At 40.5% G+C, this 72,089-nt stretch overlaps 1 protein-coding gene across 3 annotated transcripts; it reads right to left on the bottom strand.

Annotated features, from left to right (window-relative positions):
* Nucleotides 1-22,480: 22,480 nt before the first annotated feature.
* On the bottom strand, nucleotides 22,481-71,184 carry slc35b3 (solute carrier family 35 member B3). 3 transcript variants are annotated; one of them, XM_048529501.2, is made up of 10 exons: nucleotides 70,966-71,184; nucleotides 69,669-69,930; nucleotides 69,376-69,497; nucleotides 61,897-62,051; nucleotides 57,807-57,914; nucleotides 54,901-54,998; nucleotides 36,061-36,153; nucleotides 28,557-28,668; nucleotides 26,951-27,020; nucleotides 22,481-23,607 (listed from the first exon to the last, which is right to left on the bottom strand). In XM_048529501.2, the coding sequence occupies exons 1-10, from the start codon at nucleotides 70,986-70,988 to the stop codon at nucleotides 23,460-23,462; spliced, it is 1,191 nt and encodes a 396-aa protein (XP_048385458.1). In that variant the 5' UTR covers nucleotides 70,989-71,184; the 3' UTR covers nucleotides 22,481-23,459. The 3 variants fall into 3 exon arrangements, with proteins under 3 accessions (XP_048385458.1, XP_048385457.1, XP_048385459.1); XM_048529500.2 differs by having other exon boundaries at nucleotides 69,669-69,933; nucleotides 70,966-70,988; XM_048529502.2 differs by lacking the exon at nucleotides 70,966-71,184 and adding an exon at nucleotides 70,133-70,159.
* Nucleotides 71,185-72,089: the final 905 nt, after the last annotated feature.

Raw genomic sequence — 72,089 nt, 5'->3', positions numbered from 1 at the left:
GTCGCAGTTATCCCCTTCCACACTATGTACAGATGAGTTTTTTCCCAGCTACTTCAGTAATAATAGCTCACTTTTTCTTTTTGTGTCTGTGGCCCTTTCACAGCAGCCTCAGAACAGTTACAAGCTCCTCTCTTTTTGTGTTTTAGCCCAAGATCCTTCAGTGATTTGTCTGAGAATTTTCTCAGCACTTTGGTGGTATTTGGGGAAGAAATGCCATCTATCTGTCACATTACCAATGCAGATATGGGCGACCCTGACCTTTAGCTAATGAATCAATGTGGGTGAAGATAGAACACCCTGTCTGAACTGCAATGAATTAAAGCAAGTTTTAAAGTTTTCTAATGCAGGGAGGCTTTAGAAATGTGAGATAGCAACCGTGCAAAAGGGTACATTGACAGTCAACAATTCATGCTTGTTTCTCCCAATATTTATTTCCATTTGAGCCAAAACTGAAAGTAATAGTGTATTATTGGGACAGGGCATTACCCTGCTATATAGAATAGTGAATCTGGAAAGTTTGATAATGTGGCAGAAGAATTTATCACTTCCCCACTTATAGCCATTTTTGGGCACATTGGTGACTCAGCAAATACTGAGCTATTAAGTTAAATATAGCAGCATGCTCCCAGTAGCATGTCATGCATCAGGTGAACCCAGGCTCTGATGGAGTATGAGACCATTATACACTCGGGTAAAAACCATCAACCAGTAAAAACACCATGGACATATCTCTTAAAGGCATACTGACTGTGAGACATAACATATGTTTAACAAATTTACTGGAGTTCTGTGAAGGATGAATATGCATTGTGGATAAGCTGGAGCCTGTAGACATATTGTCCTTTGATTTCCAGAAAACATTTGACAAGGTGCCATGAAAGATTATTGTGCAAAGTAGGAGCCCATGGTTTGGGGTATTGACATGGATTGATATTGACATGGATTGGTACTGAGAAGGTGACCAAACAGGTAGATAAGAATAAACCGGTTAATGTGGTGTATATGGGTTTCAGCAAGGCGTTCGATAAGGTTCCCCACAATAGGCTATTGTACAAAATGCGGAGGACTGGAATTGTGGGAGATATAGCAGTTTGGATTGGAAATTGGCTTGCTGAAAGGAGACAGAGGGTGGTAGTTGATGGGAAATGTTCATCCTGGAGACCAGTTACTAGTGGTGTACGGCAAGGGTCGGTGTTGGGTCCACTGCTGTTTGTCATTTTTATAAATGACCTGGATGAGGGCGTAAAAGGATGGGTTAGTAAATTTGCAGACGACACTAAGGTCGGTGGAGTTGTGGAGAGTGACGAAGGATGCTGTAGGTTGCAGAGAGACATAGATAAGCTGCAGAGCTGGGCTGAGAGGTGGCAAATGGAGTTTAATGCAGACAAGTGTGAGGTGATGCACTTTGGTAGGAGTAACCGGAATGCAAAGTACAGGGTTAATGGTAAGATTCTTAGCAGTGTAGGTGAGCAGAGAGATCTCGGTGTCCATGTACACAGATCCTTGAAAGTTGCCACCCAGGTTGACAGGGCTGTTAAGAAGGCATACAGTGTTTTAGCTTTTATTAATAGAGTGATCGAGTTCTGGAACCAAGAGGTTATGGTGAAGCTGTACAAAACTCTGGTGTGGCCACACTTGGAGTATTGTGTACAGTTCTGGTCACCGCATTATAAGAAAGATGTGGAAGCTTTGGAAAGGGTGCAGAGGAGATTTACTAGGATGTTGCCTGGTATGGAGGGAAGGTCTTACGAGGAAAGGCTGAGGGACTTGAGGCTGTTTTTATTAGAGAGAAGAAGGTCGAGAGGTGACTTAATTGAAACATATAAAATAATCAGAGGGTTAGATAGGGTGGATAGGGAGAGCCTTTTTCCTAGGATGGTGATGGTGAGCACAAGGGGGCATAGCTTTAAATTGAGGGGTGAAAGATATAGGACAGATGTCAGAGGTAGTTTCTTTACTCAGAGAGTAGTAAGGGAATGGAACGCTTTGCCTGCAATGGTAGTACATTTGCCAACTTTAGGTACATTTAAGTCGTCATTGGATAAGCATATGGACGTACATGGAATAGTGTAGGTTAGCTGGGCTTGAGATCGGTATGACAGGTCAGCACAACATTGAGGGCTGAAGGGCCTGTACTGTGCTGTAATGTTCTGTGTTCTATGCTAGGCCCGAAACGTCAGCTTTTGTGCTCCTGAGATGCTGCTTGGCCTGCTGTGTTCGTCCAGCCTCACATTTTATTATCTTGGTATACATAATTGGTCTTTTTCTGACTGGTAAGCTGTGATGAATGGAGTCCTACAAGAGTCTGTACTTTGGTTTTAGCAATGATTTAGACGAGAGGAGCGAAGGCATGGTAACTAAATTTGCAGATGCCACAAAAATAGGTAGGAAAGTATGCTGTGAAAATGACATTAGGAGGATGTTTACAGGTAGGTTTTGTAAGTGGGCAATAATCTGGCATGTGGAGTATCATGTGAGAAAACACAAAGTTGTTCAGTTTAGTCAGAAGAATAAAAAAAAGCAAAGTATTATTTAAATTGAGAGAACCCACAATTCTGAGGTGCAGAGAGGCTTAGAAATACAAAAAGTTAGAATATAGCAAGTAGTTAAGGAGGCAAATGAACTGCTATCGTTTATTACAGGATGAATTTAACACAAAACAAGGATTTTATGCTTCAGTTAGGCAGGGCATTCGTGACAGCACATCTTGAATATTGTGTGCAGCTTTGTTCTCCTTATTTAAGGAAATATGTTGGAAGCAGTTTGAAGAAATTTTCTAGGTTGTTACCGAGAATGAGTGCATTGTTTAATGAATGGTCTTGATGTGGTGGACATGGTTCCAGAGTTATCAGTTTGTAACCTGGTAGACTGCCTGTCATCTTAAGAGGTCAGCAGTCTAGTGGCTACCAATTATGAAATTGCCTTCCAGAAGATTGCATTTTTGGTCTCAATGTTTACACGTGTGGTCTTATGCCCTCAATTTGTTTCTGACTTCAGGGTCCCAAGGCTCACTATGAAGTCTATTCTGATAACTCAGGATTATTAGTTCAAGCCTTTGGATTAACTAGTCCAGTAATATAATCACTTTGCTATTTCACCATCTGTACAGTGCCAATACCAAAACATGCTTTTGTAAATGGTTGTAATAAATCACTGGATTATTTGACGTAAAAATCTGTACTCGATTATTTTGCTTAATAATTGGAACTTGAATAAGTTTAAATGAGGTAAGACAAGATTGTTAAGGGTATGCTGTCAATGTGGTACACATGGGGTTGCAAAATGCATTTCATGAACTGATTGCTACATTAGTTACTACAGTGCTGCCCAATAGATGTATGAGCAATTTTAGAATTGATGTAGTAAAAGAACTGTAGCAACGTGTATAGGAAATCGCCTTAGTGATTGAAAACTGCTTTCAGATGGGGAGTGTAGGCAGCAGTCACTGTTAGAACCCTTGCTCTTCCAAATTACATCCAAATGACCTAGACATTGGTGTACAGGACATAATTTCGAAATCATGCAAAACTTAGAAACATTGTGAACTGTGAGGAAGGTGGTGTAGAACTTCAAAAGAATGCATGTGGATTTGTGGAATGGGTGAACAGGCTGCCAGTGTAATTTGATGTAGTGAAGTAACTTCTTTGGTAGGAAAATGACAGGGCTATGGTGGCTTCACATTGAAGATTTTTGGTGAACTTTAGTTGAAGAGCTATCGATTTTATTGTGTTGTGTCTCACATCCAACATATCTATGCGTTTAAGAGACATGCTTATGATATTGTAGCTTTATCCTAACATGTGACCTGAGGGTATAAGGTCTCATACGCACCTTGTCTCAGATCACCTGAAACATATCACTCCCCTAGATGTCTGGAGGTTCCTAGTCGTAATGTTACTGGAATAGTAATCCAAAGTCTCATACTAGATAGGCTGGGACTTTTTTCACTGGAGCACAGGAGATTGAGGGCTGACCTTATAGAATAAAAATCATGAGGGACATAAATAAGGTGAATAGCAAAGGACTTTTCCCTAATGTGGGGGAGTTCAAAACAAGGAGGCATATTTTTAATTTGAGAGGAGAAAGATTTAAACAGGCCATGGGGGAGGTGCGAGGGGAACGGAGGGCAACTTGTTTATACAGAGAGTGGTTAGTGTGTGGAATGAACTGCCGGAGGATGTGGTGGATGCAGGTACAGTTACAACGTTTAGAGACATTTGGATATGTGCAAGAATAAGAAAGGTTTGGAGGGATATCGGCCAAATGCATGCAGTTTGGACTAGTTTAGTTTGGAAACATGCTCGGCTTGGATTAGTTGGACCGAGGGGTCTGATTCCATGTTGAGTGACTCTTTGACTCTATTATTCTACAAACATGGATTCAAATATAACCGTACTAGATAGTTGAATGTGCATTTGATAAAAGTTTGGGAGTAAAAGCATGACTATGTAATCATTGTTGCAAATCACCACCTAGTTCTCTAGTGTCTATTAAGGAAGGAAATCTGCCATCTTTCCCTGGTCTGACGCACAAGAGACTCCAAACTCACTGCAATGTGATTTCATGTTAACTGCTGTCTGGGTAATGATGCAATAAACGCTGGCCCAGTCAGTGATTTCTGCATCCCTTGACTAAAAAAGATAATGCTCCCTCCTCTATTGTAATGTAATGGCTCAACATGAGCCCAGGCATGTTTACTGATGACCCTTGTCTGGATCTACAATTTAGGGGGTAGTAATTTCTGCTTTGGAGATTATTTGGATTTATCAATTGTTTGTCAATTTATAGAAGAAAAGAACTTCCTGGCTCTACTGTCCTATTTCTGGCCAACCTTTTGTTGTGGATTTTCTTTTGTATCAAAGCAAAATAACAAACTACCAAATCTTAATACCTAATATTGATCAGTATTATACCTGGAGCCCTGATCCGTTCTGAACCCCAAATATCATCCTGACAAATGTTAGAATTACCATCTATTCCATGTTTCCTGAGTGAGCTGCATCAGCAAAGATCCCAAAGACATTGGCTTGTGTTTGATTATCTTTCTGTACTGGTGTGTTAGACCAAAAGCTACTTTGAATATTCCACACTCTGTCCTTTTTTGCACTCAAGAGCTCATTCTTATTGTTAAAAAGCTTTTTTCTTCCCTAAAGCAAAACTCTGCATGAGAGAAAATCATTTTTCCCTTTACCTAGTGTGAATGAGTGTTCATATGTGTATTGTGTTATTTTCAGGGTTAAGTATTTATATCTTCACATTACAGTCTAAGTATGTTAACCAATTTTGCATCAACATTGAATAAGTTTTATTTAAATCAATAAAAAAAATTATAAATGCAGTTAGTGGATCTTTTTATGTTAAGTCTAATCTAGAGAAACTGGGTAGAACTGTGTAGAAAAATTAAATTCATATTTGGAATCATGGAGTAGTGACATTAGAGAAAGCTTTCTCCCATCTTAGTTGTAACAGTGAAAAAGTAATAGGGTGCTGGAACAGAGAGAGCTGGGTGTAGATGGGGATAAATCATTGAAGGTGGCAGGGCAGGCTAGGAGTACAGTTAAGAAGGCAGTCAGCATGTCAGGCTTTATAATAGAGATATAGAGTACAAAAGCAAGGACGTTATGTGCTAAATCTGTATAAAACTTTGGTTCAGCCTCAAGAGGAGTATTGCATCTAGTCTGGCCATTACACTTGAAGAAGGATGGGAAGGCATTTTCTAGATTGCACAAAGGGTGAATGGTTCCAGTGATGGGGAACTTCAGTTAAGTGGATAGATTAGATTTGATTGGATTATTTTCCTTGGACAAGAGGAGGTTGAAAGGAAATTCGGTAGAAGTGATCAAAATCATTAGGGCTGAGCAAAGTAGACAGGGAGAAACTGTTCCCACTCATGGAAGGATTAAGATTCAAAGGGCAGAGATTTAAGGCAGTTGGCTAAGGAAGGCATGACAACATGAAGATTTTTAAAAATGCAGTGAGTGTTTAGGATTTGGAATCCACTGCCTGAGACTGTAATGGTCATGATGTTCAACTGAGGTATTTCAAAGTGAATGGGACTATTATTAAAACCAGAAAAATACTGTAGGCAGGACTATGTGGATTGAGAAGATGGGGAAATGACATTAGGCGAATTTCTCCTTCAGAGATCTTATGCAGACATAATTGGCCAAATTACCTTCTTCTATATTGGGAGCAGTTTATGATTCTACAAATTTACCAGCCAGAAATATTCAGCCATTAAATGACAGAACAGGTTTGGGAAGCTAACTGCCTTCTATTCTAATGAATAGTACTTCACAGTTGCATCTAACAAACACAGAAGACACTTATTTAAGCAGAGACATTTGTTGATATTTTATTATTTTGCCTTAATGCCATCTACTCCACATCTTCATAAAGGGGGATCATTTGTTCTTTGATTAATAAAACAAAGCACGTAATACTTGCTCCTGGAGTGTGCAGAAATGAAGGAACTGATGTGCAAATGTATAAAAGAGAGGATGTCTGTCAAGGAGAGACCACAGAATCAATTAAGAGAGGACATTCAGAAATATTTTTATTGAAATTCTCTCCTCGATCTGTGTAAAGCAATTCAGTTAGTCCCATTCCCTTGCTCTGCCCTGTAGCCCTGCAACTGTATTTCCCTCAAGTGCCTGTACAATTTGTTTTAGAAAACATAGGTTCCAGGTCATTAGCAGTTTAAAAAAAAGGTTCTTCCGAATATCCCTCCTGTATCCCTTCACTCAGAATCTGAAATCTGCATCCCTTGTTTTTGTATCGTCAGGTAACAGGCATCTGCCTTATCGAAATGTATCATAAACTCCCCTTAATCTTCTCTGTTCCGCTGAGAACAAATCCATTCTCTCCAACATAACCTTATAACTAGATTCCTTCATCTCTGGTCTTGGATATAATGGCTTGGGATTTTATCTTGTTAGGTTATATAGCATCAACACTAAGCTCATGTAATTTGTAAGTGATTTGAATAGATTTTAAAAATCAGTTCATTATTTATCTTCCAAAACATAAATCGTATTTAATCACAATTTATTTTTCCTTTGTTTCATTTATGGTCTTTATATGGGCTAATTTCTACCCATTCTTAGCTTTTGAGTTAGTATTGCCAAACTAAAAAGCCTGAGTTGAAACTGTTTGGAGTACTGACATGTGTATTTGTGACTACCATTCCAACTATTGCAAGATCCTGGTCTTGGTTCTGTTGTCAAAGGCTAAATGTTTCACATTGAGGGAAAATGAAACAAAAGATTATTTCATCCTTGGTCTTTTTTATACACTGATGGTGAATGTAGATAACACCAATATACTTTTTCTAATTCTTAAATGGGATGTGGACAGCATTTGTTGTGAATCCCTAGTTGCCCTTGAACTGATTCAATCTCTAGCCCATTTCTGAGGGTAGTTAAGAGTCAACCACACTCCTGCTAGTCACATTAAGGCCAGACCAGGTAAGGACGACAGGTTTCCTTCCATTAAGAACATTAATGAACAAGATTAGCTTTTATGACAATAAACAGTGATTACATAGAATTTTACAGTATAACAATAGGCTATTGAACCCATTCGGTCTGTACCAATTCCCAAAAGACCTACCCAGTCATTCACATTCTCCCTAGCCCTCTTAAATTCATTACTTTCAAATATACATCCAACTGCCTTTTGAAATCTTGTATGAAACCCGCCTCCACAGATCTCCCAGACAGTTTGCTCAGAATCCTAATAAATCTCTGAGTAACATAGTTTCTCCTCATCTCACTCCTAGTTCCCTTGCTGTCTAGCTTGAAATTATGAGCCCTAGTTATTGACATAACAACTAGTAGAAAAATAGAATATTCTTCTTTACCCTATTAAAATTATTCAGAATACTGAACACCTCAATAAAGTCACTTCCATATCTTCCCTGTTCTGAGGAGAATAAGCTCAATTTCTCTAATCATTCCTTGAATCTAAAATCCCTTATTCATGGCATTGTTCTAGTAAATTTCCTTTGCATTGTGTCCAGAGCTTTAACATCTTTCCTTAAATGAGGTGTCCAGAACTTTCCAAATGTGGTCTGATTTGTAGACATGTAGTATCACTTCATTACTTTTAAACTCTACACCTCTACTTATAAACCCAAGCATCCAATAAGCTTCCTCAACACTTGCTGTTTCAACTTGCCTGGCCACCTTTAGAGAATTATGCACTTGAACCCCAAAGTGTCTCTGCTCCCATACTCCCCTCAAACATATATGATTGAACCTATGTTGTCTCTTCATGTTCCTTCTAACAAAATGCATTACCTCATTTCTCTGCGTTGAAATTCATCTGTCAGGTGTCTGCTCAATTAGCCAACTTGTCAATGTCCTCCTGAGGTCAGTCAGCTTCATCCTCACAACTCACCATTCTTCCTAATTTGGTATCATCTGCAAATTTACAGACTTTGCCCTCAACACCCATCTTCAAATCGTTTGCACAAATCAGAAAAAGCCAGGGTCCCAACACCGATCCCAGTGGATCACCACTTTCAACTTGTCTCCAACATGAGAAATGCCCACCTATACCCACCCTCTGCTTCCTATCTTTTAGACACGCTGCTAAGGATCCATCAATCCCAAACATTTCTATTTTCCTAACCAAACAGCCATGTGGCACCATGTCAAATGCTTTCTGAAAGTCCAAATATGCAGCATCCACTGTCTATATTAAACAACTCAATTAAATTTGTCATGCATGACCTGCCCTTGACAAATTCGTATTGACTGTCTAGTATTGACTTATTTCTCTCTAAGTGTATACTTCTTTTATCTCACATTTTGGCCTCCATCAGTTTTCCCACCAATGACGTAAAGCTGACAGGTTAGTACTTTGCTGGGTTATCGTTTGCCCCCAACTTAAACAACAGTGTTAAATTTTCAATTCTTCAGACTGCCAGGATTAATCCTATGTTCAGAGAGGCCTGGAAAATTTCTGTCAATGTCTCCTTGATTTACTGTTTTCTCTCTCTTCGTAAACTCGGATGCATCGCATCTAGGCCTTGTGACTTCTCTTACCTTTTACCTAAAAATGCTGTCTTATCTTTATCCTATGGTTATCTTTATCTATCACTACACTGCCCCCAGTTGCACAAGACCCACATTTTCAACTGGGCCATCGTCATCATCTTCTAATTTGGTAAAGGCAGAAGGAAAGTATTCATTTGGTATTTCTACCATGCCCTTTGTTTCCGTGAGCAGCTTGTCCTGTTTGTTCCTAATTGGGTCCACTCTATCTATCACTAATCTTTTACTGTTAGTATGTTTGAAAAAACATTTTATCATTTGTTTCAGCACAGCCCACCATCCTTTCGTTATGTTTCCTCTTAGCCTTCCTTTTTCTACCCTTAGCCTGTTTCCTGCATTTAAGATAGTCTTCCTGATTTCTATTGCTATTATTCTTTTGGTATACATCATATGACTTCTCTCTTTTCCTTATCTTCTCACCATTATCCTTAGTCATCGAGGGTACTCTCATTTTGATTACCACGTATTTATTTCTCATGGATATGTACTTAGCTTGCACCCTATTTATCTCTCATTGGTAAGTCTACTATTTTTCATCCATTTATATTATACTCCATGCATTCACATACTTAGAATTTAACCCTGTCTTTATCTCTTTCTAGGCCATTGGGAGGTAAACATCTCGTTGTTCATTATCATTACTCAAGCCTTCCCTCGCTTGCTTTTCGCCGTGCCCCATTTTCTCTCCTTTGCCCTCAGTGGTACTTCTAAAACTAGGCCCATTAGTCAACTCATGTTCCACTTTTACCTTACATATTTAAATCCAGCCTCACTACACCATTTACTCAATCAGGAAGGAGATTACTCCCATTTCTGTTCAGGTGAAACCCATCTCTTTGACTTATAGGTAGGAAGCCTTATAGAGCTTGCATTCTGTAAAGCACCCACTTACACTGGAAGAGTTCAGAAGAACTATATCCGCAGATGTTGGCGCACTCTTTCCCCACCTCAGCACCATTCTGAAGAGAGGACGGAAAATCACTGGCAGGGCTGGAGGAGTGTCAGATGGGGAACAGGGGGCTTTACCCAGCCCAGCCATGAGGTGGCTTCCAGTGGCCCAGCTCAGCGGTCTCGGCCTGGCATGGCGGTCTTGTTTGGTGGGGGCGTGTGGTCCAATATTCCAGCGGCCTGGTATGACGGTCTCATCCCGGTGTGTCCCAACATGGTGTTCTCTTACCAGAATTGTGGTCTCATTCTGGCTGCAATTTCAGGATATTCCATCATTCCTTGATCCTGTGATGAACGTTGTCAAAATTTTACAATTTTTGTTATTCTGAATGACATCTGTCATTTATATAGGCGCTGTGGTGTGACAACTTATAAAACTTTTCACTGTACCTTTCATGTAAAAGTACGTGACAATAAATTTCAATTCTATTCTGTTCTTCTTTCTCCTTTCCAAAAGTGGTCACAGTATCTCAAATATCTAAACCTGTCCCCTCTAAACACCATCCCTCAAGCCTCCCATTTATGCCCTCGATCTGCCTTTGCCTAAACAGTGAATCTTGTGGCACGGATAGAATTTCTGAGATTACCACACTGGAGCTATCACAATGCCTATATTCTGGAGCACTCTCAGGTGCCAACATCTATCAGCTTTCACACAGGCCTGCCTGGTCACCACCGATGACACCTGGCAGGAATCTGCAGGAACATGGGACAAGAGAGGTACATGCTGATTTCGCAGAGACCATTGTGCAGCAGACCAAAAAGCTCTTAGAGATGAGTTATAGGCACCCAGAGCACTCAGGCAGTGCAATACACTACATCCCAGTCAGAGCATCTCACATTTCAGGCATTTACTGCTCCTTCCACAACTCCATTAAACAAAGGGGATGTCTTGGAACAGGAGTGGTGGAGGAGTGGCATGTGACATTCCTGGCTGGAAAAGCTCTGTGCTCCATTCCACATGTCTTACTGATTGGAAGAAGAATAAACTTATTCTTTTGTGAGGCTATGTTGTAACTTTGAGACAGGACTTCTAGTTGAGAGACCTCTAGACTCTGTGTGAAATGTACACATCTGACACTGCAACATGTAACATGAGCAAGGGCTCACAGAGTGTTTCAATATTTTGGGCTGTCCTCCATTAAAGAGAAGCACTGAACCTGACAAAACCTCCTGCGTCTATGATATCTAACCTGGTGCCATTCGTCCCATTCTGGCCTCTCTCTCTCTCTCCCTAGTCTCTGAAGAGTGTCACAATCCTACACTGTACTGTTACAATGACTGTGCATTCCCAGTGAGTGTGCTTCCAGTACCACGAGGTGCAAAAGCATTAACACTTCTCCACCATCACCTCCCCACCCTTCGAGCAATAGTGAGAGTCACCTGCCCTATATACTGAGAGCGGCTGGCCTGGGTTTGGAGGTTCTAGCTATCGACAGAAATTGGCTCCTTCACCCCTGTAGATGCTGGTTACCCTAACCGAATTGCTTCCCTCTGCAAGGCCTGCTATGTGGCTTCGCAAGCCCAATATCCTAATATGAAAATGATTGGCTAAACCATGAATCCTTGAATGCCGACTCAGAAATTTTGACAGTGTTATTCAAATGTTCGATTCATTGTTCACTGGATTACGAGAGGGGGTATTGTAAACACACTGCTGAATCGTTAAGACAATCAAACGTGCTCCAAGATAAGGGTGGTACCTCCAAGGAGTAGGGAAAGAAGCTACACTGCTTTCACTTCATCCATGTAGGCACCTAGCAAGGAAATGAGAATACAGCAAATGTCATAACAGTGAGAGTGAATGTATATTTTGATGTGTTATATTCACATACCTTAATGAAACACCCATGCTGCAGAGGAGCTGCCATCAACTGAATTACTTCTTTCTTTGTTTCATCATTACATTGATTTGTGGGTGTTATATTCCTAGCTAGGGTGGAGGAAGCACGTTGACTGGTACGCCGTGGTAACCATGCAGACTTTGGAGGCACCACCTGTAAGGCCTTGGGACCTAGAGGACCATTCTTTGGCAAACCGTCCTGCTCTGATCTACGTTCACCCCTCTTGGCCTGATCTGCTGCAGGTAATGGGGTCACTGGTTGAGGGGAGTTGGAGCAGCTAGGCATTTGAAAAAAGTTTTTGAGGTTGTCAAACTCAGGATTTGCCCTGAGACAAAGCTCCCGGCATTCTTTTCAAGTCATTCCAGCTTACTATAGGTGCCTGCTGGCATCCCAAAGTCTCCTTGCAGAGGGGCATTTGGAATGATGTTGAGATGCTTCATCCCCCTCTTACCCTTACCATTGATCCTGAGCACCCACGGCTGGGGAAAGGGAATACAGGTCCAAGAGAATATCCTGCAGCCACTGAGCATTCTGCTGGATCTCAATGTCCATGGCAGCTGTTACCTTTTCCATGGAGGCTGTCAAGCAGTCACGTGCCAGAGTCACCACAGATAATGGTGCTCTCGTCTCCTGAGGGCTTATATTATCCCTGGATGAATTGCCCTGCACTCTCTACAGATTAAGCAAATCACTTATGGCTGTGTCGTCTGCATGCAGTGGAGTAGGTACCTAGTCTCTCGTAGTCTCCTGAGCACCAGAGACCTCAGGTATTTTTCTGCCACTGGCTGTGGGCAGATATCAGTGCTGTGCTCACAAGATTTTGTTCCAGTGTCGATTCTAGCTAAGGTACCCACTGACGTGACAGTCTTTGTGATGGTGCAAGGTATGGGTGAATGCCTTGCCCGTGCGTTCCTCCAGGTTTCACAGGCTGCATCCTCAGGGATTCCAGCATTGGAAAGTCACTGGGCTTCTCTCATTTTAATGTATGTTGACCACTCATGCATACAGCAGAGAGGAGGGAGAATCAGTTGCTGAAGAAGTGCAACCCCATTGCAGAGGGATATGGGAGAATGGCTGTACTTCTGAAAAATGCAGGTAGAGATGTCCATCAGTCAACTCAGCTGATTTGATCTGTCCTTCAGTGCGGGACCCATCCTGGAACTAACCAGCCATCTGGACTGCATTTTCTTCAACACAGTGAGGATGCAGCGATCAGGCCCTTTTTTTTATTGTGTACCAGTTCATCCTGCGATGAGGGAAACAGAAAGATTGAGTATGATGGGGATGGCGGTCATGAGCACCAGTGAGCATGAATATTCCTGACAGGTGGTGATCCCTTTCTAGTAAGCGAGTAGGAAGCAGAGTGCCTGGACAGATTGCCTTCATCAAGTCGATTTGAGCCCTTCAGTGCACCTCATGCGTATGACGGTGAGTTGGGCATCCACATGTGATATGTCTATATCATGGTAGAGTTAAACTAAATGTTAACCCTGTAAGTATGAGATTGTGGAGACAATATGGCGACAGAAATAATTTTTCCACTTCTTGCACTGTGTCTACATGGTTTGTGCCTGTTAGCGGCACTGACCTCCTGTGCAAAGTGGAACCAGGATGTTTGTGTCTGACAGGAAGGCTTTCATACATATGAGAAAAGAAGAGGATTTCTTTTCTCTACCTGGCAGCCTCGGACAGAATATTCACTACGGCATTCATGAAGCAGCCAGCCAATGTACGGCACTTTGCAGACGTCTCTGTGGTGAGAGTGATGGCACATCCTTTTGTGGAGTTCCTGGCTGCAGCAAGTGAAGGGTGCCTGGATGTGGCCTGGACTTTCAAACCTGACCTGGGAGATGCTGGTCGGCTGTAAACTTCTGCCTATCGCCCACATGATTGTCAACTTGTTGTTATCTCGCTTGCATAAGAAATGAGATGAAGAAAGGATGATTGTATGAGATACTCAATACGGATCATAGCAGATGTGACATCATTTAAGGTGCCTGCCATCGTACTTTAATCCCAAAATTGAAAAGTCCCAGCCACTGTTGGTAAAGTAGTTAATGTTTCTGTTTCTGAATAAATGCCTCTGGCACTGACATTCTGTTCCTGATTTATGTATAATAATGATTGACTGTAAGGTCAAATGTAGAATACTTACAGGGCTTTCCTAAACAAGTCCAAAACTGCAGCCCCACTGACCTCAGACTTCCAAGTACAATCTCTGCCGCATCATGTAGCAAGACTGTTATTCACATCTTCAGAGACTGGGACCACGCAGAAATTAAATTACTCTGTTGACAAGTATTCTAACACTGACCAAGCTCAGCAAACAAGGTGAGTTGGTCAGGAGGGATTACACTGTATTTGTAACTCACATGATGCATCAGAAAGAAAACAATGGTCTTCATTCATTTCTAGCTTCATTGAAGTTTTGCAGAGCTGAAAAGCCACATAATTAGGACAGTACACTGCTTTAATCCTCAGCAATACAAGTATTCAATTTAATGATACAGTTAAGCTTTATAAAATGGCATCAATCTAAAACATGCTTTCAGATCATTTTGTAATATTTCCAATTACTTAAGGGAAAACACAGGAGTTGTGGAGATTCTTTTTAGCCTCAGGTCTATGGGCTTTGTCACAGGTTTCAACTCTTCAGGCTTTAACACTGAAGGGTTAAATGAAAGATCCCTTTGCTTAACTTTGCTTTCATTTCTCCTACACCATAATTTTCGTTATAGGAATCTGTGTCAGATTGAAAAATAACTGCATCAATGATGCTTATTTACATCAGAAGCAATACATAATACTTTCTGATGCCATATTGTCCCTTAAATCCACCCTTCCAGGCTTCTGTATTTCTATTCAAATTAATAGGCAATTGCCACTGGTGCGTTAAATTACTTCTTGTTTTGTGGCAAAGACACAACTGGTAAAGTTATTACTATATTTATGTTCTGGAACACATTTGGAAAAAAAAATTGCTATTTTAATTTTTCATATGTAAAATCCATTCAGAAGTAAATCTAACATATTTGTGTTCGTAAAATAGTGCATATATTATTTGCAGCATTTAGTTAATGTATGGTTTCATACCAAACAGAAATACAAACTAGGCCCTGAGGACGTCTCAGAACTGCGTTGAAAAGAAAGTATTTAACATGCGGAATTTGTCCACAGCTGATAATTTATTGGAACTCATCTGTAACAAGTCCTGGCACTGATTTATAAGTTGATTTGAAAAATAAATAAAAGTGATGGAAACCTACATTTGGTTTTAATGATAGACTGTTGCAGCGTGAAAAGTAAGGATATGAAACATTGCAAGGAAATTAGTTATTATGCCCTGAAGACAACTGGAGCTACTAGCCCATTAATTATTAGATATTTATTATTAAAAATTTCTCTTCATGAGTGACTGCAGAATGCTCATGCAACTCAAGCTGTTGAGTTCTGACATGAATGAAGTGGATGGAGCTCATTTGTTTCATCGTGTGCTGACAGAGCGAATCTCCAGCGAAGGTTCATCACATACTCTGTGTCAGTAAAATTACATAAAAAAGGGTAATAGTAACATTAACCAGTTAGGTTTCCTAACACTCATTATTAGTAAAAGGAGGAGGGGAATGTTTCATTCCATTAGTAAAAACTTTGTAACATCCTTGCAATGCAACATTGTTCAGTGTACTCTTTAACTTCCAATTGCAACAAAATTAAGCAAAAGAAGACATCGGGTTTGATCATGGTTAACATTTAGATGTATATTGAGAGGGTGGAGGGAGAGAAAGGCGTGGAGGAGGAAGGAGAAATAAAGAGGCCATCTGCATTCTATCGCTAAACTCTTTGGGCCATCTGATTAGCTCTCTGAATGTAAAGGTTTCAGGGTTGTCCTCTTTAACAAATGAACTTTGCAGTCTTCATTCCAAAATCCAAGGACAAAAAAAAACTTTTTGACTGAAATAACCAGGTAATGCCTGCTGTCCCTGCTGTGGCAATTTTGAGAAGGGTGATGCATTATATACTACCCAATTTGTAGCTGCAATGAATTCCAGATACCTGCCATTACTAACCAGAAAACTCATGGAAAAGAAAACATAAGTTACTGATCCAACTGATGCAGTTAACATTAATAAAGGCAAAGGTCTATGCAACCCCAGTTGTAAGCAAGTTTAAAGCGTAGCTTCTGAACTGTAAAAACCTTGTTCTTATGTGATGTGAAAATTATTTTTCCATAAAGAGAATGATCCCTTTCTTGCAATGTGCTGTTCTCAAAATTAAGAATCTGAAAGCAACAGGCACCTATGGATACAACCTATTCTACCTTTTCATATTCAAAATTGCAAACTTTGTAGATAAGACCACCAGTAGCATCTAGTGGTACTCCAGCATACTACACTATCTGTTTTTCTCAACTGGTCAGACAAGAGAAAACCCGACCTCTTTAAAGACATCTTAATCTGTTCCCAATTGTACAAAAAACTTTGACAGTCTCTATTTTTGTAATAATTTGATGTACAAAAACCAGGAGGATCTGATGGCATGACAGTGAATCATTGTAAGAGGAAAAACGTTATATTTAATTATTTGCTAAGAATCTGGAATGCACTGTCTGAGAGCCTGATTGAGGCAGATTTAGTCCTGGATTCAAAACACGCATTGAATAAGCACCTGAATAGCAAAAAAAAGTGGAGCTATGGTGTAAAAGGCAGGCAGGTGGGATTCACTGATTTGCTCTCATAAAGAGTCAGCACAGACACATGGAGCAGAATGGCCTCCTTCTGTGTTATATGAGTTTATGTATCTGACCAATTCAATCAGAACAGTAACATTCTTCAACCAGTTTACTCGTGGGACAGGAACTAATCATGGCAATGAGAGAGTAAATGTATTCATTTAATTTTCCAGTTGGCACCAAAGTTCATGATGATGTTAGCAAGTTCAAAATTAGGGCAGACTTGTTTTAGTTAATCAGAAATCTCTCCACTGGATGAATCATACAATTAATTGAAAAGCAAAATTATATTGGACTGGCTTTGCAGCTCTGGAAACTGGATTGACTAATTGCCAACACAAGATGCACAGTTTTATCCAAATTCAGTAGTTAGTGGGCATTTCACTATCTTGGTATTCAATATTCATGCAACCTTCAGGATGGCTGGTTGATAAGATGAGAAATGGGAAGAATGAGCTGGATTTTATGGGAGGATGGGAAGGTGGAGGAGACCCATAAGCACAGACGCCATGCCTGATACTTACCCCTTGGCCTTGCTGCATGGCTACCCAGCAACGTTATATTGATTACTTAAGTGCCTTATCCCATTACCTCTGGGGAGTGAGTTAGGGCCACTACCATTGTTATATGAACTTCTTGGTGTTTATTTGTATACTTGAAGTACAAGCGAGATATAAGAACAAAAGTCTCTGCTTTACCAATCAGATGATGAATGTCAAAATCTGACTGTCTAAATTTTCTACTACTGTAGTACAGTGCTTAGTAGAATTTAGTGCGTGAAATTAGTGCCACTTGCACTGAGGGGACTGCTGAATAAATTTGTAAGATCTGAATAAGATGTATCAGCTATTTAATAAGTTTTTGTTTTACCATTGAATTTTTTTCATGAATTTAATTTATATTGATTTTGGGTTTGTTAAAGTAAAGCTATAAATGAAAGCTTGCCCGTTGGATTTTTTTATATCTGGAAATTTCGTTCCTTCACATTTTTGATGTATATGGTAATCATAACACCAGACACTCAATTGACAGAATTCCTTTGTAACATCCCGTTCCTATCTACACTTTATTGTGCCTTTTGATACTGATTTGTAGCAAATCAATAACCCATAATTTTAAAGTACAGGCACTCCCTGATTTACAAACACCTGACTTACGAATGCAGTTACATAAGGAAATGATCCCATTCAGAAGTCTATTAATATTAAGTTAAAAGATCCAACATGCAAATGTTTCCTTCTTTTTATGGATGGCTATTTTATATTGTCCCGTGCTGTGTTCCAATTTGAAACCCACAGACTACCTCTAAATGTAATTTGGTCTTCACCATATGTAATTCCTGAAATTCTATAGATGCTTTGTTACTGGTATTCTATGGGTCTATCCATCAATAGATTTACACTCACTGACATGTATTGACTAGATAAGACAACCTTTATTTCTTTTGAATACCTAAAAATTTTCCAAGTGTTTTAAAGCTTTGTCCACATCTTCCTGTAGAAAGTGTAAATCAGTGGCTTCAGTCCTAGACATTTTTAATCAACCTGTTTCAGAGAAGCTTTTACACACTTCTGGAGCAGGTGGGGCTTCAGTCCAGGTCTCCAGCTCAAAGGCAGGGACACCACCATTGCAGCACAAGGGCTGTAGCTTCAGTCTTAATTTAAAAAAAAATTAACCTATTTTTCTAATCAACCTGTTCAGAGATATTTTTGACACCTCAGGACAGGTGGGGCTTGAACCCAGCCTCCTCATCCAGCAGCAGGGACACACCATTGCACCATGAGAAGACCCCCATGGCTTCAGCCCTAAGCCTGAGAACATAATTTGCAACACATCCTTCGTTTTTTAACAATATGAATCAGACTGGCTGATGATGGTGTTAAAGGCCTCCGTGTGCTTGGACAGCTAACAGCATGAAACAGGTGGCAGGGGACCAATATGTGGCAGTGAAGGAATACTACTGAGCTCTCAAGTAGCTCTTATCTATGAAAGGGCAGCTTAAGTATTCCTTGTGAGTAGTCTGCTCCTGCTAGCCCACCAGACAGTGAGAAATGTAAATAGAAATACACTTTTGTGCCTTCTCGAGCCTGGACTCTTTTTTTTTCTTTCCATTGTATTAATTTCATGGCAAAACCACAAGAGCTGCCCTCTCTCATTATGCTTGTTGAGGTTGCCTGCTGTCTTCCTCAGTGTCAATCAGCATATTTGAAAAAAGACATTCATTGCCTTCCAATAGAGTCACTGCTACTCTCCAGAGCAAATTAAAATTCAAGGTAGTGGAGTTGGTTTTAACTTCCTGTCGGCACTATTTCCACCAGGCAGGTTGAGTTAAAATTGTGCCTAAAACTGGGGCTGTTTGCACTAAAAACTGTTGTGCAAGGCACTTTGTACCTGAATAGGTTAACTGATATCACACGATAAGCCACACCCATCAGGACATACTGTTCCTGGGAGAAGCTGAGGAGTACTGTTTGTTATTGTGTGAGAATGGTTCAGTAGTCATAATAGTCACAACTTACTTTAATATTGAGTCTGAGGTCTCATGAGAGACCTACAGTGTCAAAGAGTTATACAGCATGGAAACAGAGCCTTTGTTCCTACTTGTGCCTGCCAACCAGATTGAGATCTAAACTGATCTGGTCTCATTTGCCAGCATCCCTCTAAACACGTCCTAGTCCTATATCCATCCAGAAGCCTTGGACATTGGTTCGGTCACTGTTGGAGTATTGTGTGTAATTCTACTCTCTCTCCCATAGGAAGGATATTCTGAAACCAGAATATTCTGAAACCAGAAAGGGTTCAGAAGATTTATGGGGATGCTGCCAGGCTTGTAGTGTTTGAGCTATAGGGGAGAGGCTGAATAAGGCTATTTTCTCTGGAGCATCAGAGGCTGAGGGGGTGACCTTGTAGAGGTTTACAAAAGGTATTTTCCGCAGGATGGATAAGTCCAAAACTAGAGGGCATAGGTTTAAGGCAAGAGGGGAAGATATAAAAAGGACCTAAGGAGCAACTTTGTCGTGCAGAGGATGGTGTGTGTATGGAACAAGCTGCTACAGGAACTGGTGGAGGTACAATTACAACATTTAAAAGGCATCTGGGTGGCTACAAAAATAGGAAGCATCTAAAGGGATTATGGGCCAAATGGCACTAGTTTTATATAGGATAGGTCCTCGGCCTGGACGAGTTGGACTGAAGGGTCCATTTCCGTGCTGTATGGCTCTATGTCTTGTATCAAGTTATTTTATTAATCCCAATTTCAGAAACAATTCTGTCCAGTGTTGGCGGTTTTAAATAGTACAATATAAAGGCACTTAATAGCTGACGGTTTTAAAGAAAGAATAGACAAAAAAAAATCACAAGTTCAAGGTTTCCCTATTCTCAAACAATTTATGTCAGCAAAACTCCTGATTCGCTTGCAATATTCTCAAAACCTGTTTAAAAACAAGAAAAAACAAAATCCAGTGTGTCTCTGGAAGAAGCCCAATGGGTTAATAATGTCAAACACACACACACCAAGTCATATCATGTCATAGTTTTAAGTGTTTCTCACTTATACCTCTCTTTTACAATATTTTTCTGAAAATTAGAACAAATGCATGGAAATTGAAAATGGATGTCTAACAAATTTCATTTATTCATATGGTGAGAAGAAATCAAACTTTTTTCACTACAAAAGGAAATTTTTTTAAATTAAAAAGTCCTATGGTCACCGAGTGACTCCTCTTTGGTATGAACTTCCAAGGTCAGTGGGTGAACAGGCAGGGTGGAGGTAGTAGGCCTTGCTACTTCTGGAGTGTTCTGGGAAGAGGTTCTGAGGGGTCTGTGTGTGATTCCTCTTCTAGCTGGGTGCCCTGTGACTCTGACCTGTTTCCTTAAAGACTGGGCACTTGGAGTGCACGCTGTTCCCTGCCATCAGGGGTGGCACAGTGGTTAACATTGCTACCTCACGCTGCCAGGGACCTGGGTTCAGTTCCACTCGAGTGACTGTGTGGAGTTTGCACGTTCTCCCCATGTCTGCATGGGTTTCCTCCAGGTGCTCCGGTTTCCTCCCATAGCCCAAAGATGTGCAGGCTAGGTGGACGAGCTAAATTCCCCATAAGAGTTCAGGGATGTATAGATTAGGTGGGTTATGGTGGGATGGGTTTGGGTGGGTGCTCCAAGGGTTGGCATGGACCTGTTGGGCCAGAAGGCCTGTTTCCACACTGTAAGGATCCTATGATGCTATTGGACTCCCTTATTTTAGTACTCTTCAGTTAAATGCAAGGAATGCTTGCATTGTAACAGTCATAACAACTTTCTGTGAATACAATCCAATTTTCACAAGGGCTTCTTTAACTTTGCTAGGGGAAGTTCAGGGTCATGAATGCTTTCTTAACTGTCTCAAGTGGTCACTTACGCTACTGGCTTCTGAGGGCCATCACTTGCTGGTTTTGTTTCAATACATAGCGATCGGAGAACATTTTTCCTATTATGCATTCCAAGATAGCAGCCACAGCTGCTGTCCAGTTGTAATGCTAGGTCCAGCTGCAACCTTTTCTTCATGTTACATGTAGCATTAGGAACATTGATTGTGAGCAAGAAAGCAATTTTACCCTGGAAGGCTTTCACCAATTCTGGTAGCATTTTTTTCATATTCAACTGCAAAGCACACAAGCACCGTAAGCTAACTTATTCCATACTGTTAATTCAATTGTGCCTTTCACAAGCTCTTTCAATAGCCTGTCAAGGTAATGCTCATAATACTCTCATATTTCTACAATTTCCAGTATCGCCCCCACTGCTGATAATTTTTTCCATTGAACAATTTGTTGAATTTTAAAATACACCAGTAATTCTTTAAGAGGTCACTTGACCTGCATTTATGCACAAAGTAAGACTACTGCTTCTTAGCTTCTCAGACATAAAGTTAATTAAACTTCTGCAGAATCCCACATCTTCTCACACCACAATTCATTTTGTAAGTGTGTTTGTTATGGAGTTTAAGCACCAATTCAGACATTTTATATAATTAACAAAAATGTATCATAAGTATACTAACTGTGACAATTGATTGTCTCTTGTATCAGTGAACTAACAGGCTACGAGAACTGAGTTTATTGGACTCGTTAAGAATTTTGGGGGCAGATTCCTGTTCTCTAATTGAACTGTTAGGGAACTCTTCCATGTCTCTTTCTCCTGGGTCCTCTTCCATTATGAGAAGACAGCTTTCTGAACTGCCCAATGAAGACTGCTGCCTACAAGGACTGCCCCTGAGCAATTGAGAACAGGGCATAATTGATGCTGTCTCAATCCATTGCTTGAATTCTTTTAGCTACGTTGGATAACCGCATGTCCTCATGTCCAACTCCATTTGCAGTTAGTTTTCATTCTTTCCAAAAACAAAACCTTTTTCTCCCCCCAAAAACATTGCACGTAAAATAGAGTAGTGTGGCACTCAAGAAATCTAATCGTTTGTGCTTGTGAAAGTTGTGTTACAATAGTAACTAGCCTAAGTGAAGCTAAATGCTACACAGGAAATGCTGAATTTGAAATATTAAAAAGCTTAGTTTTAAAAAGAACCACAATTTCCAACATTATTATGTTTAACCACTGTCAGCATTACTCTCGCCTGTGACTTACATAAAAAATTCAACAGTCTAAACTGAAGAGGCATGCACAAGTAATTTCCTGTTTATCCACACAATAGCAATTCAATAATCCCCTCAAATACAATTTTCATTGCACTTTGGCTGAATCTTTAGCAATGTTTACTGTATTCTCAACACATGAGAAAAAATTGCTGCTATTCTGCAATAAAATATGTGCTCCATCTAAACAATGATAATTATATAACTGGAGAGCAGTACCATTTTGTTAACCAACATGAATTCAAGGTTAAAAAAAATTGTAACTGCGCAATATTGAAAAGTTTAGCAATATGCTTTACTCAGCTCTTTTTTTCATATTAAAAGACATGTAACTCTAACAGGTTAAAATACATTTTATCATTCTCTTAAAAACTATAAAAAGGGTGAAAAAGGCATTGTGCGAAAACAAAATAATGAAGAGATCACAACACAAAATTGATTTTGTGATGTGCTCGCTAGAACTTCTCTGGTCCATAACTTTTCTAATTTCTTAATAAAAAAGATGAACAGTACATTCCACCGGAGGTGCTGTGCACAAGATAATGTTTTGACAAAACACAGTAAACATGTTTTAACATGGCCCTTTGTTGCACTCAAATAAATTAAGAACAATAAAGAAATATTTGCCTATTCAAGGTCACTATCCAATGAAAACTTCATAACCACAATGTTTAATGCACATTTTCCATCTGCTGTGCATTAATTTTAGAACTCAGTACAATCAAGATGCATTAAATGTACTTGAGAGGTATATTTAATTGTACAATCATGATAAATAACCACTTTAAATACTACTGTACCACACAATTTGTCAAACTGTACAAATTTGCACAAGATGTTTAAAAAACATTTGGCCCCATTAGTAATTACCACTGAATGGAAAAAAGGCAGAATATATCGGATTCATATACAAAGCAATAAAAACCAAGGCAAAACGTTTCAGTGGCAAAGCAGTGACAAGTTCATAAATCAAAGAATTTTATATACATTATTAGCAAACAAACAATCTTTGTGATATTACAGAGAACACTGACTAAGTCTTGTATTGTTCCCTTTTACCACATCTGTCCTGTTGAGATTTTTTTTCCCCCCCAACCTTCACTGGTCAGGTTTGCTTTTCAGCAAAAGTAAAATCAGTCATATGTGCATCATATGTCCATTGCTCAGGTCCACTGCTGCAGAAGGTCCTGATGCAGTCAATTAATGGCTGCTTGGTGTGATCAAATCCAAATAGTGCACATTACTATACACTTTACACAGTCTGAGACATTGATCTAATTTGCTTTTTCTTGATTACATTCCAAAGGTCAAGCAGTGATGGCAGCTTGATTTTGTCCCTGTTTTTGCTGTATATATTCAGAAAGATACCAAGGATGACCACAAGACCTGACCATAAGTAGCTTAAAAAAAGGAAAAAAGTGCAATTAGTATTACAACAATTTGTAGAATCTACAGGTTCCTACCATACAGTTAAAGCTTAAAACACTGAAAATATACTGAAATATCAGTGAACACTAGAAATTTCTGGTGCTTACCCAACAGCTGTATTCCTGGACTGCCATACACAAAAGGTGCATCCACCTCCAAAATGAATGGACCAACCAGAATTTAATAGGAGCAAACTCAAACAACGTACAACAACATGAACTGACAAAATTCTGGATGTGAGTTTGCCCGCTGAGCTGGAAGGTTCGTTTTCAGACGTTTTGTCACCATACTAGGTAACATCATCAGTGAGCCTCCGACAAAGCGCTGGTGTTACGTTCCGCTTTCTATTTATCTGGTTAGGTTTCCTTGGGTTTCCAGAGGTTATCACAGAGATGTGACTGCAAGTGGATCACGACTGGGCACTAAATATCCAAGGATACATATCATATTGAAAGGAGATGGGCAGAGGGGTGGCTTACCTTGTTAGTAAGACATGAAATTAAAAATCGACAACAAGTAGTGATAAAAAGTTGAAAGGCATTTAGTCAGCGTGGGTAGAGTTGAGGCACCACAAAAACAAAAAAAAAGAGCCTGATGAGATTTATTTACAGGCCTCGTAGCAGTAGTCAGGATGTGGGGAAGAAAATAAATCAAGAGATGAAAAGGGAGTGCAGGAAAGGCACTATTACAAAAAGCACAGGGCTCTTCAATATACGGATGTACTAGGAAAATTAGACTGGTAGCTGATCAAGAAAAGGAATTTGTGGAATGTCTACAAGATGGCTTTTTTGGATCAGTTTGTGGTATAGCTCACTGGATAACAGGGAATCCTGGATTTGGTGAAATATAATGAGGTGGTCTGAAAATAGAGAGCCCAAAGGTGAAGAAACACCAATGGGGCAATGACCATAATAATGATAGAATTTATCCTGCAGTTTGAGAGGAGCTGGTATCAGGTGTAATGGTGTCACAATGGAGTAAAGGCAACGACAAAGGCATGAGGAAGGAGCTGGCCAGAGTTGTTTGGAAGGGGAGCCTAGAATAAAACAAAGTGGGGCAGCAATGGTAGGAGTGTCTGGGGAATAAATGGAAGGCACAGTAAAAATGAATTCCAAGGAAGAAGCATACTTGAGAGGATGAGGCAACCATGGCTGTAAACAGAAGTCAGGGACAGGATAAATACCAAGAAAAAGGAGGTTAGTGACAGGCCAGAGGATTGGGAAGCCTTTAAAAACCTGCAGAGGACAACTAAAAAAAAAGTCATAAAGGGAATGGAGATGAAATGAGTGTAAGTAGCTAGAAATAAAGAAGTTTGCATGAATTTTTTTTAGATAAGGTAAGAGAGAGGCAAGAGTGGACTTTGGACCACTGGAAAATGAGGCTGGAGAAGTAGTAATGGAGAGCAAAGAAATGGCAGAGGAAGTGAAAGGATGCTTTGCATCAGTTTTCATAGTGAAAGACACCAGCAGCATACCAGAACTTCAAGACAGTCAGTGGACATAGTTGATTGTAGCGGCCATCAGCAAGGAGAAACTGCTGGGTAAGCTGAAAGGTCTGAAAACAGATAAATCACCTGACCAAGTGGGTTACACCCCTGAATTCTGCAGGAGCTAGCCGAGGAGATTGTAGAGGCATCGGTATTAGTCTTTCAGGAAGCACTGGGGTCAGGGAGGGTGCCAGATGAGTGGACGATGGGTAATGTAACACCCTGTTTAAGAAGGGAGAGAGGCAGAAGAGGGGTAACGATAGACCAGTTAGCCTGACCTTGGTTGTTGGTAAGATTTTAGAATCCATTTTTAAAGGATAAGACTATGAATTTCTTGGAAATGCATTGTAAGATAGGACAAATATTTTAGAATTCTTTCAGCAGGTAATAAGTAAGTTAGATAAAGGAGAGCCAGTGAATGTGATCTATTTGGATTTCCAAAAGACCTCTGACAAAGTACCACACAGGAGACTGCTAAATAAGAGCCGGTGATTTTAAGGGCTAGGTATTGGCATGGATAGAGATTTAGATAATTGGCAAAAGCAGACACTAGGGATAAAGGGATCTTTTTTCAGAATGGCAGCTGGTGACTATTGGAGTTGTGCAGGAATCCATGTGGGATTTCAATTATCACATTGTACATTAGTGATCTGAGGAAGAATCCCTGAAGCTGCAGAAGGACTTTGCAAAGAGGTTGCAGATAGAATATGATGTGGAAAAGTGAAATTATGCAAGAAGAATAGAAGTGCAGCTTATTTTCAGAAATCTGAAGCAGAAGGGACTTGGGAGTCCTAATTCAGGATTCTGATTCACATAGAAGTTCAGCTGGCAGTTAGGAAGACAAATGCAATGTTGACATTCATTTTAAAGAAGCTAGGAGACAAGAGCGAGATGTACTGTTGAAGCTCTATAAGGCTCTGGTCAGACAGCATTTGGAATATTGTCAGCAATTTTGATCTACATATCGAAGGAAGGTTGTGCTGGACTTGGAGGGGGTCCTTGGAACAGTATATCACAGTACAGGCCCTTTGGCCCATGATATTGTGCCAAACATTTACCCTAATCTTAAGGCCTATCTAACCTCCACCCCTACCTTACACTATCATCCAGAGGAGGTTTACACGAATGAGCTCATGGATAAAGGACTTGTCAATATGAGGAGCAGTTGAGGACTCCAAATCTGTACTCAATGGAGTTTACAGAATGATGAGGGGGGTAATTGGATTGAAGTTTACAGAATACTGAGAGGCCTGGATACAGTGGATGTAGAGAAGAAGTTTGCACGGATGCAACGAAAACCCAGGGGTACAGACTAAGAGTGAAGGGATGATTTTTTAGAACTGAGATGTGATGAATTTCTTCATCCAGATGGTTTGTAATCTATGGAACTCACTTCTTCAGAGGGTTGTGGAAGTCAAATTGTTCAGTGCATTTAAGGCAGAGATAAATAGGCTCTTGCATAGTAAGGGGATCAAAAGGTTATGGGAAGAAGCCAGGAGAATGGGGTTGAGAAGCATATCAGTCATAATCAAATGGCAGAGCAGACATGATGGGCTGAATGTCCTTAGGGGATGGAATGTTAATGGAGCAAGTACAGTGGGTGGGATTGACCTATGCAAAACATTTAACTATTGAACATTGTTAAGCAATTGTTCAACAGGACCACTTTGCCCGTTTGGGCATTGACTTCGAGTTACTCAAGTAGAGTCTAGTATCATAAATGCATGACCGTTTCCTTGATTTAATCCACTGTATAGAAGTATGTGCGATTTCAAACAATTAACAAGTTGCTTTCTGGTTATATTTGCATAAAATTAAGGTTTACTCACTGAAAAGTAAAAGGCTTTGAAAAGAAGAAAAACGATAGGCCAATTGTCATTGCTTTTCTTCCAGTAGTTACTGCAAAGAAACAAACAAATGTTCACTTCTATTCAGAAATACTTTATACGTAACAAAGACAATGGGGAGACAAATAATCAGAGAAGTAACTTTCTGAAAATTTCTGTATAAAACCAAATAAATGCCAAGTTTCAAATTAGTTAACAGATCAAGTTAGGACTATAATTTGTCAAATGAATGATTAGCATTAAACAAAAATATTAGCAGCCTAGGGTATATCTAAAACATCCACTGAGTTTCTGGCTTACAGTAGCAGGTACAACTATGTAACTAATTTCAAGTCCAATTAAGTGGGCCAGTATCAGTTGGGCTGATGATAAAAGAATCATACATTTTCCACCTCAGAAGGCGTGTTTGTGTTTTGAAAACTCTGGCATAATCTGTGACTTTAAATGTATCTTTCGATACTAAGGAAGTCCAAAACAGTCCTCAGTACCCCCTACCTGTGGCCTACCCGATTGTACAAGTACAATACAAAACGAAGGAGGTAATACACACTCTTATTTAGAAGATACAAAATGCTGTTAGCTATTTCTTCATTTAATTGCATCAATTTTAGCAGGTTTTGAATTCAACCTCCCCAAATGACTGTTCATTCATACCCTTCTTATTTGTATTGGGTCTGCTGCCCAAAATGTATTATTCTTATCCATATTAAATTGCATCCGCTACCTGTCTGGCCATTTCACTAATCAATGTCCACACAAGTCTTTAAAAGTGCTCGTCAACAATTATGTTTACTTTTGCATTGTCAGCGGATATCAAAATTCTACCTACTAGGGTACAGTTGGCATTTTGGGTGTAACTGGGGCATAAATTACCATTGGATTGCTCGGGATGTGGGCAACATTGACCAGGCAAGCCTTTATTACCGGAGATAATGGGAACTGCAGATTCTGGAGAATCCGAGATAACAAAGTGTGGAGTTGGATGAACGCAGCAGGCCAAGCAGCATCTTAGGAGCACAAAAGCTGACGTTTTGGACCTGGACCCTTTTTCTGATGAAGGGTCTAGGCCCGAAACGTCAGCTTTTGTGCTCCTAAGATGCTGCTTGGCCTGCTGTGTTCATCCAGCTCCACACTTTGGGAATGGGTAATAAAGGCTTAACAAAGTTAAGAGTCAACCACATTGCCACGGGTCTGGAACAATATGCAAGCCAGAACAGATAAGGAGAACAGATTTCCTTCCCTAAAAAGGAAATTAGAGAATCAGCTGGGTTTTTAATGACAATTGATAGCAGTTACATGATAATCATCAGTCTAGCTGTTTATTCCAGTTTTTGTTGAATTCAAATTTAACTATCTGCATGGTGGAATTCAAACCCATGTCTTTGGAACATTAACCAGGGTCCTGGGTTAGCAATTCAGAGAGACTACCACTGGGCCACTGCCTCCATCCACAGTTTATTTAAAGAAAAGAATAAACCAAATTATACTTTATTAGAACAGCATAGCAGGCAAAATCTGTACTCACATTTTTTCAGTTGAAACAACTGTTTAAAAAGGAACAATGACCAGTATACAAGGGATAAGTTACCTGTTACAGCAACAAGTGCTCCAAAGACTTTTATCAAAGCTAGTACAAAGGAAATTCCAAAATATCCAGTCAAGGAAAACATAAATGCATAACCATACGTCTGCATAGGATGCTGCAAAACAAACAAGGAAATGAAAATCATTGCTTATAATGACTCGAGAAAACACAGATTACATTGCACAGAGTTGTAAACAGACATTGTACATTTAAAAAAACCTCAAAACTTGGATAAGCAGGATTCTCTAAAGGGTAAACGTTTCAGGTTGCTCCTTTCAGATGCCAGGGTTTTTCGGCCCAAGAGGTCCAAGTAGCCTAGTCAGTTTTACTACATGTAGCATGCAGTTCAATTTAATAATTAAGTGGACTATTTTGCTCACCCAGCCCCCTGCTCTGCTCTCAATAAAAAAAGTGGGCAAGTTGGATATTTTTCACCAGTCTATTATAAGTATCTCCTCTACTTCTCTTGAATATGGTCTCTTTAAAATTATGATATAAAGGAAGAGGCAGGGGTTTACAAAAATAACATAGAACATTACAGCGCAGTACAGGCCCTTCAGCCCTCGATGTTGTGCTGACCTGTCATACCGATCTCAAGCCCATATAACCTACACTATTCCATGTACGTCCATATGTTTGTCCAATGACGACTTAAATGTCCCTAAAGTTAGCGAATCTACTACCATTGCAGGCAAAGCGTTCCATTCCTTTACTACTCTGAGTAAAGAAACTACCTCTGACATCTGTCCTATATCTTTCACCCCTCAATTTAAAGCTATGCTCCCTTGTGCTTGCCGTCACCATCCTAGGAAAAAGGCTCTCCCTACCCACCCTATCTAACCCTCTGATTATTTTATGTTTCAATTAAGTCACCTCTCAACCTTCTTCTCTCTAATGAAAACAGCCTCAAGTCCCTCAGCCTTTCCTCGTAAGACCTTCCCTCCATACCAGGCAACATCCTAGTAAATCTCCTCTGCACCCTTTCCAAAGCTTCCACATTCTTCTTATAATGCGGTGATCAGAACTGTACACAATACTCCAAGTGCAGCCGCACCAGAGTTTAGTACAGCTTCACCATAACCTCTTGGTTCCGGAACTCGATCCCTCTATTAATAAAAGCTAAGACAATGTATGCCTTCTTAACAGCCCTGTCAACCTGGGTGGCAACTTTCAAGGATCTGTGTCCATGGACACCGAGATCTCTCTGCTCATCTACACTACTAAGAATCTTACCATTAGCCCTGTACTTTGCATTCCGGTTACTCCTACCAAAGTGCATCACCTCACACTTGTCTGCATTAAGCTCCATTTGCCACCTCTCAGCCCAGCTCTGCAGCTTATCTATGTCTCTCTGCAACCTACAGCATCCTTCGTCACTATCCACAACTCCACCGACCTTAGTGTCGTCTGCAAATCTAGAGTTGATTGGTGAGTACTGTTACACATGGGCATAACTGAAATGTAAACTAGGCTCCAATGAATGAATTCAAGCAATGGGAAAAGAAAGAAATTTGGAGGCCTTGCAATTGTTTCATAAAAGCACAGAACAGCAGATGCTGAAAATCTGAAATACAAAAGTGCGACGAAATTCAGCGGGTCTGACAGCACCTGTGGACACAGGGTCGATGTTGAATCCGATACCCTTCGGTTCCCAAGAAGAGTTGTAAATGATGCTTTAAGTAATTATGACAAAGGGGGATGAAATGCAAGTCAAACAGATGGTGGGGGCTCGAGAGAGAGTTATTAGTTCTCCTTGGGAGTCAGTGATGCAGATGGTAATTAGGACAAATAGTAATTTCACAGGAATCTAGATCTGAATATATCTTTGGTGGAAAAGAAAAGCAAAGCACACGATAAACTTTCAAAACATGTACTGTATCAGATCCTGTTAAAAGTTTTGGAGATATTGAATGCAAAGACATTAATAGTAGTTCAACAGTAGAACAAGTTTAATTCATGGGATGTGCTTAAAAACAAAATAGCAATTATAGCAGGTAAAATGGCCATGCTGAAAACTACATTTTCCAAGTTAGTGTAATAGCATTATCAACTATTTCTTAAATCCAAAAATTGTTGATTTGTTCTAACTGCAGAAACATTATCTCAGCCAATACCTTTCAAACAGTTGTTCCAGTGGCCTTACAATTGTTTAAATGAATTTTGCTTCCTTAACATATATCTAATACAAAATTTTTAAATGCATAATTCTTGTAATTGTAACAATAAATAATTTTCATTGAACAGCAGTAAAATAAGTCTTCAAAACATGTGCACATCACAAAGCATTACTGAATATGTGAGAACTGTACTAAACTGCAGAAAATTTGCAGATTCATTTAAAAAAAACACCTTTCCTGCAAATAAACCATCACAGAGGAATTTAATGATGGATTTCTTTCATGTGTTCGAATTTAGACCACACTAAAATCTTAGAGCACTTAATAATATTGTGAACAAATTTTGGTATCTTCAATTTATTTTAACATTCACAAAACCAGATGGTCAATCTCAGGTGATGGCTTCAGAAGATCTTGTATGGGAGTCACCAGAGTGAAACCATATTCACCATCAGGAGCAGGAAAAATTTTTTTATTTCCCAGTCTATATACAATTAGTTGTTACAATTTGCAAAAACTCTTCTTTCAAGTGTACTATGATGGAAAACAAACAGCTGCAGATACTGGAAATTTGAAGCAAAACCCAAAACAGAAATGGCTAAAGAAACTCAGCAGGTCTAGGAGCATCTGAGGAGAGTAAGCAAATTCAATGTTTCAATCCAATAATTAAACTGAAAGATTTTTTAAAAAAAGGGAGAGAGAGTTATGCTACTGAAAACTTGCTGTTAGCAGATTGCAAAGTAGGGCGTTGGTTTGAGAGGGCTCAGTAAGCAGCATGGGTAAGCTCAGGTAAAGTCCTTTTGACTTTCCTTTTTGGCCTTAGAGCTGGTAGAGTTGTGGCATGCTTGTCCTGCAGGATGTGGGAGCTCAGGCAGAGGTCCATCGTCCCAGATGACTATAGCTATGGGAAATACACCCAGCTGCAACTCCTGGGAGACCGTGTTAGGGAGCTGCAGCTGGATGCACTCATGAACAGAGATGCTGATCGCATCATAGATAAGACGAATGTTCAGGGGAATGCAGCAGTAGCCAAGATGGTGGCACTATGACTGGCTCTGGGGCACAGCGGGAAAGGGTAAAGATTTACAGGACCTTAGTGATAGGAGACTCGACAGTTAGAGAGACAGACAGGAGTTTGTGGTCGCAAACGGGAATCCAGGATGGTGAGCTGCTTCGAGTGGCAGGGTCCAGGATATGCCTCGGAACGGATGCAGAACGTTCTCATGGGGAAAGGCGAGCAGCCAGAAGTCATGGTGCACGTTGGCACAAATGACATAGATAGAAATAGTGACAAGGTCCTGCGGAGTGATCATAGAGAGCTAGGAAAAAAAGTTTAAAAACGAGGACCTCGATGGTGGCAATTTCCAGATTACTTCCAGTGCCACGTGCTAGTAAGGGTGAGAACAGAAGGATATGGCAGATGAATGCATGGCGAAAGAATTGGTGCAGGGGGCAGGGAATCAGATTCTTGAATCATTGGGATCTTTTCTGGTGCAGAGGTGACTTGTTCGAGAGAGATGGGTTGCACCTGAATGGGAGGGGGACCAATATCCTGGCGGGCAGATTTGCTCGGGCTACAAAGGAAGGTTTAACCTAGATTGGTAGGAGGGTGGGATCCTCAACAGCAGGGAGGCAAGAGAGAGGCTGCAAGGTAACACAGTACTTAGAAATACCAAGTTGAAGAGACAGGTCAGGCTGGAACATGACAGAGTGAGGAATGCCTGTTGGATTTATTTCAATGCAAGAGGGCTGACAGACAAGGCCGATGAACTCAAGGTGTGGATAGGTATGTGGAGCTGGGATATTATAACCATTACAGAAACATGGCTAAGGGAAAAACAGGACTGGCAGCTTAATTTGCCAGGGTGTGGAGGAAAGAAGGGAAGGGGAATTACATTTTTGATTAAGGGGAGTATCACAGCAGCAGATTGGGGAGACATAGGCAAGAAATAGGCTTGTCACAGTGGGGGATTTTAATTTTTCTAAAATAGACTGGGGCTACCATCATATTAAGGGTTTAGATGGGATGGAATTTGTTAAAAGTGTTCAGGGGAATTTCGTCAAGTAGTATATGGAGGGTCTTATTTGGGGAGGGGCAAAATGCTACCTACTCTTAGGAAATAGGGCAGGGCAGGTGACCGAGGTGACAGTGGGGGAGCGCTTTGGGACCAGTGACTATAGTTCTATTAATTTTAAAATAGTTATGGAGAGGGATAAAACTGGTCTACAAAGTTCAATTCTAAATTTAGGCAAAGTGAATTTTGATGGAGTTAGACAGGAGCTTACAGAGGTCGATTGGAGTGGTTTGTTTGCAGGCAAAGGAGCCTCCAGCAAGTGGGGGGGGGGGGGGGGGGGAGACTTTAAAAGTGTGATAGCTCAGGTTCAGGGTCTTTATTTTCCTGTGAGGGTGAAGGGCAAGGTTGGCAGGAGTAGGGAACCCTGGATGACAACAGATTGAGCTTTGGCCAGAAAAAAGGGAGGCATGGCTCAGGTAAAGGCAGCTGTGGTAAAGGGAATTCCTGGAGGCATACAGGGTGTATAGGATTTACTGAAGAAGAAAAATCAGGACGGCGAAAAGGGGGCACAAGATAGCTTTGGCTGAGAAGATTATGGTGAATTCAAAGAGACTCTAAGAAAATTGAAAGCAATAGAATAACTAGAGAAACAAAATAGGACCCCTCAAGAACCAAAGTGGAAATGTATGTCTGGAACTGCAGGAGATGGGCAAGGTCCTCATTAAATATATTTCTCCTGTGTTCACTGTGGAGGAAGACAACTTGGGAAAGTTAGTGGCAATATCTTGGGGACAGTCCATATCGCATTAGAGGTGGTATTGGAAGTATTAAGTATGAAGGTGGCTAAACCTCCTGGTTCTGACCGGATGTATCCAAGAACCTGCAAAAGGCTACAGAAGAAAGTGCAGGGGCCCTGGACTGATATTTGCATCATTGTTAGCAATGGGTGAGGTCCTGCAAGACTGGATAGTAGCAAATGTTGTGCCCTTATTCAAGAAAGACTGCAAACAAAAACCTGGGAACTATCGTCCAATAGGCATAACATCTGTTGTAGGTAAGTTACTTGAGAAGATTGAGGGATAAGGTATATATGCATTTGGAAAGACAGAATTTGATTAGGAGTAGTCAGCATGGCTTCGTTAGTGGGAGATCAGGTCTCAAATTTGTTACAGTCCTTTGATGGAGTGACCAGGAAATTTGATGAGAGCAGGCCTGTAGATGTAGTCCATATGGATTTCAGTAAGGCCTTTGATAAGGTTCCACAACGTGAGCCGCTCTGGAAGGTTAGATCACATGGAATCCAGGGACAGCTGGCAAACTGGATTCATAATTGGCTCGATGCTAGGAAGACGACACAGCAATTGTGGCAGGATGCTTGTCAGACTGGAAGTGTGCCTCAGGGGTTGGTGATGGGTCTGTTGCTGTTTGTTATCTATATGAATGATTTGGATGAGAATGTGCAAGGCATGATTAGTAAGTTTGCGGATGACACTATAATAGGCAGTATCATGGACAGCGTTTAAGCTTATCACAAATTGCAGCAGGATCTTGACCAGCTAGGGAAGTGGGCTGGGAAATGGCAAATGGCATTTATTATAGATACGTGTGAGGTGTTGCATTTTGGCAAGTCAAATCAGAATAGGAGTTTCAAGGTGAATGGTAGAGCTTTCAAAGAGTGTAGTAGAACAGAGTCATTAGAGTTCAGGTGCAGGGTTCTCTGAAAGTGGAATCACAGGTAGACAGGGCAGTGAAAGTGGCTTTTGGTGCACTGGCCTCATCAGTCAAGGCATTGAGTATAAAAGTTGAGAAGTCATGTTACAGGATGTTGGTGAGGCTGCTCATGGAGTAGTGTGTTCAGTTTTAGTATCCTTCCTATAGCAAGGTGATCATTAAACTGGAAAGAGTGCAGAAGAAATTCACAAGGATGTTGCCAGTACTCATGGAATAGGGAGAGGTTGGACAAGTTAGCACACGTTTCTTTAGAGTGCAGGAGTTTGGAGGGGTGGGGAATAGTGATCTTACACACTTCTTTAAGATCTTGAGAGACAAGGACTGGATGAAAGCACTCAGTGTCTTCCCTCCCCCCTCCGCAAAGTTGGAGAATTGCAGACTAGAGAGCATCAGTTTAGGGTAAGAGGGGAAAGAATACATGGGAACCTGAGGGGCACCTTTCCTTTTGTTTAAAAAAAAGAGGATCTTACACATATGAAATGAGGTGCCAGCAGAAGTGGTTGAGGTGGGTACATTGACAACATTTAAAAGGCATTTCGACAATGCATGGATAGGAATGGTTTAGAAGGATATGGGCCAAGTGCAGGGAAATGGGATTAGCATGGATGGATATTTTGGCCGGCATGGACCAGATTGGGCCATGGAACATCTCCATGTCTGTAAGGACTTTATCATCCTTTTAAAGAATGGTTACTGGGTCCAAAATGTTGACTCTGCTTACTGTCCATCGATGCTGCCAGATCCGCTGAGTTTCCCCAGCTGTTTCATACTATGACAGAACTGAGCTTCAGCAGGTAGGATGCCTTCCTCAAACTGAAGAATGTGTTTTTTTTAAGAAACAAACAAAATCTAACTTCATATATTTAGTATGTCCATTTGGATAAGTGTACCTAAGGGCTGTCAGTATTAATGCAGTCTTGTACCAAAACAAATTAGTGTATTCTGCAGTGAGCTTGTTAATGTTAGGAAGACGACAAAATGGAAATAATGCACTATCAAATTAATATAATTCACAATTATTATGCAATTGACTCAAGCCAAATAAACTGGTCCCCATGACTAGCCACACTCCATTTCAATTGCAATTGTAGTAGTGGGCAAAATAGATTCAATGGTTAGGATTAAAAAAAAAGTATTTTATATAGATTCTGGATTGAGCAGCTCAACTGTTCTAAAAACATTCATTCATTCATGTAGGTATTGGTGGCTAGTGAGCCTTTATTGCGCATCGCTAATTGCCCAGAGAGGGGTTAAGATTGTAATATTCTAAAATATTGTTCTGATCTGAAGTCACACGTAGACCCGACAAAGTAAGGATGGCAGATTTTCTGAAAGGACATTAGTGAACCAGGTGGGCTTTTCTAACAATCAGCAGTGTTGATATGGCTGACATTGGACAAGTTTTTTTTAAAATTGAATTCAAATTTTGTTGGGCTAAACATTCCCAGAACATTAAGCTAGGGTTCTGGAACACTAGCTCAGAGTTTACCACTTACATCACTGCCTTCTCATAAGTTTTAGTCATAATTTGTCCAACTGGATGGCTTTGAAGATTGCATCATGAAATATTGTTTTGGTTGGAACTTAGTGTGAACTAATTTAAAAGCACACATCAGTAACATGTACAAAGTTGAACGTACTTACCCTTGAACAAAAGACAAAAGCAGGGCTCAGTCCTTGAGTACAAAACAAACCCACTAATATATACAGAAAGCCTATTGAGTAGGAATATAAAACCTAGGAGCAAAAGGAGACAAATATGTACGTCAGCAACTCAAGATGTGCAGAAAGAAAAGCTTTTGCAAGCGTACAGCTCAATAAACCAGAGGATGTACAAGTAATAAATAATATGCAGTGAAGGTCACAAATGGCAAACATTTTAGAATTATTTCAGCATTTGAATTGTTAACAGCACAAAACAAAAACAAATTTACGATCCTACAAAACTGCCAATTAAAATATTCTCTTACCACTGGCACGAATTCAGTGTTTAAAAATGGTCATTTATTTAATCACACACTTTATTAGGATATCACCCTTTATTTAGGTCAGTAGTTTTTAAAATAGTTTTATGGATGAGTAATTATGGGCTTCTGCTATAAATTTTAATTCTACATAATATGATTATGAAAGATACTGAATATAAAACTGCCTTTCAAACATTGAATTGGGCACAAGTAGGACATTCAGCTCCCCAAGTGATGGTGTGGATGTTGCGGGGGGGGGGGGGGGGGGGGGGGAAGCAGAGGCGGTGGGGAAGAGAAGCAGGGTAGCCCTAGCCACCACCTGCTCTTACTTTTGCTTTTAATATTGCCTACCATTAAGACTGCTGTAAACTGCAGGCTTATTGCAGGGTCTCTATAGTGAGCACAACTGATCATAGTATTTTTAATACTGAAGATCCAGAATCATTCTGCCAGTACTCACAGAATAGCAAAGACAAACAAACAACATACTGAGCAAAGAAACAGGAAGATATGTTACAGACTGTTGCTCATGAGTGACCATGGACTAAATAGTGTGGCACTATTTACATTTTAAAATCTTCTGAGGAATTACTCTCAGGCTGACAGATTGCCATATTAGAAAAAGGGGACTGGTATACAAAATAGATTGAAGGTAGTTCAGCATAGGGAAAGGGCAGATGGATGTCTGTACACAAATTTAAAGGCCAACTTTCTTTTTCAAATCACTGGCACAGACCAGGTTAACTTCTATTTTACAGTAACATTTTCAGCTAACAACAGAAATACTTCTGTTTTTGCAGTGCACTGCAGATTTTTAGAATGGCTTCTAAGCTTTAAGCACTGATGCAAAGAACTTCTAAAAGTATTGAATGGGTGAGCGGTTGATTTGGTATGGCAATTTATTAGACCGTTCTCAACCAGAATTTCGACAAACTTACAAAATCAGACTTCCACTTTTTGTCTACAGTAGTGATCAATCATTTGAGGTAAACTCAAGAACGCATGAAAGGATGTGTTTCTCATTTCATTAAAGTTTGTGCCTCTTGTTTTGCAGAATTATTTAAATCATATTTCAAGTTTAGACGCCAGTTTACCTTTGCTATACATATCCAGTAATTGAATTTCCCAATCTGTTCCAACAGATCACAGAATTTAGAAAAAAAGCATTTAGAAGAATGATGTTCTGCAAAAATTAACATTCTTGCACCGATCAATCAGTAAACCAAGGGCAACTAAATTAATAGTGGGTTCAGGGCACAGTTAGGAAATAACAGCAGACATCCTAATGTCTGGGTCACCACACAAAAATAAACCCACCAAATCTGGCACTGCAACTATGGCAATGGTTTTCAACAAGCAAGTTATTGTAATAGTACAGATATTGCGGGGTAAGGGAAGAATAAAAAATAATTATCAAATAACAAAAAAGTTACAAAATTAGAAAAAGCTATCTTTAATTTCAGCTACTAAAAAGAAATCAAAAAAATGCAACTGCCCATTTTTTTAACCACCATCAGTTTGACTTCCAACACAAGATTTTAATTGCTGTGTTCTTTCAGAAGCAAAACTCACAGAATTGTTACAATGAAAGCAGTCATTGGCTCAACACGTCTGTGCTGGATCTCTGTACAAGCACTGTGATTTAGTGCCAATATCCCACCCATTCCCAGTAAATGGTTATTTCTTTTTTAAAAATTCATCCTATGCCCTCTTGAATACCTTGATGGACTACAATGTTTTATTTTAAAAAGTGTTAATTTAAGATGGCTGCAATGATTGTCAACTACATCTCACAAATCTGAACAAGAATCAACCTGAATCAAAATTAATCAAAGACAGGAAGAACTGCAGATGTTGGAGTCAGACAACACAGTGTGGGGCTGGAAGAACACAACAGGCCAGGCAGCCTAAGAAAAACAAGAAAGTGGACGTTTCAGGTCAGGGCCCTTCTTCAGAAATGGGGAGGGGAAGGGGGATGGGAAGTAAATAGAGAGGAGGGGTGGGGCTGGGGGAAGGTAGGATTGTAGTAGGTGAATGCAGGCAGAGAGTAGTGGAATTGGTCAATGGGACGGGTGGAGCGGATAGGTGGGAGGGAAGATGGACAGGTTGTGTCAGGTCAAGGAGGTGGGGATGGGAGGGAGGCTTGGACACAGGATGAGGCTGGGGGTGCAGAGATTTTAAAACAGGTGAATTCATGTTTCGGCCATCGAGCTGTAGGCTCCCGCAGTGGAATGTGAGGTGCTGCTCCTCCAGTTTGCAGATGGCGTCATGCTGATACTTGAGGCAGCCCAGAATGGACATGTTACCCAGGGAGCAAAGGGTGGAGTTTAAATGGTAAGTGACTGGAAGGTGTTCACGTTCAGAGCGCAGATGCTGAACAAAACGGTGTCCGAGTCTACACTTGATGTCACCGTTGTAAAGGAGGGCACATCAGGAGCAGCAATTATCATAGGCTAAGTTGACGGATGTGCAGGTGAACCCCAGTCTAATATGAAAGGTTTGTTTTCTGCCTTGGATGGAGGTGAGGGGGGAGGAGTAGCACTTCCTGCGGTTGCAGGAAAAGGTGCCAGAGCTGATGGGGTTAGTGGGGACAGTGCAGCAGACAAGGGAGGTGAGGAGGGACAGCGGTTTCTAAGAAAGGCAGATAGGAGTAGGGAGGGAAATATTTCTCTGCTGGTGTGGTCGGATGTAGGTGGCGGAGAATGATACATTGGATGCGGAGGTTGGTGAAGTGATATGTGAGGACAAGGGGGAAATTCTATCTTTACTTCTGTTTGGGGGAGGGGTTGTGAAGGCAAAAGCGTGGGAGACGCAAGAGATGCGGCTGAGGGCATTTTCAATTGCCAGAAGGTCAGGGTGGTGTAAGTTACGGTCTTTGAAAGCCCACCGACTCCCACAACTATCTGGACTACACCTTGTTTCACGCGCCCTCCTGTAAGAAAGTGATCCCCTACTCCCAATTCCTCCGCCTCTGCTCTGAAGATGGGGCATTCCACTCCTGCATATCCCAGATGTCCTCCTATTTCAGGACTAACCTCTCATCTCTGGTGATCAAAAATCCCCTCAGCCACATCTGTTGCGTTTCCTGCACTTCTTCCCTCACATCCCTCCCCAAAAATAAAGACAGAACTTCCCCTTGTCCTCACGTATCACTTCATTAACTTCTGCAGCCAACGTATCATTCTCTGCCACCTACAATGTGAAGCTACCACTCATATCTGCCTCCCATAGGGACTGCTCTCTCCCTAACTCCTTTGTCCGCTCCACACTCCCCACTAACCCCACCATCTCCGGCACCTTTCCCTGCAAACTCAGGAAGTACTACACCTCCCCCCTTGCCTCCATTCAAAGCAGACACCTTCCATATCAGACAGGGGTTCACCTGCACATCCGTCAACTTGGTTGAGTGTATCCACTGCTCCCGATGTGGCCCCCTCCACATTGGTGAGACCAAGTGTGGACTCAGACCATTTTATAGAGCACCTGCATTTTGTATGTGACAAACGACAACACCTTCCCATTGCCAATCATTTTAATTCCTCCTCCCACTCCCTGATGATATGTCCTTCCTGGGCCTCTTTCGGTGTCACAATGACACCACCAGCAAACTGAAAGGAGCAACACCTTCAGGTGTATTCTCCAGCTCCACACTGTTGTCTCTGAATCAAAAATATTGTTACAAAACAGCACAGAACTCAGATCTGTACCTCTTTTCTGATTTACACCTTTTGGGGCAAGTTTCACATATGTCACTGACAGATTATCTAGCTTGGAAAAACATCGGACCAAAAAGAAAAAGTGAACTGTATGGCAGGCAACTACTTTTACCTATAAAATGGATTTGTAATAGTAAAACTGAAAGGTGTTTTCTTGCACCCCCCCCCACCCCTTTCTCTCTTCCTTTCAGAAAGCAACACCTGATGAAAAGCAAATCAGATAAATATCCATTCATTGAGAACTCAGATGATTACTAGTTTTGCTATGGATACAAATCATCAAATAAACAACCATGGTCTCAGGCTAAAACCTAACAGTTCAAGAACTCCAAGCACTTTTGAATTGTATTTTCTCTTATCTTCTCATCTGCACTAGGCAGTCTTCTCTTAAACTTTATACCCGTGTTTGTTAGTGTTTTTGACATCTCATTATTATTTTTCTAATGGACGGAGAAAGTTATAAAATTCCTTTTCTCTTTCACTCGAGCAAAGCTTATAATTAGCTCCGTAATCATGCATTAGCAAACTACATTTTAATTGAATTGTGATAATATTTTCATTCTGGAAAAGAATTAAAAATGGTGGTTGCAACCAACTAAAGAGGTTAACAAGGAGGAAATGAGTTCAACCCTCAACTGGACAAAACCAAAAATTGAGAGCAAGGTAGCTGATTTCATTGCTCAGTGCAGTATATCAGGGAGAATCTTCCCAAATTCAAGTAAAGTTGGTAGTCAGCATAAAGCACAGTAATCTAGAAGAAATGATAAACCAGTGAAGCATAGAATATCAATCCAGTACTTTTCAAACTTATCTTAATTCTGAGTGGAACACTTAGATTATTCATTTAATGTTTTAGGACTATTTATGCATGATTGAATTTACATTGTACGTTAATCAGTCATCGTGTACTAGATGGGAATGAGACTATTATGAATAAAACCAGAGTTAACCCGTCTTATGTTAACTATTTTTAAAGTCACTAGTAGGAAGCGGGGGTCATTGACAGGGCTAGCATTATTTCTAGTCTCTTGTTGCCCTTGAGAAGATGGTGGTGAGCTACATTCATGAACCACTGCAGTCCATGTGCCATCACAGAAGGAATGCCAAGATGTTGATCCAATATCGCAGAAGGAAAGATGTATTTTCAAATCAGGATGGTCAATAGCTTGGAGGAGAACTTATGGGCAGTGATATGTCCTTGTCCTTCTAGATGGAAGCGGTCATGGTTTTGGAAGGTGCTGCCTAAGGAGCATTGGTAAATTTCTAAAGTGCATTTAGGAGATGGCACTGCTGCTACTGAGCATCAATTTGAAACAAATTTAGGCATCTGTAAATTATAATCCCATGTCAGAACCTTGGGGCTCATTTCTACACATTTGGTTTTATTAACTTGCTGCATATATTTTTGTACTTAGCAAGATTGTAAAAAAGGACTCTATTACACTTGCTAGCCCCATGATCTCAATTTTACAATGGAACTGTTCAGGATACAAAAGACAATATGCTGCCAAAAGGGCATAGCTTCAGGTGTCCTTCTAATAAGATGAACAAACTTGAATAAAATGTGCAAACATGTTAATATTCCACTGAAGTTTGTCATGAACATGTATTTTGTCTAATTTCAGTTAGTTTTTAAAAATCAGTCTTTCCTTTGGTATATCACCAAGGTTTCAGCCGCCCCTTTAATGTATCATTGGTTTTTAAAATGATGATATTTTAAAAATCCAGTTTTCTGAATTCTACCACCTACTTTTATTTTCAAACAAAGCAGCAATACTAATAAAAGATGTTTAAGGGGTAATTGCTCTCTTGTACTTATGGAATATGGGTTCCTAATATGAAATGTTATTCACAAGCAGAAAAAACAAGTTACTTTTAAAGGTTTTACATCCTAATAAAGGAGTGAAATCTACATTTTATATCAGGTGTCTATTTGTCGACAAATACAATTAATTTGCAATCTTGTTCAGAATACTGAACTTTTCTCTCAGCATTTCCATCCGACCATGGTTTAATAAAGAACAAATGAACCATTTGACCACTTTGGTGCTTTTGGAGTATTGGTAGAAATTTGAACACAGAAATAGAGCCACACTCAAAAACCCATCTGAAAAGCAATGCAATGCTATGATGAGAAGTTGCTGGGAAAGCAATATTTATCTCTTTTACAATCACCAACTTACATGAAAGAAAACATGATTAGGTGAGACCATTAGTGAGGTCACTGGCATGCTCTGTAGAACTTGACTGCAACTCGCCGATACATTAATTAGGGATGCAAATCTAAGATGATGAACTAGTTCATCATTATGCTCTGTAGAAGGTGAGCAAGTACTGAGATTAAAACAAAACAAATAAAACAAAATTAGGTCATCTAATTTTCAAAATAAAAAGGAACACAAGACTATAAATTGAGGAGGCAAAAGAGATTAGTTATTCAGCCGTCAAAATTTTAATGATGAAAAGTTGGCCTGAAATGTCTTGAAGGGTAACAGAAGCTAAAATTAGTGTATGTGCAAATGAATTCAGCAAGTCGAAATCTTATCTAGTGCTTTCTCACACAGCTTGCTTCAAAACATATATAACTGGAGATGCTGGTTTTCATCATAGATTATCACGTACAATAAGAATGCACACAGTACTTTGGGCTCTAACACTTAACCTTTACAGTAACTAAATTTCTTTAGGCCATGTTCATTCTACTTAACAAACTTGGCAATTATACAGCAAAGTACAACTGTGTCACGCAAGTAAACAATCACTTCAAAACTTGATAAGCATTGGTAAAGTCAATTAACTTAGAAGTTTCTATTGTCCAAATTTATGATTGGTGCAAGAAAACTTCAGAAAATTGGACTCCACAAGCCTAGCTAAGTTTTGAGGAAGCCATCTTGTTTCAACATCAAATGATAGGCAAATAAAAGTCTTTAAAAACGGTGCAAAGCTAAACTCACACTGTATAGAAAGCCATTTGGTCTACTGTGCTATGCAGGTTCTTTGAAGCAGCTACATAATTAGTCCTAACCCTTTATTCTTTGTCTCTAGCTCTGACTCACACCCACCCATCCTTTCATTTCTATTCCCAATTCCTTTCTGAAATTATGATTGCATTTGCTTTCACCACCCTTTCAGGCATTGCATTCTAGGTTAATACAACTTGCTGAGAAAACAATATTGGTACTCCTCCTCTCTTGTTCCTGTGCCAATTATCTTATACTTGAAGTCCTATGGTACTGAACCTTCGACAGTAGAAACATTTTCTCTATACTTTTCTGTATCAGCTACAATTTTAGGACCTCTATTAGGTCTCCATTAAGATTTTCTGTTCCAACAAGTACAATTCCAGTTTTGCTGCTCTTCCCACACAACACATATCTATCAACATTCCAGTTAGATCACACATGATATCACACTAAACAATACATGGAGACAATGTTGAGGGCTCACTCAGACTTTGACTTGATCGTTAGACAGCTATCCTTGACAAAGACTGTATTTGAGGAGATATCAATCCTCAAATTGAATGGTATATGTATGTATGTTTTAAGTTTTTGTACATTATGAGTGCTTTTCTTTCAAAAATACTAGTACACATTGATTAAATGTACATATGGAAAAAGTACAAATATCCAAGTATCTAAAGGAGCTTTAAGAAAATGAGTGTCTATTGGAAATAACCTGCAATCTGGACCATTAACCTTCAGAAGCAGACTCAGATGAGGGGTGTATAAGGAATGTGACTCCAGAGTTGAATATGTAGGCGTCTTTGCATTTGCAAGTTTCATGAGACCCTGATATCAGGAGAGATTGAGAAAACACATCAAGAGGCACATAAACAGAGAGGTCTTAGACACTAGAGAGCTGTATTTAATAACCTGTAAATTATGGCTGCAGACAAAAGGGAGTATCACAAGACATCACAGGTGTGAGAACATTCCTTAAGGATATAGGAGCCAACAGTCTCATGGTTGGTAGAAGTCGAAACCAACATCCCAGAGATACCAAAGGTAAGTACCTAACAATGTAGGTGGTAGAATTAGCCTAAAGCATAGAATAAAACAGAAATAGTTGAGAAAAAAACATAAGGCTAATCCTCAGAGCCAAAAGTCAATGACAGCAGAGCTCCCAGGAGCAACAGGACTTTGGGACTGTGAGAGTTCGCATAACTGGAGCTTCAGTGACTGGCATGATAGCAGAGGTCATTCCTCATGCTGAACACCAATATTCAGACAACTGAACGTAAGAAATAGAAACAGAAGTTGGTCATTTGACTCCATGAGCCTGCTCCATCATTCAATAAGAACATGGCTAATCTTTTTGGCTTTGAATTCCATATTTCCATCAACCCCTAATACCTTCTGATTCTCCTACCTATGAAGAAAATACCTAAAAAAGTGATTAGAGGGGAGCCAAAAGACATTTAGCAAAGTACTCTACAGAAGGTCAAGTTATAAGACCCCAGGGTGTTTGAGGTAGTACTTGGCACAGATAGAGAATTGGCTCAATGGACAGGAAACAGCAATGGGGATAAGATATTCTTTTTCAGGTTGGTGACCTGTGACCAGTGGAGCTTCACAGTGCTGGGACCACCGCTGTTTAGCACATACATTAATGACTTGGAAGAAGGACGTGAATGTAGAGTTTGCAGATGACACAAAAATTAGGTGGAAAGGCAAGTTGCAAGAAGGATATAAACAAACAGTCTATAGAGATATTGTGATAGGTTAAGTAAGTAGGCAAAAGGTTGGAAAAAGAAGTATAATGTGGGAAAATGTAAAGTTGCTCATTTTAGAAGGGAGAATAAAAGAACAGAATATTATTTAATTGGAGAGAAATTGCAGGATTCTGCAACAGAAAAGGAGTCTAGGACCAAAGCAAAGTCTCAGAATCAAGTGGCACCAATTTAACCCTGAGGCAAGAAAGAATTTCTTTTTTCTGAGGGTCAAGAGTCTCTGGAACTCCTTGCCATAGACAGATGTGGAGTCAGAGTCTGTGTACACTTAAGGCTAAGATTCTTGTTCAGGTGGGGAATTCAAGGGTTACAAGGAAGAGACAGAAAATGGATGTGAGGAATGCTGGATCAACCATATCCTTCACCAAACTGAATGGTGAAGCAGGCTCAAGAGACAAAATGGCCTATTCCTGTTTCCTTTCTTATGGTCTTAACTCTGCCTTTAAAAATTCAAAAAGAGGCCACTTCTTCTAGTGCTGTTAGGCAGAGTGTTCCAAAATAACATGGCCTGCGAGACTGGTAGAGGCATACATCCTCATAATATTTAAGAAATATTCAGATGTGTACTTGTGATGCCAAGGCATACAAGGCTATGTACCAAGAGATGGAAAATGGGATTAGAATAGTTAGGTGTTTGCTTTTAACTGGCACAGACTTAGCGGTCTGAAGGGCCTTTTCCTGATGCTGTAGATCTATGTCTCAGAAATAGTTTTGCCTCAACTGTGTTAAAATAGTGGTCCCTAGTTTTGGCCTCAGCCACTAGAGGAAACATCATTTCCATGTCTATTATGTCAAAGACAATTCAGAATCCTGTATAATTCAATCTAGTCAGTTCTCACTCTCTTAACTTCAGTGGATACATGTCAATCTTTCCAACATATCCTAGGATGACTCACTTCTTCCAGCTATCAGTCTGGAAAAACCATCTTCAATGCACAGGATGTTTGACATTAGGTCTGAGTGACCTGTATAGCTGATGGTTGAAATCCTTGGTTTTAGGAATGCAGACTCTGAGGAACTGAAATTTAAAAAAAAAATGAAAAGTTGTGGAGAAAGTCAGCAGTTCTGATGGGATTTGTAGAGAGCGGAACAGAATTAATGTTGAGTCTCATGTGGTTTTTCTGGGGAGTTGGAATGAGAGGAGCGGTCATATTGGTGCAGGGGCATGACAGGAGCTTCTAAAAAGGTGATGAGGGATACGACCGCAGGAAATAGGAGCAGCAGTACGACATTCGTCCCCTCAAGCATGCCCTGCCTCAACTCCTTTTTTTCTGCCAGACTCTCAAAGATCTCAATTTTCTAATATTTCAAAAATCTACCTCAATCCACCCTCAACTTTCTGGGTAGAGAATTCCAAATCATTCACTACTGTCAGACAAGAAATGCACTTCAGTTTTAAATGAATGGCCCTGCCTCTGTTTTGTATTTGTTCATGGGATTTGGGTGTTGCTGGCTCAGCCAGGACTTATTACCCAATCTTTAATTATCTCTTGACTGGAGTGGGCTACCACGGCAATTTTGAAAAGCAAGTAAAAGCCAACTACATTACCGTGGGTCTGATTCATACGTAGGCCAGATCAAATAATGACAGGTGTTCCTCAAAACAAGGACCTTAGTGAAGCAGATGGGTTTTTATAATCAGTGACAATGGTTACATGGTCACCATTTGGCTAGCTTTTTAAATTTCATAGGTTTTCCTTTTTTGGATTCCAATTTTATCATCTGCCATGGCGGCATTAACCTGGGCTTCTGGAATACTTGCCCAGCCCCTACACCATTGCCTCCCCTCCTATAATTATGTCGCTTAGTTTGAAACTCCCCAGTAGTGGAAACATCTCAATAAGACCCCTCATCATCTTTTATGTTTCAATAACAGAACACCACAATCTCCTAAACTCTAATGAATAAAGGCCTAATCTGTTTAGCCATTCTTGATAAGTTCCTTAAAGGCAGAGGTCAGCCTACTAAAACTCTTTCAAACTACCTCCAATGCCAGCATATTGATTTTAAGTAAGAGGATCAAAATCGTACACAGTACTCAGATATGGCCTCACCAACATTCTGGACACTTGTAACAAGACTTCTGATTTTAAAGTTTAACCCCCAAGCTATAAAACCTGAAATTCCATTTGTGTAAATTACCTGCTGCACCTCCATGCTAATATGTTGTGCTTCATGCTCAAGAGCACCCAGATCCCTCTGCTTTTCACTTATTTCAAAACTATCATTTGATTCTCCCTACTAAAATGCATAACAGATGTCAGGCTAATTGGCCTAAAGTTTCTTGCTCTCAGTCTCATTTCTTGAACAGATGTCTTACAGTAGCAGTTCTCCAATCTCATGAAACCCTCCCCAATCCAGAGTGTTTCGAACAATGCCTCCATTATCTCTGTAGCCACTTTCTTTAAAATCCTTGGATGTAGGTGATCACATCCTGTGAAATATCTGCCATCAGTCCAACTAGTTTGTGAAATATTTGGCTAGTGATAGGATCTTGTTAAAGATCCTTCTTCCCATTAACATCCTGCTTATCTGACATTTGAGATATTTAGTGTCCTCCACTGTCAAGATTGATGCAAGAACTTTAATTTAAACCATCGACAATTTTGCTGTTCCCCAATATCAAGTCCTCAGTTGCATCCTCTAAGGGTCCCATACTCACTTTAGCTGCGGTCTTACTTTTCATAAAACTGAGGCGGCTGTGGTCATTTGTTCCTTGATATATTTCTAACAATTTACTTTCATATCAATGATGATTTTTCCCTTTTTATGAACTCTTTGGTCATCTAATGCTGTTTCCTGAAAAAAGTCCTAACCCTCAAGCCTATCACTACTTTTAGCAACTTTGTATGCTATATTTTGATTCAATACTCTGTTTGATCGCCTCTTAAAACAATGGGTGGTTCACCTTTCTCACCGAGACCTTCTTTTTGACTGGAATAAATCTTTGCTTAGCAGTTGTGATTTGGGTGGGCAGTAGAATGGTGCCTCAGTAGTTAGCATTACTGCCTCCCAGATGCAGAAATACCCTGTTTTGATTCCACCCTCGGCTATCCTGTGGAGTTTACACAACTCTCTATGTCGGAGTGGGTTTCTTCCAGGTGCTTCAGTTTCCTCTTACAGTCCAAAGATGTGCAGGCTAGGTGCATGGGAAATGCAGGTTTACAGAGTTGGGTTAGGGAGTAGGTCTGGGTGGGATGTTCTTCAGAAGGTCAGCATGGGCTTGGTGGGCCGAATAGCCTGCTTCCACACTGTAGCGATTCTATGATTTACTTAATTGTCATTATTTAAGTGAAGGATCCTGGTTTGAGAACCAAGTGGCTCTCCCTCAAATTGAATTTGAAGTTTTATCATGCTATGAGTGCTATCCCCTGGTAGATCCTTAACTATGAGATTTTAAAAAATTAATCCTATTACATTACTACCTCAAAAAGTAGCCTGTTCATGGGTAGGCTGTGCCACATACTCTCCATCCTGTGAGTAACAATTCCTCATCACCTCTGACTTAAATGGGCAACTCCTTACTCTCATCCTAGACTCTTCTACAAGGCAAAACATCTCTGCATCTACCATGTCAAGTACCGAAGGAATCCTATGGGTTTCAATTTTGGTCTCCTTTGATTCTTCTAAGTGCCAATGAGTACTAGCCCAATTTGCTCAACTTTGCTTCAGAAGAAAAATTCCCTACACCCAGGATCAAACCAATGAATGTTTTCTTGACTGCCTCCAGTTCCTGTGTATCTTTCCCTAAGAAAGTAGGCCAAAACTGTTCACAGGTTCCTAGCTGTGGTCAGAGTACTGCTTTGTATACCTTTAACAAGACATTTTGTATTTTACACTCTATTCCCTTTGAAATAAAGGCTAACATTCCAATTACCTTCCCTATAACCCACCTGACTTGGATGCTCGCTGTTTCAGATTCATGAATTAGGACCCCAAATCCCTCACTGCTGCAGCTCTCTGAAGTCTAGCCCCATTTAAATAATATTTAGCTCTTTTATTCTTCCTATCAAAGTGTATCACCTAATATTTTCCCACATTATATTCCATCTGTCAAGTTTTAGTCCACCGCCTTTTAACTTGCCTTTAACACCTTAACCTGCCTTTTAACCTTAACCTCTGGACACCTAGTTTCATCCTCACGATTTGCCTTCCCACCAATTTTTGGGTCATCCAGGAATTTGGTGATTGTACATTGATCCCTGATCAATGACAGTGTCAAATTTCACATCATTAATCAAAGGGATGTGACTGTCCCCTGAAACAATGGCAGGGAACTCTCCCCCTCTCTGATGTTTTGCAGTGTTCGCAGCTTGGACTCGAGAACATTAACTTTGAGCTGGGGTTTCTTGAGCAGACAACACTTTCTGAAGGCATGATCACCATAGATTGCACTAGCATCCTCCAGCTTGTAATCTGGATGCACAACACATTAGAGTTCTGTCCAGCCAATCTATTTAATTAATTCATTTGGATGTTAAATACTTCCAAAGTGAACTTTTAAAACTATACTCTTCGGCTCTAATAACATCTCTTGATTTAAACTAATCAATCAAAAAAGACATTGACAAAATATCGACCAACCATCCACCCGTTTTTCTATTATTTCACACTTTAGCTTGAAAAGATAGAAAACAGGAAGAAGGGGATCTCTGCCACTTTTTAAAAAATCTCCTGGTGTTACTGACCATCTCATGCACATCTATTCTCTCAGACTGTTTCAGTGATGCTGACTTGCTGCACACTCCTCAGAGACTGCTCAGGGAGGCTGCAGTCAGAGCCAGGTGACTGTAAAGTGGAGTGGGGAGAACAAGAGGATGTGCAAAGGGTTCTAGGTGAGGGTAGGTGCTGCAAAGGGAGGGAGGTGGTCCCATGATGATGGATCATAATCACAGATTTATTGAACTTTCAGGCACACCATATATTTTTCTTAACTAATGGACACTACCAAAAAATACCTGTGAATGTTGTTAATTCAACAGCTGTCAAGAAAATCCCTCAAGATTGTCCTGAGGGGGACCATGGAATACTGTACCTGAAGAATCTCAAGGCAGCATTTTTGCTCCTGATTTACAGCATCTGCAGTTCTTTCAGTTTTTATTGAGGAGCTGATTGACCAGGTCTCAGCCAAAAACCCGTCTCATGTAGATTGTGTCCAAAACTGCAGAAGTGATCAGTCAAGAAAATTCTGGGTGAAAGGCATGCTTGCGTTTTATCCTTCCAAGGATATATGAGCATTGGTTACAAAGCAACTCTAATTTACTGTTTCTGGGTGCTCAAGAATTGGCATGCCAGTGTGCTAGCTTGGGGTTGAAGTTCCAATGTGCTACAGCACACTGTAAAGGGATAGAGCCAAGATTGTCCATCATACACCCCTATTTCACAGTCATGAAGTCAGATGTACAGCATGGAAACAGACCCTTGGGTCAAACTCATACATGCTGACCAGGTACCCTAAATTAATCTAGTTCCATTTGGCCCATATCCCCCTCAACCCTTCCTATTCATGTGCCCATCCAGATGCCTTTTAAATGTTGTAGCTGTACCAGCCTCCACCACCTCCTCTGGCACCTCATTCCAGACACACATCGCCCTCTTGTGTGAAAAAGTTGTCTTCTTGGGTCCCTTTTAAATCTTTCCTCTCTCACCTTAATCCTACGCACTGTAGTTTTGGATTCTCCTCTTCCAGAGGCAAGACTTTGGGTGTTCCAGTCGAAAATTCAACTCTTCCTCGGCAGCCTGTCTCCTACCTTCAAGCCAGTTCTGTATCCGAATTGCTAGTTCTTCCTGTACTCCATGTGATCGAACCTTATTAACCAGTTTACCATGCAAAACCTTATCAAATGCCTCACTGAAGTCCATGTGATCATGTCCACCAGTCTGTCTTCAATCCTTTTTGTTACTTCTTCAAAAAAAACTTAATCAAGTTAGTGAGATGATCATGCACAAAGCCATGTTGATGATCCACAACCAGTCCTTGCCTTTCCAAATATATATAAATCCTGTCCCTCACGATCCCTTCCAACAACTTGCCCACCACACATGTCAGGGTCACCAGTCTACTGCTCCCTGCTTTTTGTTACTACCTATCTTACAAAGAGTGGTACCACATTAGCCAACCTCCTGTCTTCCAGCACCTCACCTGTGGCTACTGATGACAAATATCTCAGCAAGGGGCCCAGTAATCACTTCTGTAGCTTTCCACGAAGTTCTAGGGTACACCTGATTAGGTACTGGGGTTTTATCCACCTTTATGCGTTTTAAGATGTCTCAAACCTACTCCTCCATAATATGGACATTTTTCAAGACATTAGTATTTATTTCCCAAAGTTCTCATGTCCTTCTCCACAGTATAGACTGATGCAAAATACTTGTTTAGTATTTCGCTCATCGCCTGTGGTTCCACACATGGGTGGCCTTGCTGGTCTTTAAGGGGCCCTATTCTCTCTCTAGTTACCCTCTTATCCTTAATATATTTGTAGAATCCCTTTGGAATCTCATTAACCCTATTTGCTAAAGCTATCTCATGTCCCCTCCTGATTTCCCTCTAAGTACACTCCTACTCTATTTATACTCTTCTAGGGATTCACTCAATCCCTGCTCTCTATACCTGACATATATTTCCTTCTTTTTCTTGTCCAAAGCCTCAGTTTCTGACATCTATTTCAAGCCCACCAACTCTTCATAGCTACCTGGACCACACCTCCTCTCACCCACCCTGCTGCAAGAGTGCAATCCCCTATTTCCAATCCCTCTGCCTCAGTGTCTGCTCTCAATACGGGGTGACACACTCCCAAACATCCCAGATGTCCTCCTGTTTCAAGGACCGCAACATTCCCACTCCAGTGATCAAAAATGCTCTCAAACACATCTCTTGCATTTTCTGCCCTCAACAGAATTAAAGACAGAATCCCCCCCCCCCGCCTTGACCTCACATATCACCCCGTCAAACACTGTATTCAGCAGATCATTGTCCACCACTTCCGCCACCTACTATCTGACCCCACAACAGAAGAGATATTTCCCTCCCCACCCATATCTCACTTTTGTAGCGACTGCTCTCTCTGCGACTCCCTCATCCACTCCGCACTAATTTCACCACACCTGGCACCTTTCCCTGCAACCACAGCAAGTGCTACACCTGCCCCCTCACCTCCATTCAAGGCCCAAAGCAAACCTTCAATAATCAGGCACGGGTTCACCTGTACATCTGCCAACTTGGGTGACTGTATCTGCTGCTCCTGCTTTGGCCTCCTCTACATCGGTGAGACCAAGCGTAGACTTGGAGACCATTTTGTAGAGCATCTGCACTCTGTATGGGACAAATGATAACACCTTCCAGTCACCAACCATTTTAACTCCCCGGGTGACATGCCCATCCTGGGCTTCCTCCAGTGTCACAAGACGCCACCCGCAAACTGGAGAAGCGACATGTCATATTCCGCCTTGGGACCCTACAGCCTGATGGCCTTAACATGGAATTCACCAGTTTTAAAAGCTCCCCACTCCCAGCCTCATCCCATGTTCAAGCCTCCCTCTCATCCCCACCTCCTTGGCCTGATACAACCTGACCATCTTCTCTCCCAACTATTTGCACCACACTTCCCACTGACCAATCCCCACCATTCCCTGCCTGCATTCACCTATCACCATCCCACCTACCTTCCCCAGCCATACCCCTCCTATTTACTTCCCAGCTCCCTTTCTCTTTCCCATTTCTGAAGGTTCCTGACCCGGATCATCTTTCCTGCTCCTCTGGCCTACTGTGTTCCTCCATACTGTATTGTCTCTGATTCCAGCATCTGCAGTTCTTGCAATCTCCGGGCTTGAGTAAAACTCATCCAGTTCTTCCCATCTCACCCAGCAGCATAAACATTTGGAGAAAACCAGTCAGGATGGTGACAGACTGGGCACATTTACCCGAGTAGTTCTGTCAAACCGTCTGCAAAGTGGGTCCACCCTTTGGTGTGGAGAGCAGAAACAACTTGAGAATCTTTTCACTGAAGGAATTTTTCAACAAAGGAGGTGGGGGGTGGATGGTGGAAGGATAAAAAGCATGAGGGAGAGGAAGACTAAGAAAGTCACCAACAAAAAGTCTGGAACATGGGGGTCCTGGAGAGTGGAAACCTTCTGGGAGCAGAAACCCAGAAATGTCCTAGGTGGCGTTGCCAATGAATTCCTCAAGGCTAGCATGTAGGTACAGTAAGCTATTAGGAAGACCACTGCAATGTTAGCCTTTATCACTGATAGTTTGAATACAGGAGGAATGGTGGCATTTTGCTTCAAATGTATAGGAGCTTGGTTAGACCACACCAGGAGTAGTGTGTGTCATTTTGGTCTTGTTCAGAAAGGATAATTATTGCCATAAAGGAAATGCGTCAGACGCTCACCAGATTTGTTCCCAAGATGGTGGGAATGCCTTTATGAAGTCAATTTAGGCAAACTAGGCTTGTATTCTTTAGTTTCAAACAATACCAAAGCTCATTGAAAAAGTTACAAATTAATTAAAAAGGGATAGACAGGGCAGATTCAGGTACAAGGTTTCCTTCAGTTGGGCAGATAATTCTAAAAAGGGCGATGCCACTTTGAACCGAGATGAGAAGAATTTATCATTTGCTCGGTGGGTAATGAATCTCCGGTATTTGCTGCCATAAAATGCTTTGGAAGTTCAGTTTTTGAGTAGCTTAAAGTAGGGATGATAGATTTCTGATTACCAGTGGCATAAAGGGTTATGGGGATAGTCTGATTAAAAGACGTCTGTGTTCAATTCGTCGTACTAGTATTAAATAAATAGGAAAGACTGAGGCTGAATAGCCTCCTGCTCATTTATGATTGTAATGAACACTGTCAACTGTATATTTTAAGACTGAACAGTTATACTTCATAAAATGTATGTATGTATCACCACATCATAAATCTTCCCATGTATTATGAATTACTTGAGGTGGAGTGGCTATGTCAGAGGTGAACAACAAACAGTTTAGTGGCGATCTCACTTGGCTGCAGAAACTGCATTTTCGGGTGATGGCTTGGTGTATAGAAATGTGTCAGTAATATTTTTGATAAAAAGCACCTGCTTTTAACTAATGCCTGTTGTTTTGTGCTAATTTAAATATATGATTGTATGTAGGCAATGAATACTTTCCTTCCAAGGTATAGATTTAAGTTTAATGCAGCAATGATTAACAGGGATATTGATGAAATCTTCTTATCCTGCTTCCAATAAGAGTCCAAACCCCCCATATATCAAAACAAATACAGAAGATGTTATTTCTATGTGGGTGCATTACTGAACAAGGGAAGCAGAGACTGAAAAAGGAGCTCTTGGGAACCAAAAGGTAGCCTCTGAGAAATCGAGAGATAGACTTAAAAATGAAGAGTATTTTGAACCCTGCTGAAGGCACAACTTCACTTTGATTTGACTTTGTCATGGAATTGTCAATAACTTTCATTATCACACAGACTTTTAGCCACTGAATGCAAATACAGTTCCATATTTAAGTCTGTTAAGCAAACTGGAAGATTATTCCTCCTGATCAACATATAGTAGTGCCCAAATCATGACTTACATATCTATCAAACAAAAAGGATTATGGTTGCTACCTCAACATCTCCACGAATTCAGTCAGCAATAGAAAACACTTTGTAAAAAAGTACAGTGATTTCTTTTCTCAATAAAAAAAAACTTAGCTCACAGAATAGCAAATAAAGTGAAAAAGCAATATGAGACCTGTACGTAATGGTTAGCTTTAGTACAACAAAACCGTAGCAAGGTATATTCATATCAAATTGTATACCATAAACTGGTTTAAAATTGTAAAACTGTTTCTATTTCAAACAAGATATAGATATGGAAGGCACTTTTCAATAACTTAACCTTCAAAATCTTACAATATTGGGCATTGCGGTCTTAAAGAACATTCTTGCTGCATAAATCAAACTTCAGAACAAGCATAGCACAATGGTTACTTCAAAAAGCCTACATTAATTTGAATTTGGTCCACACTGTAAAATCCTCAGCAGCTACTGATATAAATTGGCCAAGCAAGTAGGAAATGAAATCACCTACCATTTCTGAATTTGAACCATTATGCAATTTCATAGCTTTCTCTTGTACGTTTCCAATAACTGCATCAGCACAAAGTGCCATTGAGATAAACACTATGCCTGGAAAACAATTTTCAAACTAATCATAAGCATAACACAATCACAATCATCCACTTTGGTCAAACATAACATGCTATTATGATTTCAATAATTAAAACAAAAATGGAGATGCTTATTTCAGTAATTCTCCCTTGTTGGCAAAACCGAAAAAGCTTTGTGTTTAAACTACACAAGCTTGCATTAACAATGCTGCAAGCATACACCAACATCTCAGTTTATGCCAGAAGTTCCAAAAGTAAACAGGAGGCTAGAACTGACACGGAGGGTTGTTTAGTTGGAAAGGTTTAAGCAGAGAGCTCAACATTGTGTTGACTAAAGTCACATGGTGGTGCAGAAGTGCATAACAGCCCAAAATAGGAAGAGTGAAAATGGAACTTGCAAGGACGGAAGGAATAAAGTTGGATCCCTTGGAGAAGGCATTGACGCTGGCAATTTTAAAGAGGGAGGTGGACACTATTTGAGGAGGAATGACCATTTTACAAGAGTAAAATACTGTGGATGCTGGAAATCAAAATCAAAAAATGCTGATAAATACTCAACTGCATTTACATCGCGAGGGACAGACTTGTCGGACCATTCTGAAGATTAAAGTCTTGAAATGAGAAATCCATCTCTGCTCCATATATTCTGCCTGACCTGCTGAGCATTTCTAGCTTTTTGTATTTACAAAGGAGACTCTATTGGATCAAGGGAAAAGAAGATGGGTCACATTAAACATTCAGAGAGAGATGAGAAAGAAGCAGGGTGAAGGCCCAAGGGAGAAGGGGGAGCAGCAGAAGCAGCTAAACAGGTGGTTGCAATGTGACTGACAACAGAAGCCATACAATACTCATTTTTGTTGGAAATGGGAGTTAAAGAAACTGCTGAAGGTTGAGCCAATGTGCTAGGAATTACTTCTGATCTACAGGATGATATTGGAGTAGTGGGTATGTTTAGCAGAGAAAATGAGACACAGTAATAGCAGGAGTGGTCTGATAATGGGTAACCAAGGCAGTTCTGTGTTTGGTAAGCTCAACTTAACTAAGTGAAGAAATTAAGCAGTGGGATTGCTGCACAGTCCATAAAGGAATGACTCAAGAATTTATACTGGGGATAGGTTCAAAAGGTGGAGGTGATGGAGTAACTGCTAAGAGATAGTTAGTGTGATTCTAAGTAAGTCTGTTTTTTTAAACCTAGTGAGAATACAAAGAGTGAGAAATATGTGGGTGATGTATGCTAGAAACCAGTAGAGATCATGGTAAATGAGTGATTGTAGCATTGGTCATGAATATGGGCAGGAGATTGTGTATAAGGAGCAGTCTGAGGAGAACAAGACAAATTTAAAAAGAGTGCAAGCAAAGTTATGCACAGGCATGATAGAAGAGAAAGGAGCATACTCGGAGGAGAATTTTGGGCTGTCACGTGAGTGGAATTGGGGTCAAGATAAAGTGCTTATAAAAACAAGCAGCAGCTGAAGATTTGGGAAAAAGCAACTGATTTCGTGATAAAGGTCATCATTCCTGGGGCAAGATTGATGGTATAAAATATGGCAGTGACTGGAAACTTCAGTAAGGAGCAGGGTATGACCCCATGCGCCAAATACTTGCACAAAGCAAAGTCACGACGTGATGTATTGCTGAAATTAAAGTAGATGGCAAAGAATATTCATGTCAGTGGACATTCTGGAAGGAAATTGTATGAAATTTAGTTTTTGCTGAAACATTGGTGGCATCAGCAAAATGTGATAAAGTTGACAAGGTTAACAACCAATGGATGCTCTGGATGAATTTCAGGGCGATGTTGGAATAGGAAAGGGATGCTGTTTATTAAAAGGCCACAATAGATGCCTCAGTAGGTCCTAAAAAGGCGTGGAGAGAAGGGCTTAGAAAAGCCTCTGACCACAAGCTGACTGCAGTTCCTCAGCCCATCAGTTCATTCTAGCTTTGACTGCTTTAACTGATTTTGTCTAAAAGGCTAGTTTTACTTTGTAACGTTGTAGGCTAGTTTTACTTCGTAATGTTGTAGACCATTGTACTTAGAAGGCAGAATTCTGCTTCTCAAGGAAAAACTGTCCAGATCAAAATTGGATTTACTCACAATTATACAGCTGCCAAAGCATTTTACTCCTCCAAAGAAACTGCTGGTCAGTGAAAATGCAGGTGTCCCTGCTTTATGTTGCAGCAAATATACGTTAGAAAAATAAATTTGGTCTCTGAAGAGACTATCTGCCACTTTATCAACCCCTCAGGCAGTTGACCTCATGTGTATTCACCACTCGAAACTTAATACTGAGTACATCAAAACAGTTTATACAAATAATGCTGAAATTCTAAGAAGCTTTACAGACAAAATTGAATAGGTTTGCTTTCCTGTTTTTAAAAAAGTGCACCTGCACACTTTTAAAAGTCAAACCTTTTGCAAGTTGACTATTCAAACATGTAATTGTACTGACTTTGTTCATAAGATACATTTTTGAGCATTTCTTTCCTTTAAGTGATCCATTGAAAAAAGAAATGCACTTGTAACTCTATAATGCTGATTCTATATTTTAAAAATGGATGCTACAAAAAAATGTCACTAATCAGTGGATATCATAAGTATTTGACAGTAAAAAGGAATTCAAGGTATTTATTATTAAGTTAAGCAAATGCCAGTTTACTTGCAAATGTAACAAATTAGGCTCTAGTAAAATAAACAACATCTGAACTGTTAGATAACTAAACCCAATTACACATTTACCTCAAAAGAAAAAAATATAAACAGCATAAAAACGACCAATGCACAAGTACTTGGCAGAAGTTCTGAATCAACTGAAATTACATGCCTCACCTGTCAGATTGAAATTAGGTGTCACTTTGCTATCAGCCAAAGTGAACCAAATCAGACCAAGACTCATACAAAGTGCAGCTGACACATCTACAATATTATAACGTTTCCCTGTTAGGAGACAGAAGATTAATAAAATGATGAGTATGAATGTATGTAGACAATTTTATTTTTGAAAGGCTTCCTAACCACCAAGTTCTGGGAATGAGGATGGGAGTTGGCAAGCTAAAACAGACTAAATATTTCCAAAAAAAAAATTCAGGCTTTATTCCCAAAACAAAATCATTCTGCAAACACTCAATTAAATGACAATGAAAATGCAACAATTTTCACTCACAAATCACTATCTACTTTTCCTATCAGAATCTTAACAGCTTGGAGTAAAATTGACATCAAGCCAAAACAGAATATGCATCAGTACAAAATGACCCCCAAAAGAACGAATAAACTTTTTTTGGGTCAACATTTAAGTTTGAAAAACCAACAGCTTCAAGAAAGATAATGCATCTCGTTGTTTGCAGGACTCTATTGTACATTCTACACAGTGACTGTACTTCCTCACACTTTATTGACTGTAAATTATTTATATAATACTCTGTACCAACAATACAAAGTTCACTTATTGTTCTTATTTAAAAATCGAGCAAGCAACTTTGAAAATGTGAACATTAGCAGAATGTCAACTCTATAAACTTCCAATCACAAAAAAACTCTGCTTCTATTCCCACTTAATAATTTAGTAATTCACCACTGAAATGCTTAGTCATACATTTGTTGGGTCTAAACTGAATTGCTTCAATGTTCTTCTGACCAGCCTCGCTAACCTCCCACCTTCCATAAACTTAATTCATCTACACCTCTACTGCCTATATTCTATTCTGCAGCAATTTCTATTTAACAATAAACCCTGTAATGACAACTATACAGGATCCTGATTTGGCCAGCAGTTTACATTTTAGACAGTTATATCCTGTTTTTTTTAAAAACTAGTTCTGTGCTCATAACCACACCCAATTTCTGCCGTTAAATTTTGAGCCTTAACCATCTGCTTCCTTTTCTCCGTCTCCAAATCTTACATTAAAACACTGTTCAAACCAAACTTTAAGCCACTGTAAAAGCGCTGCTCTATGGTCAGGCACAGTATCCATTCTTCTTGTGTCTCTGGTGAACATTTTATCTAATAAATAGGTGCTTTATAAATTTGAGATTTGTTTAATTATGGAAGCTTACGGGAAATCAAGCAGTCAAAAACATGTGATTAAATACAGGAGAAGAAAATGAGGTGGCATCGCTAAAGAGAAGTTGTACAGGCTGAGGTTGTTTTCCTGACAGTAGAGGAGATAGTAAGATGTGTAGAGAGGAAATAGATAGGGAAGACAGGAAGAAAATTTTTCCCTGATGGAAGGATTAATGACTTGGGGAAGAGATTTAAAAGCCAAGACACAAAGTTTAGACGAGGAGATGTGAGATGGTGGGAATCTGTTATTGCTTGTATGGGTGGAGGCAGAAACAGTCCGAACGCTTAAGTAATATTTAGATACATACTTGTGATGCCAAGATATACAAAGCTATGGATCAAGTGCTGGAAAATGGGATTTGATTAGATAAGTAGACGTTTTTGACTGTCATGGAAGCAATGGGCCTTTCCCTGTGCTTAATATCTCTATTAGTCTAGTAGTTCACAAAGTTTCAGAATGCAACAAAGCACTCCTTCCCTGGAGGGTAGGCAGCTTTTGGATTTGCTTACTACAGGAAGTTGTAGGGTCAAGCAGCTTTGTAAAAATTAAACAAATTTTGCGAAATGAAACTGCTTGGAGAGTACAACAACAGATTAGATTGACCAATGGCAATTGCTGGCTTGAAATTTTCCATATCTAATTAACTTTTACATCAATCCCTGACATTAACTGAAAAAACGTAACAGTGTCCAGAGTTGAACCAATTGAACTTGCAAGTCAAAGTATTTATGATAATGGGAACTGCAGATGCTGGAGAATCCAAGATAATGAAATGTGAGGCTGGATGAACACAGCAGGCCCAGCAGCATCTCAGGAGCACAAAAGCTGACGTTTCGGGCCTAGACCCTTCAGAGAGGGGGATGGGGTGAGGGTTCTGGAATAAATAGGGAGAGAGGGGGAGGTGGACCGAAGATAGGTGGAGAGGAGAGTATAGGTGGGGAGGTAGGGAGGGGATGGGTCAGTCCAGGGAAGACGGACAGGTCAAGGAGGTGGGATGAGGTTAGTAGGTAGGAGATGGAGGTGCGGCTTGGGGTGGGAGGAAGGGATGGGTGAGAGGAAGAACAGGTTAGGCCCTTGACCGTGTCTCCCGCATTTCCTGTAACACATCCCTCACACCCCGCCCCCGCCACAACCGCCCAAAGAGGATCCCCCTCGTTCTCACACACCATCCCACCAACCTCCGGATACAACGCATCATCCTCCGACACTTCCGCCATCTACAATCCGACCCCACCACCCAAGACATTTTTCCATCCCCACCCTTGTCTGCTTTCTGGAGAGACCACTCTCTCCGTGACTCCCTTGTTCTCTCCACACTGCCCTCCAACCCCACCACACCCGGCACCTTCCCCTGCAACCGCAGGAAATGCTACACTTGCCCCCACACCTCCTCCCTCACCCCTATCCCAGGCCCCAAGATGACTTTCCACATTCAGCAGAGGTTCACCTGCACATCTGCCTATGTGGTATACTGCATCCACTGTACCCGGTGCGGCTTCCTCTACATTTGGGAAACCAAGCGGAGGCTTGGGGACCGCTTTGCAGAACACCTCCGCTCGGTTCGCAATAAACAACTGCACCTCCCAGTCTCAAACAATTTCCACTCCCCCCCCCTCCGCCATTCTTTAGATGGGATGTCCTTCATGGGCCTCCTGCAGTGCCACAATGATACCACCTGAAGGTTGCAGGAACAGCAAGTCATATTCCGCTTGGGAACCCTGCAGCCCAATGGTATCAATGTGGACTTCACCAGCTTCAAAATCTCCCCTTCCCCCACCGCATCCCAAAACCAGCCCAGTTCGTCCTCACCCCCCACTGCACCACACAACCAGCCCAGCTCTTCCCCTCCACCCACTGCATCCCAAAACCAGTCCTGCCTGTCTCTGCCTCCCTAACCTGTTCTTCCTATCCCCTCCCCTATACTCTCCTCTCCACCTATCTTCTTTTCTCTCCATCTTCGGTCCGCCTCCCCCTCTCTCTCTATTTATTCCAGAACCCTCACCCCATCCCCCTCTCTGATGAAGGGTCTAGGCCCAAAACATCAGCTTTTGTGCTCCGGAGATGCTGCTGGGCCTGCTGTGTTCATCCAGCCTCACATTTCATTACCTAAGTCAAAGTGTTTGTTTCCTTACTTGGCAAGCTGGCTTGAAAATAAAGTCTATAATCAGGATCACTTAACACATGTCAGCTGTGTAGCTAACAGACTTGGAGAATAAAAATGACTGGAATTTCAATTTTTTTAAAAATGTTTCTCAACTTTAAATGTGACACTGGAAACTTCAGGGAACATGGTTATCCACTTCTGTTCTATGAAAATGCTAGCGTAAAATAACTATCTGGATTAAACAGACACACATTTACACTAACGATTGGTGCCTTCAAAGGTCAGCATGTAATTGCTCAGTTTAATGCCCCTCTGTGCAGGAAACGACCTGCTTTATTGAAGTGCAATTTTAAGTACTCATGTTTACAAGAACAATTTGAGTCAAAAAGCTTTTCAGTGTATTTCATATAATGTTGATGGTCATTTACATTTAAACATTGATATATGAATCCCCATTAAATATTTAATGCAATAGCTAAACATTCAAGAGGCAACCTCTTAACTATCACCATATCTATTGCTGCATAATGAAAATATGTGCATAAATCATGTTTTCTAAAATCTAGATTTCTAATACATATAGAACAGAAGCTAAGACATGTATACTGGTCATCATAAAAAAGGTACATTCACCTGGAAGGGCATGAAATTCATATCTCATGTAAAGTTTTGTTTTGTAAAGCTTTTGTCAGGTAACGTTGCATTTTAGAAACTGCAACACATTGTAGAGTTTGACAACTCTAGTACGTACCTTGTATGAAGACTCCTCCTATCATAACAGGAATCAACTTGCAGCATTTAAAGATTACTTGAGTTGGATAATTCAGATAACCAAGGGAGGTGTTTGACAAGCCCATAGTGGCCACTGTAAGAAATGCTATAAGCATATACGTTTTCCAGGGGATTCTGAAAAGTAAGACAAAGTAAAATGAAACAAAGATCTGTGGATATTTAAGATCTGAAACAGAAAAGAAAACTACAAACAAACAAGAGACTCCATTAAACAATTTCTCGGTGTACTAATAAAATTGCACGAAGCTACCAAAATATAATCAAGGAATGAAACTTAATGCTTTTTGAAAAAACAAAATTATGTTCTAAAAGACTGTATGATTTTGCTGGCTCATGCAAAGATTCTCATTCAGGATATGCAAATGAATGAGCACAATTTGCCCTACATTGCTGACGCCACACAAAAAAGATGACATTTGGCTCATCAGTTTGAATGCCACACTGGTAAGATCCTAGATTTAATCCCCAGAGCACAGCACAAGCTAAGAAGGACAGGAGTAGTAGGCCATGGAGTTGATGAAGCCGCCTTCACTTTTTATTAAGATCACAATTGATCTTCAACCTCAATGCTCTACCATCTGGTCCCCTTGATTTCCTTAGAATTCAAACATCTGATGATTGCAACCTTGAATATGGTCAAGGATCAAATATCCAGAGGTCTCAGTGGTACAATATTCCAAAGATTCAAAACCCAAGCAAAGAAACATCTCTTCACCATTCTCAGAAAATGGCAAAAAATACCTAATCCATGGATGAATCTGCCAGTTCAAGACTCTCCAGAAAGAGGAAACAACCTCTTGAGAGTTGATTTCTAAATCCTTCACAGAACCACACGAGTCTCAATGAGATCTCCCCTCACTTTTCTAACAAGAAAGCAGTGGCACATTCTACTCAATCCCTCCTCAGAGGACAATTCACCCATCAAGAAAACTCGTGAACCTTTAAATATACACCCTTGAAGGGAAATATATCCTTCTTTCTAAATGGAGATATAAACTGTACCCAGTACCCCTACTATATCACGTACCTAAGTTCCAAACAATTGCAGTTGGGCTAGTGCTGGTGGGGCGACACAATGATCAGTGCTGAAGATTCAATAATTAATTGGACTTGGATGAAGATTGTTGCACAAAGCAAGGACTTGCAGAGTTGATGGTAACATATTAGCAGGGATAAACACATTGGTTTCTGCGCATCTTAGAAAATGTTCAGGGTCTTGGCTAGGTGTTACCATTGACATTAGTGCTTTGGATCATCCACCATTTACTCAGTACTAGCAGTCTGCATGCTAGAAAAGATAGAATTGGAGTTTGTTGTTTGACCAGATTCCTTCTGGTCAAATAGCTTGCTGACACTGATAATCAAGGCTTACACACATTTAAGGTTTTTTGGTCAAATGACCATACAACAAGTAAGTGTGTAACAACTTCCCAGCAATACCTTCAGAAGGGGAAGCAGACTAGTTTATCATGTTACATTTTTAAAAGTCCCTAATTACCTTTTACAACTAGGGCTAATCTCAGACTATCAATATTTATAAAACTTCAACAGGAAGATAGGTTTGTTATTGTACGTACTTTCTCAGTTTTTAAAAGATAAAAATCAGGAAGTTAAGCTACGAAGAGTGAAAGCTACAAAATTATAGATTTGTGACTGCTTTCACTCAGTCAAGGCTAGAGCATTTTATGGGACGCCCAAAAACCAATGCCTTATCCATACTAATATATTACCCTCAAACCTAAGCCCTTACTGCTTGCAACCACCTTGTGGTTGTAATCCGTTCATCCAAGTCATTTATATAGATTAATAACTGAGACTCCAGCACTAATTATTTTTATTGTCATGCCAAAAACATGTAGCCACAGGAAATCAACTGCAAAGCAATAAATGGTGGTGGTTTTTGTTAAATCAGCAAAAAAATCATTTTAACAATGCTTTAGATGTACAATGTATTTGAAATGGCTTCAGTGAAAGTTTAGATTGATTACAATCAAAACCAACAATTATCAGAATTCTGAACTGCAGTCGTCATGGAATCTTACAGTACAGGAGGAGACTGCTCAATCCATTCGGTCTTTCTCAGTTCCTGAATGAGCTACCTAGCTAGTCCCATTCTCTCGCCCTATATCCACAACCCTCGAAATTTATCACTTTCAGACATATATCCACCTGACTTTTGAAATCTCACATGAAATCCACCTCCACCACTCTCCCAGGCAGTTAATTCCGAATCTTAACAACTGTGTAAAGAAATTTCTCCTCATCTCACTCCTAGCTGACATATTTTCTTTACTGTCAAAATTGTTCATAACTTTGATCACCTCAATAAGGTGAACTGTTAAATTTTGCTCTTCCAAAGAGAAGAAGTCCAATTTCCCTGATCTTTCCTTGTACTTAAAATTCCTCATTCTTGGTATCATTCTAATAAAATCTCCTTTTCACTCTGCCCAGGGCTTTAACATTGTTCCCTAAATAAGGTGCCCAGAACTGAACACAATACCCCAAATATGGTCTGACCAATGATTTGTGGAGGTGTAGCATCAGTTCATTCTTTTTATACTCAATGCCTCTATTTATAACACAAGTATTCTATAAGCCTTCTTAGCAACTACTTCAACTTATGTAACCACCTTCAGAGAATTATGCATGTGAACCCAGACGGTCCTCTGCTCCTAATTCCCCTCAAAGTTATACCACTGAGCCTGTATTGTTTCTTTCTTCCACTAGATTGTATCATAATTAACTTGAAACATTAATTTGGTTCCTCTCTCCACAGATGCTACCAGATTGATGCAGCTTTTCTGGCACTGTTTCGTTTTCAGATCTCCGGTTTCTTCATTTTTAATAAAAAGAACAAAATCATAAGGCCAAATAACTATCCAAATGAACAAAAACGCTTTTCAAGTACTAGCAATCTTAGCATTCATAGCAATTCAAAAATAAATGAACAAAATTCCACAAATTGAGCTAGTTTTGCGTGTTTATTCTGCTTGAATTGATGTTAAGTTTATTTGCATATTGGTAATTATGCAAACTTCCAAAAACTAGTCATTGGGCAGCCTCATTATATATCTCAATTCGATACGCATTGCTACAAATAATAATATTCTGGAGAGGGTAAAGATTAACTCACTTCCTCACTCATGTGAATTGGACCAACCCAGCACAGCAACAAGGCTTTTGCATCCCCAATTACAATAATTTCTAGTACAAAACAGGGCAGCTTAAAAAAATGCCATAAAATTTCAGCATATTGTGACTGCAACATCACATTAGCTGCCTTGTAATATTTTCGAAGTCATGGGAAATTTGGAATGGTCACAAATCGGATCCATCAAGGATGCTGTTAAATCTAATTCTGCAGCATTCCTTGCCATTATCTTTTCATTCTTCTTCCATCACACTTTAAGCAGTCCTGCCATTCACAAAGTTAAAAAACCGTACTTTTCAAAATAGTAATGAACAATAGATAACTTTGGTTCTTGTCAATTCTTGAAAAGCAGAACCACTAATTCCTATTGCTGTAAGTCAACAGAAAGACAGAGTTCATTCAAGTATTCTAACTTCTATAAAATGCAAGCAGGAAATTGAAAATTGGAGTCAAGTTCTCTTTTGGAAAGAGGGGTAGAGTTATGTATTACATTTTCAATTGAAAGAATGTAAAATAAAACAGGGACAATTTAATTCATCAACAACTTTTCTGAATGGAAACATACTTGAACATATTTGGGATGCATTTCAACACATAAATGGCTTGTTTTTATATACTATGTATCAACTCTTTTGATGCTCCTGAAGGTTATTGCTTAGGTCACTAAACTCTTTCCAAACTTTCAGGAGCCATGCAAATCTTACAATCCACAACAACTGTGGTTTACTTTCAAACTTGGCCTTCGTATGTTTTGAGTCATATAGTGGTTACAGCACAGAATTGGTCATTCGGTCCATCATGTCTATGCTGGCAACATACAGCCTTTGCCTTCTCCCCAAAGCCCTGCAACTTCTGCTCTTCAAATTCCCTTCCAAAAATCACAATTGAATCTGCCCCAAGCAGCACAGTCCATACTAACCACTCACCATGCAAAGATTTTCTTCTGCGTTGCCGGTGTTCTTCTGCTATTCATTTTAAGTTGATATAATCTTGGTTTCAACTGTTCTGCCAATGGGCAATTTCTCTCAACTTTTCTCCAGGTTTCATATGATTTTGAACATTTAATCAAAATTTCTCAACTTTTGTCACTAAGGAGAACACTCCAGCTTCTCAAACCTTTCCAGATACCTGAAGCATGAACTACCAAGTTTTTATATTACCTTTTCTACATTATCTATAAATGGTCCCCAGAACTGGACTAAATGCAGGATACAATGCTCCAGTTGAGGCTCAAAGGGTGTTTGAAAAGTTCACCAGAACATTGCTTTTGTATTCTAATTTGATACTTATGTAACACCATAAATCACAAACTTTCTAAACCGGTCCTGCCACCTGCAATGATTTGTGCACGATGTCAAGGCCACTCTGCTCCTGCACATTCTTTAGAATAGTTAATTTTAGTGAGGTTAATTTTGCCTGTATTTGTTCTACCTACAAAACGTTTCAGTTCACAACTGCAGACTGCTAGAATTTGAAATGCAGCAACGTGGTTGATTCTTAACTGTCCTCTGGGTAATTGGAATAGACAATAAATGCTGGTCTAACCAATGAAGCCTACATCCCTCGAATGAATTTTAAAACAGTTTAATTTAGGCAAATGCAAGGTGTTGCATTTTGTAAAGCAGGCCAGGATAGGACTTAGTCAATGGGAAGGTAGCTTGCTTGATAGGCAATGGAAGTAGATTCAATAGAAGCCTCAAAGAAAAAAACTGTAAGCAGTAGGGATGGAGCAGGAAAGAGAGGCTGATTGGAGTGTAGGATAGAAGCAGCATGTACATTTGGACTAAATACCTACTTCTGTGCCATATAGAGTCATAGAGGTCCCCAGCATAAAAATAGGTCCATTGGCCCAGTTTTCACAATTTAAACTAGTCTCATTTGCCTGTGTTTGGTCCATCTCCCTCCACACCCATCCACGTACCTGTCTAAATGTTTCTTAAATGATGAAATTGTACTTGCTTTGACTACCACCTCTGGCAACCTGCCCCAGACACTCACCATGCTCTGTATCCTTTTGTATCTTTCCCCTCTCACCTTAAATGTCTGCCTTCTAGTTTTAGACTCCACTACCATGGGGAAAAATTACCTGCTATCCACCTTATTCATGTCTCATAATGTTATAGACTTCTTTAAGGGCACCCTTCAGACTCCTACACTCTAGCAAAAAAGGTCCCAGCCTATCCAACCTTTCCTTATAACTCAAACGTTCCAGTGTAGGTAACATCCTAGTAAATCTTTTTCTGAACTCTTTCTGTTTAATAATATCCTTTCTAAAGTAGGGTGATCAGAACTGCACACAGTATTCCAAATGTGACCTCATCAATGTCTTGTACAGCTGCAATCAGATGACGCATCTTCTGTCCTCAGTGCTCTGACCAATGAAAGCTAGCATGCCAAAAGCCTTCTTCACCAGCCTGTCTACCTGTGACTCCATTTTCAAGGAGCTACAAACCTGTACCCCTAGATCTTTGTTTTATAACACTCCCCAGAGCCTTCCCATTGACTGAGTAAGTCCTATCCTGGTCTGCTTTACCAAAAATGCAACTCCTTGCATTTAACTAAATTAAACTGTTTAAAATTCATTCAGGGGATGTAGGCTTCATTGGTTAGACCAGCATTTATTGTCTATTCCAATTATGCAGAGGACAGTTTAGAGTCAACCACATTGCTGTGTGTCTGGAACCACATGTAGACCAGACCAGGTAAGGATGAACATGATGGGTTTTTCCAAACAATCGACAATGGATTTATGGTCATCATTCAACTTAATTCCAGTCATTTTTTTTAAGTTGAATTCAAATTCCATCATCTACATGTTGGGATTTGTCCCCAGAACATTACCTGGGTTTCTGGGTTAACAGTCTAGCGATAATGTCACTAGGCCATCACCTCCCAATCTGCCATTGCTTGGCCCACTGGCCCAGTTAATCAAGGTCTCGCTGCATTCCCAGCTAAACTTCTTCACTGTCCACTACGCTACCAATTTTGGCCTCATCTGTAAATTTACTACCATACCTCCTAAATTCTCATACAAAATCGTTTATCTAAGTGATGGATAACAGTGGAACCATTATTGATCCCTGTGCCAACACAGGCCTCCAGTCTGAAGAACAGCCATCTGCCACCACCCACTGTCTACCATCAAGCCAATTTTGGGTCCAGTTGGCTAGCTCTCCCTGGATCCCATGTGATTCAACTGTACTTAACAACCTAGCATGCAATATCTTGTCAAAGTTCATGTAACTAACCCCGACCTCACTGTCCTCATCTACTTTCTCGGTCACCCCTTCAAAAAAATCCACAAATTTGTGAAACATGATTTCCCAAACACAAAGCCATGCTGACTATCCTAAATGAAGTCTGGGCTCTCCAAACACCTGTAGATCCCATCTCTGAATCACAGATACAACTCTATGAATCAATGACATTATCAAACTATTTCAGTGCTTCAGCAAGGTACTCAGAAGTAATTCTGCCAGTTCTAAAAGGTAAATACTATGCCTCAATCACCACTCCCTATTGGCCTGTTCAACTTACCCTTTCAATCTCCATGAAATAATCCTCCTGAGCAATTTCTAACAGCAGACATTCTTGGGTTAAGAAAGGGAAAGCATGAAAAATTCTTTGGAACAAGCCCTACTTTTTGATTGGCAGGCTTGCACTACTGTAAGAGTGCTAAACAAGTTCAGAACAAGCCAGGGCCCTCATTCTGCCAGCTTCAACCTCCTGGCCTCAGCACAAACATCTTATGCATTTGCAGAAACAGAATTAATACGGCATACTATCAAGGAGTGTGACCTCTATCGATTAAATTATGGAGTAATCGTCTTACACCCTTGCTTAGTGCAATGGATTTGCATTCACCGGGTAAAATAATTGCCTAGCAAACTAACATCAAATGTGCAATTCTGATCAGCCGCAAGACATTCAAAGCATCACTGTAATAAAGTGTGAAGCTGGATGAACACAGCAGGCCAAGTAGCATCTCAGGAGCACAAAAGCTGACGTTTCGGGACTTGTCTCTGATCACAAAGCATCACCGAGACTGCTGTCACAAATGAACACAGCAAAAGGACATTTCATCTGTTCGCACCACCAACAGATTTGAAGAGATGGTTAACTGAGAACATTTGGAGGTGTCATGTAAACAAATTTGGAGTAGCAAGTTTTTCCCCTTCAAGATCTCAGCAACTCTGATTCATACTTTGCTTGGTGACAACTGTTCAATAAAATTACAAAAGGGATTACCACATATCTCCAAAACATAGTCACCAACCATAAAATTACCTTCTCCTCTTGTCTTGCGTGAGCTGCTGCTCGATCAGGCCGAAGCAGGAGTAGAAAGCAAACTGTACCAGAGTGAGGTACCAGCCGAAAGGTTTAAAGCCTTCCACAGAGAAGATGAGTTCCTGTAAAACCAAGAGTTTAATTTGAGGGGTGTAACAAATTCTGGAAGCACCTGGTGTCGTTTTGCATTTACAACGATGGGTGTAATTAAATAATTTTTAAAAAATGGCACATTAATTATATGTGGATGTATTTTTAGAAATAAAACAGGAACATTCAAATGAGACACCGGCCTGCAGGTATCCATAGATGAGATAGAAGATGAAGACTCCGGCCACGCAGATGAAGAACTGCACGGTCCTGGAAAAGTCGCTCAGGTTCAAGCCGATCACCCGCAGCTCATCCGACGACTTGATATGCGGGGACATGGAGTCAGGTTTATCAGGCACGCTGATGGAGATGTATTTCCTGGAGCCACTCATTGCTTCCTCCCCGTCCTGCAGCAGGAGGCGCCGCCACCAGTAGTAGCAGCAAGTGCGCCGGCCGACCACCAATCTGCTTAAAATAAACCAGGTAAAACCAGACCACAATTCGACACCGGAGAGGGAGTTGTGAAATGAACCCACAGTATCACCACTTCTTTATTCTTATCATCATCACTAATTTTCGTCCTTTATTCATCACTATAAACCGTCACCATAGATTCCCAATCGAGGACCGAGTTATAGGCCTCCCAGCCCCTCCCCTCCCCCATCACCTGCCAACTGTCATCACCACCGCTGCTCGCTCGTGCGCACGCACCGACTCCTCCCACAAGGACCAATCGGTGGGTGCCGGCGGGTGAGAGGGGCGGGGTAAAGCTCTCTCCCCGCCCTCATCCCTTACATCACACGCACGCTGCGTGAGTGGGCAGGGTTTGGTGCTGTCACTGCCGCGCCTGCGCAGTAGGTCGGACGCGGCAGCGCTGTGGCTCTCTTCGATAGTTTCGCGTTGCTAGGGAAATTGTTTCGGTGTCGTATCGGCAAATTGTTGATTCCATTTCTGTCACTGAAAATCTGTTCTCCCACCGCCACCCTCTCAACTCCACAGGTTGAGCCTTTGAAGTTGCGAGTTCGTACCACAACAGTTAGCTTTAGGAATCAATGCGCTCCGCTTCTCCCCAGCTTTGGGGGCTGCACCCATCACAGGGACGGGATTCAGTGACCTTCCCACCCAACGGTTGGACACGGAGCACCTCTTCAATGCTGCAAGAGCCTCAGAATCAGGGAAAGAAGCTCCTAGTCGCGGTTTTTTTTAAGAAAAGAAAGAGGGGCTAATGAGTTGGCAGAGCCATTTGGAAACATTTTTCTGGACGGAATCACTGAATCGAGATTCCAGTATAAAAGAGGCAATATTCTGCAACTTGACTTCTTTACACTAAGTCACCCGTCCTAGTAAATTCAATAGAATATTAAACGGCACAGTGTCTGGATGTACCATTTTCTGAATTTGTCACAAACATGCGATCGGTGGTGGTGGTGTAAATTTGCATGGATTTTGCACTTTGCGCCGTAAGTCAATTTTTAATAAGTAGCGTTATCGTATTCTTACCTGGGAGTCTCGGTGCTAGCCATCGCCGTATGTAACTGAGTTAACGTTGTGAGTTCATTCTACTTTTATAGGGCGTTTATTTCGCCAACTTCCTGAAAGCTGATAACCGGTGACTCCGACTTGTTAATTTACTTAGTGTCAATTGTCACGTTTCAAGTTCAATGTGAATTTACTGTCACATTGCTACATGCTGTACACTGAGTTCGGTCGCAATAGGAAACTCCCAGGAGAACAACAGAAACACTTCCTTCAAGTATCCTTGAGAGGTCGGAGATGGATCAAATAGAAAGGTAGACAAACAAGAGGCGGGGAGAACACAGTAAGCGAGGCAGCATCTGGAGGAAACGATAAGTCAACTTTTGAGGTATTACCCTTCCTCAGGACTGGATGTGTGGGAAGGGGAGCTTCAGAATAAGAGACGGAGGGGAGTGTGGTGGTGGGGGAAGGTAGCGGAATGGTCATGATAGATGGACACTGATAGTGGGTATGACCTGGTTGGTCAGAAAGGGAGCCAGGAGATGGGTAGGAAGTTTCTTTGAAGGCTTCCTCATGGGAGACTGTGTTGGGAAGTGTCAAGGGCGTTGGAGGGAGTGCACGATCTTCCAAAAAAACCTTACTTAGCCTTTGAAGCACCACCTGCCTTGAATGGGGCAGAGTCTGCAGAGGATGCACTGAACTAATTAGCCATGGAACCATGGTCAAACCATCCGTAATCCTGAAGACATAGGAACAGGAGTAGGCCATTCAACCCTTCAAACTTGTTCCACCATCAGTGAGATCGTGGCTGATCTGTGGCCTAACTATGTATACCGGTTTTTGGCCAATATCCTTTAATGTCTTTTCTGAACAAAACTTTATCCATCTCACATTTCAAATTAATAACAGATCCAGCATCCACCATTGTTTATGGAAGAGTTCAAAACATCCACCACCCTTTGTGTATTGTAGAAGAAATTCCAAACATCTCTGCTGACAGATCTGGCACCAACTCTCGGACTATATCCTCAGGTTCTACAACCCTCAACCGGTGGAAATACTTTCTCTAATCTGTCTTTTTCAATTAATATCTTGAAGACTTCAATCAAATCACCGTTTAACATGGTAAACTCTAGAGATTCGATTCT

Source organism: Stegostoma tigrinum, chromosome 5 (genome assembly GCF_030684315.1).
Source record: "Stegostoma tigrinum isolate sSteTig4 chromosome 5, sSteTig4.hap1, whole genome shotgun sequence".
NCBI lineage: Eukaryota > Metazoa > Chordata > Chondrichthyes > Orectolobiformes > Stegostomatidae > Stegostoma > Stegostoma tigrinum.
This window is presented reverse-complemented; position numbering and strand designations above follow the sequence as displayed.

Coding starts and splice junctions, on each gene's coding strand:
- slc35b3 (XM_048529500.2), bottom strand. CDS start 70,988: ATGGCTAGCACCGAGACTCCCAG. Junction 36,154..54,900: donor ATGGTTCAAATTCAGAAATG/GTAGGTGATTTC, acceptor TTTTGCTCCTAG/GTTTTATATTCCTACTCAAT. Junction 28,669..36,060: donor CTTTTGTCTTTTGTTCAAGG/GTAAGTACGTTC, acceptor TTTGTTTTGCAG/CATCCTATGCAGACGTATGG.